Raw genomic sequence first — 72089 nt, forward strand, 5'->3', positions numbered from 1 at the left:
CTGATTGGTTTATTGATTGATTGAAGATGTTTAGTTGGGTTTTGTACTTGGTTTATGGTTGTTATGATGATGATTAGATTGTGGCTCTTTTTGATTATTGAGTTGGCGTTGTAGTAGTGAATGAAAGATTGATTTGAAAATCTAACTCGTATGTTTTATTGAGGAATGATTTGAGATTTGGAAAATGATTTGATATTAGAATTGGTTTGATTTTGGAAAATAATTTGAGATTTAGAAATGGTTGGGTTTTGAACCCGTTGGAAAGGGTTGAGAAATGGTTTGGATGGGGGTTGAGAAGGGTGATAAAAGTCCAAGTTTTAGAGGAGATGCTACCAAAATTTTATGAGAAATTGAAAGTTTTGTTTTGGTTAAAATTGATTAAATACTTATTTTATTTAATTTTGATTTTACTAAAGGAAGGAGTATGTTTTAAGGCGTTTTAGCGAATTTCTAAGAATTATTAAAGTCTGTTAAATGAGTTTTGAATCTTTTGAAAAGAATCTAAATTTTAAATGGATTTAAAGGAAAAAGGATTTGAGAAAATGTGTTAAATTGAGTGTTGTAAGGAAAGTGGGAATGTTTTGAAATTAAAACTGAAATGGGTAGAAAGACAATGAATGTGACAAGTTTGGCAAGGACAGTGGTCGATCCCACTTGTCTATAATTTCTCGCTGGTTGCATGTGACAGGGCACGTATTTCTTCTAATGGTGACAGTACACGTATTCCCTCTAATAGTGACAAGGCACTCTCCCTCTAATGGCCAGCCGATTTGCTGAGATGTTAGTGCGCAACCTCAGCCACCAGAACCTTCACCTTATATAGGTGGCTCGGCCTCAACTAGAATAAAGTAAGGGGAGGCGTGCTCAGGGGTGTGTTACCTAGAGGGGTTGGCGTCAATTAGAGTCTCTTTAGTGCCCTCTTCATGACTTTTGGCTTCTGTGCCTACCACCTTGCCACTACTTATATTGATAACCATGTATTCCTCACCTGGGAGGTGATTCGGTTTCTCAGCAATTTGCTTGTTTAACTGGCGCACCTAAAACTTCTAGTTTCTAATTGAATCTCTAGCTTTCTGAATGAAGCTATTTGTATTCTTGGAGAATATAAGTATTGATTGTTGGCTACTATCTCAATCAAATCCAAGGCCTCATCAGTGGTCTTCATATGCAAAGAACCTCCTGCAGAATTATCTAGAGAAAGCCTAGAAGCCAGAGTGATACCATTATAAAAAATTTGTAATTGTACCCAGTCCACAAACATGTCCGGAGGACACTTCCTTATCATGGCTTTGTATCTCTCCCAAGCTTCATAGAGAGATTGTTCTTCAAACTATCTGAATGTCTGGATATCAGTCCTTAGCTTAGTCAACCTTTGGAGCAGAAAGAATTTGGTAAAAAACTTACTAACCAAATCTGCCCAAGTTACTATACTCTCCTTAGGTTGTGTCTCAAGCCATTGACTGGCTCGGTCTCTAACAGCAAAAAGGAATAACATCAACCTGTATACTTTCGCAGGAACCCCATTAGTCTTGACCGTATCACATATCCTCAAAAATTTGGATATGAAAAGATTAGGGTCCTCCTGCGGGCTTCCACTGAACTGACAACTTTGTTGCACAAAAGAGATGAGTTGAGGCTTCAACTCAAAGTTTTTCACGTGTATAACCGATGGCACAATACTTTCCACACAACTCCCGAGATTGGGGTTAGTATAAGACCCTAGAGATCTCCTAATAGGCAGGGCATTATTGGGGTTATTGACCACACGATTATCAATATTATCAACCATACTGAAGTCAGTGTCCTCTTCAGACTCATCCCTAAAGATCTCTTGAACCTCTTGATCTTTAACTTGCTTCCTTTGCTTCTGAAGAGTTCGTTTAATCTCAGGGTCGTACAGAAGAGGCTCTTTATCTCTATTCTTCTGCATAAACAACTAAAACAGTGGGATTCTCAATGTCATAGTGAAGAGAATCCCAGTGAAGTACACGAAGGTAATCGAAAACAAGAACTAAAATAAATTAAGCAAAATGGGAAAATTAAAAAAATAAGACTAAAAGAAATGAGAATTAAAAGGGGAATAAAAATAGACCAGATTAAACTAAAATAAAATAAAATAAATAATCTAGGCAACTAATCAACTGATAGTTGTTAGTCACGGTTAATCCCCGGCAACGGTGCCAAAAACTTGGTCGTAGAATTTCTAATCCACAACTTCCCGACAAGTGCATCGGGTCGTACCAAGTAATAACTCACGGTGAGTAAGTGTCGATCCCACGAGAATAACGGACTAAGCAATCAATGGTCAGTTAGTTAGTCTAGTTAGACAAGTTGAAATGAGAGTTTTGAGTATCAATTAACACAAAAGACAAAAAAATAAGAAAGCAAATAATGAGCGGTTGAGAAAATAGTATGAGAATGGAGTTAAGACTTTAGAGATGTTTAAGTGTGCAGATTAATATTCAATATTAACTACCTTGATCATGGAATGACTATGTTTATAGCAAACCCCAGGTGATTAAATTCCTATTCCTAGGCAATCCAATCTCCCCTAATATAACCGACCGTCAATTTCTTGATCACTCAATTATATCAGAGGAGGGATTGCTTTCATCTCTTTCCTTTTGGGATAGGAATGGAAGTTGTCGTTAAGCTTGGATCAACCCGAAGGTAAAGAGAGTTTAGTAAGGGCAATACTCTTTGACTAACTTTTAGCTTTAGTGGGTAGCATTAGATTCGCTAGCTCTTCTTTATCTTCCTTTGATATGTCTTGGACTAGATGTATGTATCTGAATAAGATCCAGCCACAGCCTAACTAATAAAGCCGGCCCAATATAACTAATATGTCGATTTATATATGCCTGTATATGAACCCCCCTGGTAAGATACTTATGAATCTCCTCAAAAGGACTAAAGCTAAGCCAGCAGTTGCAATTCTGTCTGACTATTCAGAAGCTGATATCACTAGTCCTGCCTCTCTTGACTCATCTTTCTTGCTTTTTATGCTTTCATTCCGGTTTACACGCCACACAACTCTAAGGTAGCGTTTGTTTTGAGGTACTGAGACAGAGACTGGGATACTGAGACTCAGTATCATGTTTGTTAGTTCAGAGACTGGTACTAAAATTTCTGTCTCTGTCTCTAAAATTTCAGTATTTCAGTACCTCCAAAAAGTAGGGACACAGGAGACTAAAATTTTTAGAGATGGAGACTAAAACTTTAATAACAGTTTATACCTAAAATATTCTCATTTTAATTAATTAATTCTAATTTTACCCTTTGTACAAATTAAATTAGAGTTTCATTCTTGTTTCAATTTTTGTCTCCCACTTTGCACCAAACAGAATACTGAGATTTATTTCAATCTCTGTCTCTTAGTCTTAGTCTTTTCGTCTCTGTCTCTCCACCAAACTCTACCTAAGAATTCCAAAGCATAATGCAGTTATATGTCACGTACCACACTAAGTCCAAATAATTAGAAGTTATGAGGAGTTGATTTCAAGTTGTAATTCTAATGATATAAATTTTCCAAGACTCAAATAGAATTCATGTAGAATTAAAGTTATTTTCCAATAATCACTAATCCCTAGGATGAAGAACGAAACTAATCCTTAAACAATAATCAAAGCATTAATCAAAGCATTAATTACTAACCCTAAGTATGGTTTTGGTCCCAAAGGTTTTCAGCCAGAATCAAAATCATCCCTCGTCTAATTTTCGATTTAGAATCATCCTTAACATTTTTTTCGTATTAAAATCGTCCTTTTTATTTTATTTGGACAAAAATACCCTCACCACTACCAACACAATTACATGCTCCACCACCACCACCACCAACACCAACACCACCGCCACAACCTCCACCAACAGCACCACCAACAGCACCACCAGCACCACCACCAGCACCACCAACACCACCACCAACGCCGCCGCCATCCCCCTCCCCCCTTTCCCCTTCCCCTTCCCCTTCCCTCCACCCCCACCCCACCCCGCGTCCCCTCCCCCTCCCCCTCACCGTTCCCTTCCCCCCACCCCCACCCCCACTCCCACCTCCACCTCCACCTCTACACAGAGAAGCAGAAACAGAAAATCAACAAATTCAAGCACAAATTTAACACAAGCAGAAACAGAAAAGCAACAAATCAACAAATCAACACAGCTAAATCAACAAATTCAACAGAGAAGCACAAAGTCAAATCAGAAATTCAAAGAAGCAGATGTAGAACGCCAAGCAAGACCACCGACAAACTCATCATCATAACCCATAACCGCAAGAAGCTGAAGCGGCGAGGCGGCGAGGAGCAGCGGCGACGGTGGCGCTGGCTTCCCTCAGCGGCTAGGTGGCAAGAAGCAGCAACGCGAGTCCTTCTCCCTCTTCGCGTCTCTCTCTGTCCGATCTCTCTCCTCTGGCGTGGTGGCTGGCACAACGGTGAGGGTTAGGCGAAGAGATGAGGGCTGGGCGGTGAGGGTTGGGCGCAGCTGGCGGTGAGGCGTTGGGCACGACGGTGAGGCACTGGGCGTGGCGGTGAGGCGCTGTGCGCGGCGGTGAGGGGCTGGCTTCCCCTTTCTCCTTTCCCTCCCCTCCCTTCCCCTCCCCTCCCCCCTCCCCGATATGTTTCCCCTCCCCCCGCCAACAACACGTTTTTTTTATTTTTTTTAAATTTTATAACTTTTTTATTAAAATAAGGGGTAGTTTAGGAATAATATAAAAAAAATTATTAAAAAAGACGATTTTAATACGAAAAAAACGTTAAGGACGATTTTAAATTGAAAATTAGATGAGGGACGGTTTCGATTCTAGCGCTAAACTTTAGGGACCAAAACCATACTTATCCCTAATTATTAATCTATTCAAGTAAATAGAGCTTCTAGCTTTAACAATGGAGCTTTAGTTGCTCATGCTATAGAAAACCCTAGCAGAGAAAAAGTATGAAAAGTGCGAAATAAAAATTAGGAGAAGAGAAATCTCTGCATGGGTGGATCTTAATCCTATTTATAGTCATAATTAAAATAGATTTAAACTTAAATAAAACCCTAAGATATCTTTTCTAATTGTTTTGTGATTTACAAAATCAAATCTCTAAAAACCTTGTCGATTTGTTGCACTATGTGATCCCCACTCCTTTGCACGCATTCGGCACCAAACGCCAGGTTCTAGGCATTTCGCGCCACCCAGGCAGTAAAACTTTCACATGAATTATGGGCTTGGGTGCTAAACACTGGTGGTTGGGCATTTAGTATCAGGTCTCCTGACTTGAATAGTGAGTTACGAAGCTTGTGGGCGCTAAACGCCGGGTCGTGGCATTTAGCGCTAGGCATCCATAGTGGAATTGGTCCAATTAAGCTCTTGTGGTCGTGTGTATACGCAACACATGCGTCCGAATGATCTTCCTTTTTACTCCAGTGATGCGTACGCATGGATTATGCGTACGCATAATCCTCTTTTACTTTTTTTTTTTTATTTTCTTTTTCACCAATTTTTCACTAGAAAACTACCTGAAATCAAAGTAGTATCCAATGGGGGCTAATCTACTAAAATTCTCTAACAAATCAATAGAAAAATCATATAAATCACATAAAAAGATACCAATGATGCTCACGCATCACAAACTCACTGTATTAACCAGTGAGTTAAATAGTTTGCAAACTTGACAACTTACTTTAAAAAACCTATCCTAGTGTTTTGAGACCCTTCAAAGATGTTATGAGATGAATGCAACTAGCATTCAATTTACAAGATTGTATTATGGTATATGATATGAAAATATTATGTGCCTATACTACATCATGAAGAAAAAACGAAGAAGAAAACAATACAAAACTAGAAAATATAATTTCAGCACTTTTTTTGTTCTAGCAACAATTCTCTCTTTATGTAGGGTTTTATCTCTGTGTGTGTATGTGTGTGTGTGTGTGTGTGTGTGTAAAAAATTGTGAAAAGATACATGAGAAGTGTTCATACCCTGGGCCGAGATCTCCGACCCGGGTTGTTTAGCGACAAGTCGACCGACCTCTTCTCAAAGAGCTCGGCCAAATCACCAGAAAAAGCTCAAATAGGGCCCAAACAGAGGAACACGACCCGAGTCCAAAGGCAGCCCAAGCCTACAGAGACAAGGGCGGTTCCCTTGAAGATAAGATGACCTCACTCAAAGATAAGATAAGATAAGATAACTATCTTATCTCCAGAAAGGTCACTCCACACTATTATAAATACACTGGAGCACCTAGGTATAACTCATACTCTGATTCTACATAAATACATGCTTAATACCCTTGCTAACTTAAGCATCGGAGTCCCTTGCAGGTACCACCACCCTCCGGTGACAAAGGATCAGCAGCATAGCCAGTCCAACAAATCAGACACGACAGCTCCGGCCGCCACCCACCAGCCGGACACATCATCTCCGACCAGAACAGAAGATCTCGTCCGAGATCGACCTACAGTTTCAGGTAACCCTCGGAACATTGGCGCCGTTGCTGGGGATCTTGGAAGTCATCCCATCATCATGGCGGACAACCTAAACAAAGACCACGACTCTGACCTAGAAGACAGAACACCGCACAAAAACGCAGACACTACACCAAAAGATACTCCTCAACCTAACAAAGACAAGAATTCACCAAACGCGGGAGCTATGGAGGCACTTCAAGATCACCTAAAACAACTCAAAAAAGAGGTGGAGCATCAACGAGAAGCTGAGAGAGACCTACGAAGGGAAGTTAGGCGACGCCACGAGCTAGAGGACAAACTCCTAAAGCTCAAAGCTGATCTCAAAGCCAAAACTACTCGATCCACCCATGAAGATAGCTCCCGTAAGGACCAAGACCCATTCACCAAAGAGATCATGAAGACCAAAATTCCAAAGGACTTCAAATTACCCGACATGACTCTATACGATGGCACGGCAGATCCCAGCCATCATCTCAGTAATTTCAGAAGTAGAATGTACCTCACTGACGCCTCAGATGTAGTCCGCTGCAAAGCCTTCCCGACTACCTTAACAAAGACAGCAATTAAATGGTTCGACAATTTGCCCCCTAGGTCCATCTCAAGTTTTGATGACATAGCCAAGAAGTTTTTAGCCAGATTCTCCATCCAAAAAGACAAAACTAAGCATGCCCCAAGTCTATTAGGGATCAAGCAAGGAGATCGAGAAAGCCTCCGCAGCTACATGGAAAGATTTAACAAAGCATGTTTGGACATACAAAGTCTATCAACAGAAGTAGCCATTATGGGTCTCATCAATGGCTTACGAGAGGGACCTTTTAGCCACTCTATATCAAAAAAACATCCTACATCTCTGAATGAAGTGCAAGAACGAGCAGAGAAATACATCAACATGAAGGAAAACTCTCGACTAGGAGAAACTTCAAAGTCCGGATTCTCCTACTCTTCCCGAGATAAGGACAAAGAGTCCAAGAAAAAAGAAGATCATCATGGAGAAAAGATCAAGAAATACCACAATTACACCCCTCTTTGGGTGTCTCTTGTGGATGTCTATCGAGAAGTATGCCATACTGAAAAGATACCCCAGCTCGCCCACTCAAAAGCAAAAAAGAATGAGGAAATCGGACTGAATATTGTGAATACCACCAAATCTATGGACATTCCACCAACGAATGTTTCGACTTAAAAAATGTCATAGAAAAACTGGTAAGAGATGGAAAATTAGATCGGTACTTAGCCAGCCGAGCAGACGAACCAAGAAAAAGAAGAAGGGACGAAGATGTCGGACGAGCTGAACGACCACCTCGTACACCGGACAGACATGTCCATATGATACACGGGGGATTTGCGGGAGGAGGAATCTCCAAATCATCCCGCAAAAGAAATCTTAAAGAAGTATATAATGTTGAAGGAGGAGAAGAAGCACCCGACATCCCACTATAACTTTCACTAAAGAGGACGCATCCGGCATCATCTCGGGACATGAAGATCCCATGGTCATCACTATCATATTGGCTAACGCAAATCTCCACCGCACACTGGTAGACCAGGGAAGCTAGGCCGACATCTTGTTCAAAACTGCCTTCGACAAACTCGGCCTAGAAGAAAAAGAACTCAGAGCATATCCGAACAGCTTATTCGAGCTGGGAGACACTCCAATCTAACCGCTTGGGTACATCTCACTACATACAACCTTTGGAAAAGGGAACCGGTCAAGGACACTCAACATAGATTACATCGTGGTCGACGTGAATTCAGCCTACAATGCCTTAATAGGTCAGACAACATTAAATCAGCTCGGCGCAGTAGTCTCGACTCCACATCTGTGCATGAAGTTTCCATCCGCAGAAGGGATAGCTACAATAAAAGCAGACCAAAAGACGGCGCGCCGCTGCTACAATGAAAGTCTCAACCTCAGGGGTAAAGGAGAAGAAATCAACACCATTGAACTCGGAAGAGTTCGAGGGCGGGAGGAGCTTCGTCCGCAACCTAAAGGCGAGACAGAAAAAGTCCAAATCGGAGATACTTCAGAAAAAACAACTAGTATTGGCACAATTCTAAAAAGAGACATAAAAGAGTCCCTCATACAGTTCTTAAGAAACAATGTCGACCTCTTTGCATGGAAAGCCGCAGACATGTCGGTTATAGACCCTAAGTTAATGTGCCATAAGTTGGCAGTTTACCCTGGATCTCGGCCAGTATAGCAGAGACGTAGAAAGACCAAAACGATCCCAAGCTGTGGAAGAACAGGTACAAGCTCTACTGGAGGCAGGATTCATAAGAGAAGTCAAGTACCCACTATGGCTAGCTAACATCATCTTGGTGAAAAAATCAAATGGGAAGTGGCGCATGTGCGCCGACTACACTGATCTTAACAAAGCCTGCCCAAAGATCCTTATCCCCTCCCAAGTATCGACGCTCTGGTGGATGCCTCCTCCAGATACAAATATCTCTCGTTTATGGACGCCTATTCGGGATACAATCAAATCCCGATGTACCCACCTGATCAAGAAAAAACCTCATTCTTAACTCCGAAAGCAAACTATTGCTACATCGTCATTTCATTCGGACTCAAAAACGCAGGAACCACTTATCAAAGATTAATGAATAAGGTCTTCGCAGACCACATTGGGAAAGTCATGGAAGTCTATATGGACGACATGTTAATAAAGACACAAAGTGAAGAGTCGTTACTGTCCGACCTCACCCAAGTATTCGACACTATAAGAAGACATGGCATGCGACTTAACCCTACAAAATGCACCTTCTCAGTAGAAGCTGGCAGATTCTTGGGTTTTATGCTCACACAAAGAGGAATCGAGGCGAATCTGGATAAATGTCGGGCCATACTCGACATGAAAAGCCCAACTTGCGTCAAAGAGGTACAACAACTCAATGGAAGATTGGCAGCCTTGTCCAGATTTCTAGCTGGATCAACAATAAGATCTCTCCCCTTCTATGCCACTCTAAGGAAAGGAAAAAGGTTTAAATGGACAACAGAGTGCGAGCAGGCCTTCCAAGATTTTATAAAATTCCTGGGACAACCACCTATTCTAACGCGGCCACAGGAAGGAGAACCATTTGTGTTGTATCTCGCAGTAGGAAATCAGGCAATAGCCTCAGCACTGATCCGAGAAGATGATAGTGGACAACAACCTATATACTTCATCAGCAAAGCATTACAAGGGTCCAAACTGAACTATCAAAAGATAGAAAAATTCGCCTATGCTCTCATACTAACATCTCAATGACTTCGCCCATATTTCCAAGCCCACATCATTAGGGTTCGGACCAACCAGCCCATAAAAGGCATTTTGCAGAAAACAGATTTAACAGGAAGAATCTTGCAATGGGCAGTCGAGTTGTCCGAATTCGACCTTCAATATGAAGCTCGGACAGCCATCAAATCACAGTACCTGGCCGACTTCATTGCAGAGTTTACGGACACCCCGGAAATTCCTACAGAATAGAATCTCTACGTAGATGGTTCCTCAAACAAAACTGGAAATGGCGCAGGCATGATAATAGAAAGCGATCAGGGAACCCAAATCAAACTTTTCCTCAAATTCGGGTTCCCTGCTTCAAACAACCAAGCTGAATATGAGGCACTACTAGCTGGTTTGAAGCTGGCTAAGGAAGTATGAGCTCAAAAGCTTGTCATCTTCATTCGACTCACAGGTAATCACCTCACAAATAGCAGGGAGCTACCAAGCCAAGGATCCCACCATGAAAAATTACTTGGACAAAACCAAGGAACAGCTCGGACAACTCAAGAAATATGAGGTCCGCCATATACCTCAGAAACAGAATGATCGAGCTAATGCATTCTCAAAACTAGCCAGCACCAAACCAGGGGGTAATAACAGAAGCCTCATCCAGGAAATACTGCAGAACCCATAAATCTCAGAAGAAGAAAAAGTCCTAGCCATAACAGGTCGGGATCAAGGATGGATGACTCCCATAATTAATTACCTCAAAACAGAAACACTCTCTACAGATACGAAGGAGGCAAATAGGTTAAAATGGGAGGCACAATACTACACCATCATAAACAATACTCTATACAAGAGAGGAATTTCAACACACTGTTAAAATGTGTGCTGACTTCCAACACAAAAGAAGTTTTAGAAGAAGTACACAGTGGCATCTGTGGCAACCATCTTGGAGCACAAGCCCTCGCCAAAAAAGTACTCCGGGCCGGATTCTATTGGCCAACTTTGCAAAAAGAAGCAATAGAATTTGTAAAGACATGTCCACCATGTCATAAGCATGCTAATTTTCATATCGCCCCACCAGAAGAGCTCATCAGCGTAACTTTACCCTGGACATTTGCAAAATGGGGACTCGACCTCCTTGGGCCGTTCCCTCAGGGATCAGGATAGGTCAAGTTCCTAATTGTTGGGGTAGATTATTTCACAAAATGGATTGAGGCAGAGCCCCTAGCTAATGCCACTGCTCAAAGAAGTAAAAAAAATTCTTATATAGAAATATTATCACAAGGTTTGGGGTTCCATACTCCATCACCACAGACAATGGCACTCAATTCACATATGCAGACTTCAGAAAACTGGTGGCCGACTTAAAAATAAAGCACCAATTCACATCCGTAGAACACCCCCAGGCTAATGGGCAAGCAGAAGCTGCCAGCAAAGTCATACTGGCCGGGTTAAAACGGAGATTAAAGGACGCGAAAGGAGCCTGGGCTGAAGAGCTCCCACAAGTCCTATGGGCATATCGAAAAACTCCACACTCCACCACAAAGGAGTCACCTTTCCGATTAGCTTACGGAATGGAGGAAATGATCCCAGTGGAGGTCGAAGAAGGATCACCCAGAGTAATCCACTACAATGAAGAGGCCAATTCCTGACTTCAAAAGGAGGAACTCGACCTACTTCCAGAAATTTGAGAAAGAGCTCGGATCAAGAAAGAGGCGTTAAAATGTTGGATGGCCTCAAGATACAACCGAAAAGTAGTACAGCAAGGTTTTGCCAAGAACGATCTCGACTTAATCCAAAATGATATTGGAACAACTCGACCTGGAGAAGGAAAGTTGGCAGCAAACTGGAAAGGACCCTACCGAGTCGTAGAAGTACTCGGAAAGGGATACTACAAGCTTACTGTTCTGAGGGTTACCTGAAACTGTAGGTCGATCTCGGATGAGATCTTCAGTACTGGTCGGAGATGATGTGTCCGGCTGGCTGGTGGCAGCCGGAGTTGTTGTGTCCGACTTGTTGGACTGGCTACACTTCTGATCCTTGGTCACCGGAGGGTGGGGGGTACCTGCAAGAGACTCCGATGCTTAAGTTAGCACGGGTATTAAGCAGGTTTTATGTAGAATCAGAGTATGAGTTATACCTGGGTGCTCCAGTGTATTTATAGTAGATGGGGCTGACCTTTTTGATAAGATAAGTTAGTTATCTTATCTTATCTTTATCTTATTTTGGGTGAAGTCAGCTTTTCTTTAAGGGAACCGCCTTTATCTCTATAGGCTTGGATTGCCTTTGGATTCGGGTCGTGTTCCTCTATTTGGGCCCTCTATTGGGCTCTCCTGTCGGTTTGGCCGATCTCTTTGAGAAGAGGTCGGCTAGTCGGACCTGAAGAGATCGGTCGCCATGTCGCTAAACATCCCGGGTCGGACAGCTTGACCCAGGGTATGAACAGTGCCCCTGCTTGAGCTCGGTCTTCTTTTTTTGAGGTCAAGTCCTTGACTTCGGTCCTTCTATAGTGGAGCCGAACTCAAGCATTTCGTTGATTTTTCTCTTTTTGTAGAATCTTTTGAATGTAGAACGTTTTTCTCTAAAAGTGCGCGCTTTCACATCAGTGCTTTGGAAACGTGTGAGGGTTTAATACTTTCATTAATTAGCATTAATTGTCCCCGTTTTTCCTTTGAAGCTTTTGATTTTTGAAAACCCAGAAACGGTTTCTCTTCTTCGCTCCTTTGTAACTTCTTCACATTTTCTTCCTTTGTTCTCTCGCTCTCTGTTTTTTGCCCTCATTTCTGCTTTTTCTCGCGTTGCAGCGTCGTTCGGCGAATTTTCTGGGCAGCTTCCATTTTTACGCCTCCTTCTTTCCTCCGAAGCTTCTTCCTTCTCCAGGTGAATTCCATTCGTATTTTCTTTCTCTTTCGTTGCTTTGGCTTTGTGATCAAGTTTTGATTTTTCTTTAGAGAAAGTTTGGATCTTTCTGTTTTTGTCGCACCTAATTGTTGTGTGTTCTAGGGGTTTCTTCATCTTCTGTAAGATCCTTTTTACTTTTCTTGTTGCTTAGACTTTTTCTAGGGCTTTTGCATGTTGTCGCCGTTTCTGCTTGCGCCTTTGATGGTGGTTTTTGCTTGATTCTGAAAAAGGTTGGGCCTTTGATGATTTTTACTTGGCATTTTTGATGTTTGACCATGCTTTTTGCTGATAGACTGTAGAAAGGTAGTGATTTTTGTGTTTTTACTTCCTTTGTTTCCTTTGAAACCTTTTTCTTGTTTGATGAGTGTCGGGACGTATTCTGTAGGAATTTCCTTTTAAACTTGGTTTGTTACTGCCTCCAAAGGATGCCTCGGGACATTGGTTTGAGTCTTGGGGTTTTCCTTTTCTGTTTGTTCGTCTGTATCATATTAGTCAAGTTGTTTTGCCCCTCGTCCGAGATGTTTTTTCTTTTAGTAATCCTATCTTCTTTTCTTATTGTAGGATTAGTTGGCCTCATGTCTTCTCGTCATAACGTTGTAGAGATGTCTTCCCAAGTTCCTGAAGGCATGGCCGATTGGGTGGACTCAATGGTTCTTATGTGTGTCTCTTTGGCTGATTCCGAGTTTTGTGCGCAGCTTAGGCAGTTTCATAGGGTCTGTAGTAATGCCGGCGATGAGAAGAATTATGAACTTGTCCCTCCCTCTTCTGAAGAGAGAGTTTATTTCTGTACTCGGGTTGTTAGAGATCGCCCTTTTTTCTATACTTATGACTTCTTTTTTGGTCAGCTGGGTATCACCCTTCCCTTTACTGAATTTGAGACCAACTTGTTATGGTCTTGTAATGTTGCTCCCTCTCAACTTCACCCTAATTCTTGGGGCTTCATAAAAATTTTTCAATTGTTGTGCAATGGTGTTTTGGTGTTCCCGCCTCGCAATCTCTCTTCTTCTATTTATTTGTTTTGACGAAGCCTGGAGTAGTAAAAAAGAAGGCGGCTTGGGTCTCCTTTCGATCTTCCCAGGGGAAGAAGGTCTTTTCCATGTTTGAAAAATCGTTTCGTGATTTTAAAAATTACTTTTTCAAGGTCCGAGCTGTTGAAGGAGCTCGGCCCTTTTTTCTGGATGAGAATGATGAGCCTGCCTTTCCCTTAGAATGGCAAAAAGATGTGCGAGTGTCCCGATACACGTGGGAGATGTTGGAAGAAACTGAGCGAGCTTTTGTGATCGTCTTGGAAGAACACTGGGGTCAACCTCCCCATCTCGATACAAAGAAATTTTTAACCAATCCCTCTCTTCTTCAAACCGAGCTGGGTATTTTGCGTTCCTGATTTTCCCTTTATTATCTGTTTATTTTGCTTGTAAATGCCTTTCCGACTTGCAGCTTTATTTCTTACTGTTGTGTTTTGCAGAGGCAATGAAGAATAATGAATCCATGAAGGCTTTTAAAAGAGCACAGAAGGCGACTGCTGCTAAAAACATCTCGGCCAAGGCGGCCGGGGAGGGATCTTCCCAAGTGCGCGTGAAGCCGTCCATGCCGAGTTCTCCGAGGAAGGTGATCCCCACTCCCCGAGTTCGTCTGGCTGACCCTCCCCTGACTTCTGTCGCTCCTTCTGGCGTTCCTCCCAATAAAAAACAGAAAACAGTTGAGCCTTTTAACCTTGACGCTCCCGACTTTAATGCAATTGAATTCGTGGATCAGCAAATTGGTCCCTATGGTGCCCTTCCCATGGACGATGTGTCCATCCTTCGTCATTTGGAATTTATGACCCAAAACAGCATTAAGATGGCGTATATGGGAGCTGCTCTGTACCGAACTGCCCAGAATCTTCCTCTCCATGCCACCAAAGAATTTATGGAGGAGGCAAAGCAAGAGTTCGATCGGATGAAGGGCCTTAAGGATGAGCTTGAGGTAAAGGTTGCTAAGTTGGAGAAGGATTTGGAGACTAAGAAGGCGAGTTCCCTTTCCCTGGCGGCTTTTGTGAGGCTGGCCGAGGATACGGCTATGATGCATAAGGATAGTTATGTTACGTCTTATCGGGAGGTGATGCGCCTGAGGGGGGAAGCTGGAGAGTGCCCGGGAAGATTATTCTGAGCTTCAAGGTCATCTCGTTGGCAGCGTGACTGCTGCTTACGAGAACCTGAAGGAGCAAGTTCGGGTCATTGCTCCCGAGGCCGACCTTGCCTTCTTCAGCCTAGATAATGTTGTCAGGGATGGCAAGATTGTCCCTGATGACGAGGGTGATGATGATGTTGATCCCCCCTGTGTCCTCTGCCAAGGTGTCAACCTCCTCTACTCCTCCGGTTGTGTCTGATCCGGATTGCCAGATTCTGAACTGGGAGGATGAAACTGTAGATGCTGTGCCTATTCAAAGTCGCCCTCCTTCTCCTTGTCCTGATGCTGCGAAGAAGGCTCCTGATGTTTGCTGATCTCTCTCTGGATATTTATGCAGCTGGTCCGGCTTGTGGGCTCTTAAACTTTGTTTTGTTAATTGCTGACATTTTCTAGATTCTTGCCTAGCAACTTTTACTTTGAAAAACAAAAGTAGCTTGCTAGCCTTTTTAGGTAAATTTTGGTGGCCTCTAAAGCTTTATAACTTTGTAGATTATATCATGCTTTTTTGCGCTTGACTTGGTATCTCTTCTGTTTTCTGAGAGTGTTGGAATCTTGCGGCTTGACCTCTTTGGATTGCTTTGTATTATGTTGTTTGTAGCTTGGATCCTTTGAGGTTGTGGGTCCAACTTGCTTTTTCGGTTTTCTCGCTCTTGCTTGTATTTTTAGCACTTCATAACCAATTTCTTTGCGTTGGTCCTCTTTCCAGTTATTTCTGTAATCTTCTTTCTTGGACCTTTGTCTGGTCTCTTTCAGGGATTACTTTTATAACTTGGTTGTAGGAGGTCGACTTCTTTAGGTCAATCTTTTCTAAGTTATTTTTTGTAATCCTCTTTCTTGGACCTTTGTCAGGTCTCTTTTAGGGATTACTACTATAACTTTTGTTGTAGGAGACCGACTTCGTTATATCGATCTCTTCTAAGTTATTTTTGTAATTCTCTTTCTTGGATCTTTTTTAGATCTCTTTCAGGGATTACTTTTATAACTTGTTTGTAGGAGGTCGACTTCTTTGCGTCGTCCTCTTTCTAAGTTATTTTTGTAGTCCTCTTTTTCGGACCTTTGTCAAGTCTCTTTCAGAGACTACTTTTATAACCTTTGCTGTAGGAGACCGACTTCGTTATATCGATCTCTTCTAAGTTATTTTTGTAATCCTCTTTCTTGGATCTTTGTTAGATCTCTTTCAGGGATTACTTTTATAACTTGTTTGTAGGAGGTCGACTTCTTTGCGTCGTCCTCTTTCTAAGTTATTTTTGTAGTCCTCTTTTTTGGACCTTTGTCAGGTCTCTTTTAGGGACTACTTTTATAACTTTTCATTTTGGGCTGACTTTGTCATGTCGGGCCCTTCTAAGTTAAAGTAATCCTCTTTAATAGGGTTGGCCAGACCTCTTTCAAGGGTTTACTTATAACTTGGGTTGACTTGGTCGGACTTCTTAACATCGGCCAGTCTTTAAGTTATTGTTTAGCAATCCATAAGACCTCGTCAGGTTCTTTTTCGGATCACTTTTGATAACTTCTTACATTATTCTGTGTTCATCTTTGCCGATTTGTAGAAGGTGGTTGCTATCTTTAGATCGTCTTTTGGGTGAATCGCGTTTTCACCTTTATCGGACGATTGTCTTTATCGTGATCGTGCAGTGAAATTGTTATTCACTTTCTGCCGATCTGTTGCTTTATAATCGGACGATGAATGCTTCAGATTAATGCGTCTTAAAAACTTGTAGAATATCTAAAATATATATTTTATTCAAAGGAAAGTGCAAATATAAACATATGGGAATTTTTCATCCCTTTATGTCGAATGGTGTTTGAGTCTCAACTTGGTGCCTCATTAAAAAACCTTTTCAGGAAAAAGAGTGCATCCAATAGTGAGATCTTTTACTTTTTCTAGCTGTAGTACCTTCTTAGGTTGCAGGCGTGCCATGATCTGGGAAGCTCTCGTCCATCGAGTTCGGACAGTCTGTAGTAGCCCTTCCCAAGTACTTTTACAACTCGGTAGGGTCCTTTCCAGTTTGCTGCCAACTTTTCTTCTCCTGGTCGAGTTGTTCCAATATCATTTCGGATTAGGATGAGATCGTTCTCTGTGAAATTTCTTGGCACTACCCTTTGATTATATCTGGAAGCCATTCGACGTTTTAATGCTTCTTTCCTGGATTTCAGGTAGTAGGTCGAGTTCTTCCCTCTGAAGTTGAGAGTTGGCCTCTTCATTGTAGTGGACTACTCTGGATGACCCTTCCTCGATCTCTACTGGGATCATTGCCTCCACTCCATATGCTAGTCGAAAGGGTGATTCATTTGTCGTGGAGTGTGGCGTTGTTCGATATGCCCATAGGACTTGTGAAAGTTCTTCGGCCCAAGCTCCCTTTGCATCTTGTAGTCTCCGTTTCAACCCAGCCAATATGACTTTGTTGGCAGCTTCGGCCTGTCCATTGGCTTGAGGGTATTCGACGGAGGTGAACTGGTGCTTTATATTCAAGTCGGCTACTAGTCTCCTGAAGCCTGCGTCTGTGAATTGAGTGCCATTGTCTGTGGTGATGGAGTATGGAACCCCGAACCTCGTGACAATGTTCCTGTATAGGAATTTCCGGCTTCTTTGAGCGGTGGCGTTGGCTAGGGGCTCTGCCTCAATCCATTTTGTAAAATAGTCTACTCCGACTATTAGGAATTTTACTTGTCCTGATTCCTGGAGAAAGGGTCCGAGAAGATCAAGTCCCCATTTTGTAAATGGCCAGGGCGAGGTTAGACTGATGAGCTCTTCTGGCGGGGCAATGTGGAAGTTGGCATGTTTCTGACATGGTGGACATGTCTTTACAAATTCTATAGCTTCTTTCTGTAGGGTTGGCCAATAAAATCCCGCTCGGAGTACTTTTTTTGCAAGAGCTCGTGCTCCGAGATGGTTGCCGCACATGCCGCCGTGTACTTCTTCTAGCACTTCCTTTGTGTTGTTGGTTGATGAGCGGATAATTTATACGCTTTTTGGCATTGTTTTTAGTAGAATCTAGTTACTTTTTGGGATGTTTTCATTAGTTTTTATGTTAAATTCACATTTCTGGACTTTACTATGAGTTTGTGTGTTTTTCAGTGATTTTAGGTATTTTCTGGCTGAAATTGAGGGACTTGAGCCAAAATCAGATTCAGAGGTTGAAGAAGGACTACTGATGCTGTTGGATTCTAACCTCTCTGCACTCAAAATAGATTTTCTGGTGCTACAGAACTCAAAATGGCGCGCTTCCAATTGCGTTGGAAAGTAGACTTCTAGGGCTTTCCAGCAATATATAATAGTCCATACTTTGCCCAATTTTAGACGACACAAACTGGCGTTCAACGCCAGCTCTCTACCCAATTCTGGCGTCCAGCGCCAGAAACAAGTTGCAAAGTGGAGTTCAACGCCCAAACTGGCACAAAAGCTGGCGTTCAACTCCAAGAATGACCTCTCCACGTGTAGACTTCAAGCTCAGCCCAAGCACACACCAAGTGGGCCCCGGAAGTGGATTTATGCATCAATTACTTACTTCTATAAACCCTAGTAGCTAGTTTATTATAAATAGGACCTTTTACTATTGTATTAGACATCTTTGGTCTCAGTTTTAATCCATTGTTCATCTTAGGAGACTATTGATCACGTTTAGGGGGCTGGCCATTCGGCCATACCTGGACCTTTCACTTATGTATTTTCAACGGTAGAGTTTCTACACTCCATAGATTAAGGTGTGGAGCTCTGCTGTTCCTCAAAGATTAATGCAAAGTACTACTGTTTTCTATTCAATTCAACTTATTCCGCTTCTAAGATATTCATTCGCACTTCAACCTGAATGTGATGAACGTGACAATCATCATAATTCCCTATGAACGCGTGCCTGACAACCACTTCCGTTCTACATTAGATTGAATGAGTATCTCTTAGATCTCTTAATCAGAATCTTCGTGGCGTAAGCTAGAATGATGGCGGCATTCAAGAGAATCCGAAAAAGTCTAAACCTTGTCTGTGGTATTCCGAGTAGGATTCAATGATTGAATGACTGTGACGAGCTTCAAACTCGCGAGTGCTGGGCGTAGTGACAGACGCAAAAGGAGGGTGAATCCTATTCCAGCATGATCGGGAACCTCAGATGATTAGCCGTGCCGTGACAGGGCATCTTGGACCATTTTCACAAGAGGAGGGGATGTAGCCACTAACAACGGTGATGCCCTTGCATAAAGCCAGCCATGGAAAGGAGTGAGACTGATTGGATGAAGACATCAGGAAAGCAGAGGTTCAGAGGAACGATTGCATCTCCATACGCTTATCTGAAATTCTCGCCAATGATTTACATAAGTATTTCTATCCTTCTTTTATTACTTATTTTCGAAAACCCCATTACTATTTTATATCCGCCTGACTGAGATTTACAAGGTGACCATAGCTCGTTTCATACCAACAATCTCCGTGGGATTCGACCCTTACTCACGTAAGGTATTACTTGGACGACCCAGTGCACTTGCTGGTCAGTTATGCGAAGTTGTGAAGATATGTTTAGACCTTGGTTCTGGGCATCCGTTTTTGGTGCCATCGCCAGGGAATCAATTTCGTACAATAATTCACAACCTGAGTAACAATTTCGCATACCAAGTTTTTGGCGCCGTTGCCGGGGATTGTTCGAGTTTGGACAACTAACGGTTCATCTTGTTGCTCAGATTAGGTAATTTTCTTTTTGTTTTCTTTTCAAAAATTTTTCAAAAATATTTCAAAAATTTTTCCTTTGTTTTCGAAAAAAAAAAATGTTGAAAAATCATAAAAATCAAAAAATATTTTTTGTGTTTCTTGTTTGAGTCATGTGTCATGTTATAAGTTTGGTGTCAATTGCATGTTCATCTTGCATTTTTCGAAAAAAATTCATGCATTCATAGTGTTTTTCATGATCTTCAAGTTGTTCTTGGTAAGTCTTCTTGTTTGATCTTTGCATTTGCATGTTTTGTGTCTTTTCTTGTTTTTCCTATGCATTCCTAAATTCTTTATGTCTAAGCATTAAAGAATTCTAAGTTTGGTGTCTTGCATGTTTTCTTTGCATTAAAAATTTTTCAAAAATGTGTTCTTGATGTTCATCATGATCTTCATAGTGTTCTTGGTGTTCATCTTGACATTCATAGCATTCTTGCATGTATTCATTGTTTTGATCCATAACTTTCATGCATTGCATCATTTTTCTTGTTTTTCTCTCTCATCATAAAAATTCAAAAATCAAAAAAATATCTTTCCCTTTTTCTCCCTTAAAATTTCGAAAATTAGATTTGACTTTTTCAAAAATTTTTAAAATCTAGTTGTTTTTATGAGTCAAATCAAATTTTCAATTTAAAAAAAATCTTATCTTTTTCAAAATCTTTTTCAAAAATCAAATCTTTTGTCAATTTTTTTAGTTATTTTCGAAAATTTTAAAAATATTTTTCAAAAATATTTTTCTTAATTTTACATCATATTTTCGAAAATAACATCATCAATTAATGTTTTGATTCAAAAATTTCAAGTTTGTTACTTACTTGTTAAGAAAGATTCAAACTTTAAGTTCTAGAATCATATCTTGTGATTTCTTGTGAATCAAGTCATTAATTGAGATTTTAAAAAAATAAAATCTTTTTCAAAAACTAATTTCTATCATATCTTTTAAAAAATATCTTCTTATCTTACCTTTTTCAAAAAAGTGATTGCAAAATATCTTTTCTAACTTCCTAACTTCTTATCTTTTCAAAATTTGTTTCAACTAATTAACTAACTTTTTGTTTGTTTCTTACCTTTTTCAAAACTACCTAACTAACTCTCTTTCTCTAATTTTCGAAAAAAATCTTCCCTCTTTTTCAAAATTTCTTTTTAATTAGACTAATTATTTTATTTTTTATTTGAATTTTCGAAAAACTACTAACCTTTTTCAAAAACTATTTTCGAAAATCACTAACTCTTTTTCAAAAATTATTTTCGAAAATTCTCTCCTCCTCTCATCCCCTTCTATTTATTTATTCATCTACTAACACTTCTCTTTATCTCACATCTCTGCTCCTATCATCACCTTGGTGTTTGGATTCTTCATTCTTCTTCACCCCTATTCCTTTTCTTCTTCTACTAACAATAAGGAACCTCTTTACTGTGACATAGAGGATTCCTCTTCTTTTCTTTTTCTCTTCTCTTTCTTATGAGCAGGGACAAAGAAAAAGGCATTCTTGTTGAAGCTGATCCAGAACCTGAAAGGACTCCGAAGAGAAAACTAAGAGAAGCTAAATTACAACAATCCAGAGACAACTTTATTGAAAATTTCGAACAAGTAAAGGAGATGGCAGCCGAACCCAACAACAATAATGCAAGGAGAATGCTTGGTGACTTTACTGCACCTAATTCCAATTTACATGGAAGAAGCATCTCCATTCCTGCCATTGGAGCAAACAATTTTGAGCTGAAACCTCAGCTAGTTTCTCTGATGCAGCAGAACTGCAAGTTTCATGGACTTCCATCTGAAGATCCTTTTCAGTTCTTAACTGAATTCTTGCAGATCTGTGATACTGTTAAGACTAATGGAGTAGATCCTGAAGTCTACAGGCTCATGCTTTTCCCTTTTGCTGTAAGAGACAAAGCTAGAGTGTGGTTGGACTCTCAACCTAAAGACAGCCTGAACTCTTGGGATAAGCTGGTCACGGCTTTCTTAGCCAAGTTCTTTCCTCCTCAAAAGCTGAGCAAGCTTAGAGTGGATGTTCAAACCTTCAGACAGAAAGAAGGTGAATCCCTCTATGAAGCTTGGGAAAGATACAAGCAGCTGACCAAAAAGTGTCTTTCTGACATGCTTTCAGAATGGACCATCCTGGATATATTCTATGATGGTTTATCTGAGCTATCAAATATGTCATTGGATACTTCTGCAGGTGGATCCATTCACCTAAAGAAAATGCCTGCAGAAGCTCAAGAACTCATTGACATGGTTGCTAATAACCAGTTCATGTACACTTCTGAGAGGAATCCTGTGAGTAATGGGACACCTATGAAGAAGGGAGTTCTTGAAATTGATACTCTGAATGACATATTGGCTCAGAACAAAATATTGACTCAGCAATTCAATATGATTTCTCAGAGTCTGAATGGAATGCAAGCTGCATCCAACAGTACTCAAGAGGCATCTTCTGAGGAAGAAGCTTATGATCCTGAGAACCCTGCAATAGTAGAGTTAAAATACATGGGTGAACCATATGGAAACACCTACAATCCATCATGGAGAAATCACCCAAATCTCTCATGGAAGGATCAAAAGCCTCAACAAGGCTTTAATAATGGTGGAAGAAACAGGTTTAGCAATAGCAAGCCTTTTCCATCATCCACTCAGCAACAGACAGAGAATTCTGAGCAGAATCCCTCTAGCTTAGCAAATTTAGTCTCTGATCTATCTAAGGCCACTGTGAGTTTCATGAATGAAACAAGATCTTCCATTAGAAATTCGGAAGCACAAGTGGGCCAACTGAGTAAAAGGATCACTGAAATCCCTCCTAGTACTCTCCCAAGCAATACAGAAGAAAATCCAAAAGGAGAGTGCAAGGCCATTGAACTAATCACCATGGCCGAACCTATGAAGGAAGGAGAGGACGTGAATCCTAAGGAGGAAGACCTCCTGGGAAGTCCAGTGATCAATAAGGAGCTTCCCTCTGAGGAACCAAAGGACTCTGAGGCTCAATTAGAGACCATAGAGATTCCATTGAACCTCTTTATGCCATTCATGAGCTCTGATGAGTACTCCTCTTCTGAAGAGAATGAAGATGTTACTGAAGAGCAAGCTGCCAAGTTCCTTGGTGCAATCATGAAGCTGAATGCCAAATTATTTGGCATTGAAACTTGGGAAGATGAACCTCCCTTGTTCACCAATGAACTAAGTGATCTGGATCAACTGACATTGCCTCAGAAGAGACAGGATCCTGGAAAGTTCATAATACCTTGTACCATAGGCACCATGATCTTTAAGGCTCTGTGTGACCTTGGTTCAGGGATAAACCTCATGCCCCTCTCTATAATAGAGAAACTGGGAATCTATGGGGTGCAAGCTACTAAAATCTCATTAGAGATGGCAGACAATTCAAGAAAACAGGCTTATGGACAAATAGAGGACGTGTTAGTAAAGGTTGAAGGCCTTTACATCCCTACTGATTTCATAGTCTTGGATACTGGAAAGGAAGAGGATGAATCCATCATCCTAGGAAGACCTTTCCTAGCCACAGCAAGAGCTGTGATTGATGTGGACAGAGGAGAATTGATCCTTCAATTAAATGAGGACAACTTTGTGTTTACAACTCAAGGATCTCTCTCTGCATCCATGGAGAGGAAGCATAAAAAGCTTCTCTCAAAGCAGAGTCAAACAAAGCCCCCACAGTCAAACTCTGAGTTTGGTGTTGGGAGGCCACAACCAAACTCTAAGTTTGGTGTTGAACCCCTATATCCAAACTCTAAGTTTGGTGTTGGAGAGTCTCAACAATGCTCTGAACATCAGTGAGGCTCCATGAGAGCCCACTGTCAAGCTATTGACATTAAAGAAGCGCTTGTTGGGAGGCAACCTAATTTTTATTTATCTAACTATATTTTTTCTTAGTTATATGTCTTTATAGGTTCATGATCATGTGGAGTCACAAAATAAATATAAAAATTGAAAACGGAATCAAAAACAGCAGAAGAAAAATCACACCCTGGAGGAAGCACCTGCCTGGCGTTCAACGCCAGAACAGAGCATGGTTCTGGCGCTGAACGCCCAAAATGGGCAGTATCTGGGCGCTGAACGCCCAAAATGGGCATCATCTGGGCGCTGAACGCCAGAATTGCACCCTGGAGAGGAGCTGGCACTGAACGCCCAGAACAAGCATGGTTCTGGCGTTCAACGCCAGAAATGGGCAACAAATGGGCGTTGAACGCCCAAAATGGGCACCAACCTGGCACTGAACGCCCAGAGTTGTGTGCAAGGGCATTTTACATGCCTAATGGGTGCAGGGATGTAAATCCTTGACACCTCAAGATCTGTGGACACCACAGGATCATCTCAGGATCTGTGAATCTCACAGGATTCCCACCCACCTCACCCTCTCTCTATCCATTCATGGTCATCCCTTCTGTTTTCCTTTCACCACTCACATCCATACACATATCCCTCCATCTCCTCCATATCTTCTTCTTCTTCTTCTATTCTTTCTTCTTTTGCTCGAGGGCGAGCAACATTCTAAGTTTGGTGTGGTAAAAGCATAAGCTTTTTGTTTTTCCATTACCATTGATGGCACCTAAGACCGGAGAAACCTCTAGAAAAGAGGAAGGGAAGACAAAAGCTTCCACCTCCGAGTCATGGGAGATGGAAAGATTCATCTCAAGGGTCTATAGCTCAGTGGTAGAACATGTGGCTACAAATCAAGAGATCCCTGAGATACCTCAGGGGATGCACTTCCCTCCACATAAATATTGGGAGCAAATCAACACCTCCCTAGGAGAATTAAGTTTCAACATGGGACAACTAAGGGTGGAACATCAAGAGCACTCCACCATCCTTCATGAAATTAGAGAAGATCAAAAAGCAATGAAGGAGGAGCAACAAAGACAAGGAAGAGACATAGAAGAGCTCAAGGACATCATTAGTTCCTCAAGAAGGAAATGCCACCATCACTAAGGTGGATTCATTCCTTGTTCTTATTTCTTCTGTTTTTCGTTTTCTATGTTATGTGCCTATCTATGTTTGTGTCTTCATTACATGATTATTAGTAGTTAGTAACTTTGTCTTAAAGTTATGAATGTCCTATGAATCCATCACCTCTCTTAAATGAAAAATGTTTTAATTCAAAAGAACAAGAAGTACATGAGTTTCGAATTTATCCTTGAACTTAGTTTAATTATATTGATGTGGTGACAATGCTTCTTGTTTTCTGAATGAATGCTTGAATAGTGCATATGTCTTTTGAAGTTGTTGTTTAAGAATGTTAAATATGTTGGCTCTTGAAAGAATGATGACTAGGAGACATGTTATTTGATAATCTGAAAAATCATAAAAATGATTCTTGAAGCAAGAAAAAGCAGCAAAGAACAAAGCTTGCAGAAAAAAAAAAGAAAAAAAATAATAAATAGGCAAAAAAAAAAATAGAAAGAAAAAGCAAGCAGAAAAAGCCAAAGCTCTTAAAACCAAAAGGCAAGGGTAAATAAAAAGGATCCCAAGGCTTTGAGCATCAGTGGATAGGAGGGCCTAAAGGAATAAAATCCTGGCCTAAGCGGCTAAATCAAGCTGTCCCTAACCATGTGCTTGTGGCGTGTAGGTGTCAAGTGAAAACTTGAGACTGAGCGGTTAAAGTCAAGGTCCAAAGAAAAAAAAGAAAAAGAGTGTGCTTAAGAACCCTGGACACCTCTAATTGGGGACTTTAGCAAAGCTGAGTCACAATCTGAAAAGGTTCACCCAATTATGTGTCTGTGGCATTTATGTATCCGGTGGTAATACTGGAAAACAAAGTGCTTAGGGCCACGGCCAAGACTCATAAAGAAGCTATGTTCAAGAATCATCATACTGAACTAGGAGAATCAATAACACTATCTGAACTCTGAGTTCCTATAGAAGCCAATCATTCTGAACTTCAATGGATAAAGTGAGATGCCAAAACTATTCAAGAGGCAAAAAGCTACAAGTCCCGCTCATCTGATTGAAGCTATGTTTCATTGATAGTTTGGAATTTATAGTATATTCTCTTCTTTTTATCCTATTTGATTTTCAGTTGCTTGGGGACAAGCAACAATTTAAGTTTGGTGTTGTGATGAGCAGATAATTTATACGCTTTTTGGCATTGTTTTTAGTATGTTTTTAGTAGAATCTAGTTACTTTGAGGGATATTTTCATTAGTTTTTATGTTAAATTCACATTTCTAGACTTTACTATGAGTTTGTGTGTTTTTCTGTGATTTCAGGTATTTTCTGGCTGAAATTGAGGGACTTGAGCCAAAATCAGATTCAGAGGTTGAAGAAGGACTGCTGATGCTGTTGGATTCTGACCTCCCTGCACTCAAAATGGATTTTCTGGAGATACAAAACTCAAAATGGCGCGCTTCCAATTGCGTTTGAAAGTAGACTTCCAGGGCTTTCCAGAAATATATAATAGTCCATACTTTGCCTAAGTTTAGATGACGCAAACTGGCGTTCAACGCCAGCTCTCTGCCCAATTCTGGCGTCCAGCGCCAGAAACAAGTTGCAAAGTGGAGTTCAACGCCCAAACTGGCACAAAAGCTGGCGTTCAACTCCAAGAATGACCTCTCCACGTGTAGACTTCAGGCTCAGCCCAAGCACACACCAAGTGGGCCCCGGAAGTGTATTTATGCATCAATTACTTACTTCTGTAAACCCTAGTAGCTAGTTTATTATAAATAGGACCTTTTACTATTGTATTAGACATCTTTGGTCTCAGTTTTAATCCATTGTTCATCTTAGGAGACTATTGATCACGTTTAGGGGGCTGGCCATTCGGCCATGCCTGGACCTTTCACTTATGTATTTTCAACGGTAGAGTTTCTACACTCCATAGATTAAGGTGTGGAGCTCTGCTGTTCCTGAAAGATTAATGCAAAGTACTACTGTTTTCTATTCAATTCAACTTATTCCGCTTCTAAAATATTCATTCGCACTTCAACCTGAATGTGATGAACGTGACAATCATCATCATTCCCTATGAACGCGTGCCTGACAACCACTTCCGTTCTACATTAGATTGAATGAGTATCTCTTAGATCTCTTAATCAGAATCTTCGTGGCGTAAACTAGAATGATGGCGGCATTCAAGAGAATCTAGAAAGTCTAAGCCTTGTTTGTGGTATTCCGAGTAGGATTCAATGATTGAATGACTGTGACGAGCTTCAAACTCGCGAGTGCTGGGCGTAGTGACAGACGCAAAAGGAGGGTGAATCCTATTCCAGCATGATCAGGAACCTCAGATGATTAGCCGTGCCGTGACAGGGCATCTTGGACCATTTTCACAAGAGGAGGGGATGTAGCCACTGACAACGGTGATGCCCTTGCATAAAGCCAGCCATGGAAAGGAGTGAGACTGATTGGATGAAGACAGCAGGAAAGCAGAGATTCAGAGGAACGATTGCATCTCCATATGCTTATCTGAAATTCTCACCAATGATTTACATAAGTATTTCTATCCTTTTTTTATTACTTATTTTCGAAAACCCCATTACTATTTTATATCTGCCTGACTGAGATTTACAAGGTGACCATAGCTTGCTTCATACCAACAATCTCCGTGGGATTCGACCCTTACTCACGTAAGGTATTACTTGGACGACCCAGTGCACTTGCTGGTCAGTTATGCGAAGTTGTGAAGATATATTTAGACCTTGGTTCTGTGCATCCGTTTTTGGTGCCATCGCCAGGGAATCAATTTCGTACAATAATTCACAACCTGAGTAACAATTTCGCATACCATTGGTCGGCACACATTTTAGCAGTGGTATTGAGATCCCTCTTTTGTACAGGATGTTGTTTATAATAGTGTAGTACTGTGCCTCCCTTTTTAATCTCTTTGCTTCCATTTCTTCTGTGGAGAGTGTTTCTGCTTTGAGGTAGTTAATTATGGGGGTCATCCATCCTTGGTCCTGACTTGTTATGGCTAGGACTTTTTCCTCTTCCGAGATTGACGGGTTCTGTAGCATTTCTTGGATGAGGCTTCTATTGTTGCCCCCTGGTTTGGTGCTAGCTAGTTTTGAGAGTGCGTCAGCTCGGGCGTTTTGTTCGCGGGGTATGTAGCAGATCTTATATTCCCCGAGGAGTCCGAGCTGTTCTTTGGTTTTATCCAAATACTTTTTCATGGTGGGATCTTTGGCTTGGTAGCTCCCCGTTATCTGTGAGGTGACTACTTGTGAATCACTGTAGATGTTGAGTTTTTGAGCTTTAACCTCTTTAGCCAGCTTCAAACCAGCTAATAACGCTTCATATTCCGCCTGGTTGTTTGAAGCTGGGAACCCGAACTTGAGGGAGAGCTCAACTTGGGTTCTTTGGTTGCTTTCTATTATCACACCTGCACCGTTTCTAGTCTTATTTGAAGAACCGTCCACATAGAGATTCCATTCTGTGGGAATTTCTAGGGCATCTGTGAATTCTGCGATAAAGTCGGCTAGATACTGTGATTTAATGGCCGTCCGAGCTTCATATTGGAGGTCAAATTCTGATAACTCGACTGCCCATTGTAAAATTCTGCCTGCTAAATCTGTTTTCTGCAATATTCCTTTTATGGGCTGGTAGGTTCGAACCTTAATGGTGTGAGCCTGGGAGTACGGGCGAAGTCGTCGAGATGTTAGAATGAGAGTATAGGCAAACTTTTCTATTTTCTGGTAGTTCAGCTCAGATCCCTGTAGCGCTTTGCTAATGAAGTAGACGGGTTGTTGCCCACTTTCGTCTTCTCTGACTAGTGCTGAGGCTATTGCCCGGCTTCCTACTGCGAGATATAATATGAGCGGTTCTCCTTCTCGTGGTCGAGATAAGATAGGCGGCCGTCCTAAGAACTCCTTGAAGTCTTGGAAGGCTTGTTCACATTCTGTCGTCCATTCGAACTGCTTTCCCTTCCTTAAAGTAGCATAGAAGGGGAGAGATCTTATCGCTGCCCCTGCTAAGAATCTGGATAGGGCGGCCAATCTCCCGTTGAGTTGCTGCACTTCTTTGACACAGGTGGGGCTCTTCATGTTGAGTATGGCTTGGCATTTATCCGGGTTTGCTTCAATTCCTCTTTGTGTGAGCATAAAACCTAGGAATTTGCCTGCTTTTACCGTAAAGGTGCATTTTGCAGGATTGAGTCGCATGTCGTGCTTCCTTATAGTGTCGAACACTTGAGCCAGGTCGGACAATAATGTATCTTCGCTTTGTGTCTTTATCAACATGTCGTCCACATAGACTTCCATGATTTTTTCGATGTGGTCTGAGAAGACTTTATTCATCAGCCTTTGATAAGTAGCTCCCGCGTTCTTGAGACCGAAGGGCATCACGATGTAGCAGTAATTTGCTTTCGGCATTAAAAACGAGGTCTTTTCTTGATCTGGTGGATACATGGGGATTTGGTTGTATCCCGAGCATGCGTCCATAAACGAGAGGTATCTATATCCGGAGGAAGCATCTACCAGAGCGTCGATACTTGGGAGTGGGTAAGGATCTTTTGGGCAGGCTTTGTTGAGATCGGTGTAATCGGTATACATTCGCCACTTCCCATTTGATTTTTTCACCAAGATGATGTTGGCTAGCCATAGTGGATACTTGACTTCTCTTATGAATCCTGCCTCCAGTAGTGCCTGTACCTTCTCTTCCACAGCTTGGGATCGCTCTGGCCCAAGTTTTCTTCGTCTCTGCTGCACTAGCCGAGATCCTAGATAGACCGCCAACTTGTGGCACATTAGCTTGGGGTCTATGCCTGGCATGTCTGCGGCTTTCCATGCGAAGAGATCGACATTATCGCGTAAGAATTGTATCAGTAATTCTTTTGAGTCTCCTCTTAGGATCGTCCCGATATTAGTTGTTTTGTCCGAGGTGTCTCCGATCTGAACCTTCTCTATCTCGCCTTCTGGCTGCAGACGAAGCTCTTCTCGTCGCTGAACTTCGCCAAGCTCAATTGTATGAAACTCTTCTCCTCTACCTCTGAGGTTTAGACTTTCGTTATAACAGCGGCGCGCCATCTTTTGATCTGCTTTTATTGTAGCTATCCCTTCTGTAGTTGGGAATTTCATGCATAGATGCGGGGTCGAGACTATTGCGCCAAGTTGATTTAGTGTGGTCCGACCTATTAGGGCATTGTAGGCTGAACTCACGTCGACCACAATGTAGTCTATCTTGAGCGTCTTGGATTGATTCGCTTTTCCGAAGGTTGTGTGCAATGATACGTATCCCAGTGGTTGTACTGGGGTATCTCCCAGTCCGAACAAGCTGTTTGGGTATGCCTTAAGCTCCCTTTCTTCCAAGCCGAGCTTGTCGAAGGCAGTTTTGAATAAGATGTCGGCGGAACTCCCTTGGTCTATTAATGTGCGATGTAGATTAGCGTTTGCCAGTATGATAATGATGACCATGGGATCGTCGTGTCCCGGGATGATGCTGGATGCGTCCTCTTTAGTGAATGTTATCGCAGGGATGTCGGGTGCTTCCTCCTTTCCCTCGACATGATATACTTCTTTGAGATATCTTTTGCGAGATGATTTGGAGATCCCACCTCCTGCGAATCCGTCGTGTATCATGTGGACGTGTCTCTCTGGTGTCTGAGGTGATCGTTCAGTTCGTCCGGCATCTTCGTCCCTTCGTCTCTTTCTTTGGTCATCATCTCGGGTGGCCAGAAATCGATCTAATTTTCCTTCTCTCACCAATTTTTCTATGATATTTTTTAAGTCAAAGCACTCGTTGGTGGAGTGCCCTCGGACTCGATGGTATTCACAGTATTCCTTCCGGTTTCCTCCTCTCCTTTTGCCTTTGAGTGGCCGCGCTGGGGGGATTTTCTCTGTATGGCAGACTTCTTTATATACGTCGACCAGGGATGCCCTGAGAGGAGTGTAATTATGGTATTTTTTGATTTTCTCCCCTTGTCGATCTTCATTCCTTTTGGATTCCTTGTCTTTATCTCGGTAGGGGGTCCCAGATTTTGAGGTTTCTCCCAACCGAGCGTTTTCTTCCATGTTGATATATTTTTCTTCTCGCTCTTGTACTTCGTCTAAGGAGGTAGGGTACTTCTTTGATATAGATTGGCTAAAAGGTCCCTCTCGTAGGCCATTGATGAGTCCCATGATGGCGGGCTCTGTTGGTAAGCTTTGTATGTCCATGCATGTTTTGTTGAATCTTTCCATGTAGTTGCGGAGGCTCTCCCGATCTCCTTGCTTGATCCCTAGTAAACTGGGGGCGTGCTTGGCCTTATCTTTTTGGATGGAGAATCTGGCCAGGAACTTTTTGGCTAGGTCGTCAAAGTTTGAGATGGACTTGGGAGGTAGGTTGTCGAACCATCTGATTGTTGTCTTCATGAGAGTTGTTGGAAAGGCTTTACAGCGAACGGCATCTGAGGCGTCGGTGAGGTACATTTGGTGCACGAAATTGTGATCTCAGGCAACGGCGCCAGAAACTCTGTACGCACGTCTTAATAATTCGTTTTTCATTCACAACTTCGATACAACTAACCAGCAAGTGCACTGGGTCGTCCAAGTAATAAACCTTACGTGAGTAAGGGTCGATCCCACGGAGATTGTTGGTATGAAGCAAGCTATGGTCACCTTGTAAATCTAAGTCAGGCGGATATCAAAAGGTTATGGAGTTTTCGAACATAAATAATAAATAGATAGAAAATAAGGATAGAAACACTTATGTAATTCATTGGTGAGAATTTCAGATAAGTGTATAGAGATGCTTTTGTTCCTCTAAACCTCTGCTTTCCTGCTGTCTTCATCCAATCAGTCTTACTCCTTTCCATGGCTGGCTTTATGTAAGGACATCACCGTTGTCAATGGCTACTTTTAATCCTTTCTGGAAAATGGTCCGATGCGCTGTCACTGCATGGCTAATCGTCTGGAGGCATCACCCTTGCCAATGGTTGCATTCTATCCTCTTGTGAAAATGGTCCAAATGCTCTGTCACAGCACGACTAATCATCTGAGGTTCTCGATCATACTGGAATAGGATTCACCCTCCTTTTGCGTCTGTCACTACGCCCAGCACTCGCGAGTTTGAAGTTCGTCACAATCATTCAATCCCAGAGTCCTACTCGGAATACCATAGACAAGGTTTAGACTTTCCGGACTCTCATGAATGCCGCCATCAATCTAGCTTATACCACGAAGATTTTGATTAAGAGATCCAAGAGATACTCATTCAATCTAAGGTGGAACGGAAGTGGTTGTCAGGCACGCGTTCGTGGGGGAATGATGATGATTGTCACGTTCATCACATTCAGGTTGAAGTGCGAATGAATATCTTAGAAGCGGAATAAGTTGAATTGAATAGAAAAATAGTAGTACTTTGCATTAATCTTTGAGGAATAGCAGAGCTCCACACCTTAATCTATGGAGTGCAGAAACTCTACCGTATGAAAATACATAAGTGATAATGGTTTAGGCATGGCCGAATGGCCAGCCCCCATGAAATTCTAAGATAGCATAAAACTGATCAAAGATCTATAATACAATAGTAAAAAGTCCTATTTATACTAAACTAGTTACTAGGGTTTACAGAAGTAAGTAATTGATGCATAAATCCACTTTCGGGGCCCACTTGGTGTTTGCTTGGGCTGAGCTTGAATGTGACACGTGTAGAGGTCAATCTTGGAGTTGAACGCCAGTTTGTAACGTATTTCTGGCGTTCAACTCTGGCTTGTGACGTGTTTCTGGCGTTTAACTCCAGACAACAGCATAGAACTGGCGTTCAACGCCCTTTTACATCATCTAAACTTGGCCAAAGTATGGACTATTATATATTTCTGGAAAGCCCTGGATGTCTACTTTCCAACGCAATTGGAAGCGCGCCATTTTGAGTTTTGTAGCTCCAGAAAATCCACTTTGAGTGCAGGGAGGTCAGAATCCAACAGCATCAGCAGTCCTTCTTCAACCTCTGAATCTGATTTTTGCTCAAGTCCCTCAATTTCAGCCAGAAAATACCTGAAATCACAGAAAAACACACAAACTCATAGTAAAATCCAGAAATGTGAATTTAACATAAAAACTAATGAAAACATCCCTAAAAGTAACTAGATTATACTAAAAACATACTAAAAACAATGCCAAAAAGCGTATAAATTATCCGCTCATCAACATTCTACTTTCGAAATTGCTGAGATGGTGGTTGGGATCTGTGGTACCATCATACAGAATCATGTCCGAGAGTTTGAAGTCTTTTGGAATTTTGGTTTTCATGATTTCCCTGGTGAATGGGTCTTGTTCTTTGCGTGAATTTTCCTCAGGAGTGGCCCGAGGAGCTTTTTCTTTGAGATCGGCTTCTAATTGCAGTAGTTTGTCTTCCAGTTCTCGACGTCGCCATACCTCTCTTTGAAGATCCTTCCCAACCTCTCGTTGTTGTTGGGTTTCTTTTTCAAGTTGCTTTAAGCGATCTTGAAGTGCTTCTATTACCCCGGGATTTGATGAGTTTTTGTCCCCGTTGGATTCTGGAATATCCTTTAGTGTAGTGTCCGTGTTCTTGTGCGGCGTTCTGTTTTCTAGATCTGAATCGTGGTCGTTGTCATGGCCGTCTGCCATGGTGTTGGGATAACTTCCAGGTTCCCCGGCAACGGAGCCAATGTTCCAAGGGTTACCTGAAACTGTAGGTCGATCTCGGATGAGATCTTCAGTACTGGTCGGAGATGATGTGTCCGGCTGGCTGGTGGCAGCCGGAGTTGTTGTGTCCGACTTGTTGGACTGGCTACACTTCTGAAGGGGTCACCGGAGGGTGGAGGGTACATGCAAGAGACTCCGATGCTTAAGTTAGCACGGGTATTAAGCAGGTTTTATGTAGAATCAGAGTATGAGTTATACCTGGGTGCTCTAGTATATTTGTAGTAGATGGGGCTGACCTTTTTGATAAGATAAGTTAGTTATCTTATCTTATCTTTATCTTATTTTGGGTGAAGTCAGCTTTTCTTTAAGGGAACCGCCTTTATCTCTATAGGCTTGGATTGCCTTTGGATTTAGGTCGTGTTCCTCTATTGGGCTCTCCTATCGGTTTGGCTGATCTCTTTGAGAAGAGGTCGGCTAGGCAGACCTGAAGAGATCGGTTGCCATGTCGCTAAACATCCCGGGTCGGACAGCTTGACCCAGGGTATGAACACTTACCGAACTCGAAGGGTGAGAGCTTCCAAGGTCATGGCACGCCTGCAACTTAAGAAGGTATTACAGTTAGGAGGTAATAAAAGATCTTAGGATAAGGTGCACTTTTTTTCCTGAAAAAGGTTTTTTAACGAGGCACCAAGCCGAGATCCGTGAACTACCTGACTTAGAGGAATAAAATGCCCACATGTATATATCTGCATTTTCTTTATTTTGAATAAAGTTTTTAGATTTTCTACAAATCCTCGAGACGCATTAATCTGAAATGCAAAAAATTCATCGTCCGATTATAAAGCTACAGATCGGCAGAAAGTGGAAATCAAATTCACTGCTTGATCACGATAAAGACCAACGAAGATGAAAACCAAATTCATCAAAAGGTCGACCAAACGAGGATGAAACCCAATATCTACAAAATCGGCAAAGATGAAAAGGTGACAAAAATAGAATAATGTAAGAAGTTATCGAAAGTGATCCATAGAAAGGACCTGACGAGGTCTTAATAAAAATGAGTTGCTAAAAATAACTTAAAAGACAGGCCGACGTAAAGAAGTCAGACCAGTCGACTACAATAACCAAAGTTATAAAAAGTAAATCCCTGGAAAGAGGCCTGGCCAGCCCTAGAAAAGAGGATTACTAGAAATAACTTAGAAGGGACCGACATGATGAAGTCGGCCCAAACCAAAAGTTATGAAAAAGTAATCTGTTCATACCCTGGGTCGAGTTATCCGACCTGGGATGATTCGAGATAGAGCGACCAACCTCTTCAGGTCAGACTATCCGAACTCTTCTCAAAGAGCTCGGCCAAATCAACAGGAGAGCCCAGATTAAGGGCCCAAATAGAGGAGCACGACCCGAATCCTAAGGCGGCCTAAGCCTATAGAGATGAAGGCGGTTCCGTTGAAGATACGCTGACCTCAACTCTAAAGATAAAGATAAGATAAGATAACTAACTTATCTTATCCAACGAAGGTCACATCTCAAACGCTATAAATACACTAGAGCACCCAGGTATAACTCATACTCTGATTCTACTAAAAAACCTGCTTAATACCCGTGCTAACTTAAGCATCGGAGTCTCTTGCAGGTACCCCCCACCCTCCGGTGACCAAGGATCAGAAGTGTAGCCGGTCCAGCAAGTCGGACACAACAGTTCCGGCTGCCACCAGCCAGCTGGACACGTCGTCTCCGACCAGTACTGAAGATCTCATCCGAGATCGACCTACAGTTTCAGGTAACCCTCGGAACATTGGCTCCGTTGTCGGGGAACCTGGAAGTCATCCCATCATCATGGCGGACAACCATGACAACGATCACGATTCAGGTCTGGAGGATCGAACACCGCACAAAAACACGAACGTTACGCTACAAGACACTCCGGAGACCAACCAAGACAAAGACTCACCAAATTCAGGAGCCATAGAAGCACTCCTAGATCGCCTAAAACAACTGGAAAAAGAAACCCACCAACAAAGGGAAATCGGAAGAGATCTACAAAGAGAGATGCGGCGACGTCGGGAGTTGGAAGAAAAACTGCAGCAATTGGAAGCCGATCTCAAATCAAAAGCCCCTCGCGCTAATCTCGAAGAGAATTCACACAAAGAGCAAGACCCTTCACTAGGGAAATCATGAAAACCAAAATTCCAAAAGACTTCAAACTCCCGGATATGGCTCTATATGACGGCACCACGGATCCCAACCACCATCTCAGTAACTTCAGAAGCAGAATGTACCTCACTGACGCCCCAGATGCTGTTCGCTGTAAAGCCTTCCCAACAACTCTCACAAAGACAGCTATTCGGTGGTTCGACAACTTACCCCCAAAATCCATCTCAAATTTCGACGACTTAGCTAAGAAATTCCTAGCCAGATTTTCCATTCAAAAAGATAAAGCTAAGCACACCCCCAGTTTGTTAGGAGTCAAACAAGGAGATCGGGAGAGCCTTCGCAACTACATGGAAAGATTCAACAAAACATGCATGGACATACAAAGTTTATCCACGGAGGCCGTAATCATGGGACTCATCAACGGCCTACGAGAGGGATCTTTCAGCCAATCTATATCAAAAAAGTACCCGACTACCCTCGACGAAGTACAGGAGCGAGCAGAAAAATACATCAATATGGAAGAAAATGCTCGATTAGGAGAATCCTCGAAATCGGGAGCTTCCTACCGTGACAGAGACAAGGAATCCAAAAGAAAAGACGACAGACAAGGGGAGAAAATTAAGAAGTACCATAAATATACTCCTCTTAGGGCATCCTTGGTCGAAATATACAAAGAAGTCTGCCATACGGAAAAAATTCTCCCAGCACGGCCACTCAAAGGCAAGAAGGGAGGAGGAAACCGAAAGGAGTATTGTGAATATCATCGGGTCCGGGGACATTCCACTAACGAATGCTTCGACTTGAAAAACGTCATAGAAAAATTGGTGAGGGAAGGAAAACTAGATCGATTCCTGGCCACCCGAGATGACGAGCAAAGAAAGAGACGAAGGGAGGATGACACTGAACGAGCGAAACGATCACCTCGGATGCCAGAAAGACATGTCCACATGATACATGGCGGCTTTGCAGCAGGAGGGATCTCCAAATCCTCTCGTAAGAGATACCTCAAAGAAATATACCACGTCGAAGGAGAGGAAGAAACACTCAACATTCCAACGATAGCGTTCACTAAAGAGGACGCAACCGACATCATTACCGGACACGACGATCCCATGGTTATCACTATCATATTGGCAAACGCCAACCTACATCGGACGTTAATAGATCAAGGGAGTTCTACCGACATCTTATTCAAAACAGCCTTTGATAAACTTGGCTTAGAAGAAAAAGAACTCAAAGCATATCCAAACAGTTTGTTCGGACTAGGAGACACTCCGGTTCGGCCACTAGGATACATATCACTGCATACAACCTTTGGAAAGGGAGACCAATCCAGGACCCTCAAAATAGACTACATTGTAGTCGACGTAAGCTCAGCCTACAACGCTCTCATAGGTCGGACCACGCTCAACCAACTTGGTGCAATAGTCTCAACCCCACACCTATGCATGAAATTTCCAACTCCAAAAGGGATAGCCACGATAAAAGCAGACTAGAGGATGGCGCATCGCTGTTACAACAAGAGCCTCAACCTCAGGGGTAAAGGAGAAGAGTTCCACACAATCGAGCTGGGCGGAGTTCAACGACGAGAAGAGTTTCACCCCCAACCAGAGGGTGAGATAGAAAAAATTCAGATCGGGGACACCTCGGAAAAAACAACTAATATCGGCACAATCCTCAAAGGAGATTTAAAAGAACTGATAATACAATTTTTGCGAGACAATGCCGAACTTTTTGCATGGAAAGCCGCAGACATGCCAGGCATAGACCCTAAACTAATGTGTCACAAATTAGCAGTTTATCCAGGATCTCGACCAGTCCAGCAGAGACAAAGAAAACTCGGGCCAGAGCGATCCCAAGCTATGGAAGAGCAAGTGCAGACACTGCTGGAAGCCGGATTTATAAGAGAAGTCAAATACCCACTATGGCTAGCCAACGTCGTTTTGGTGAAAAAATCAAATGGGAAGTGGCGAATGTGCACCGATTACACAGATCTCAACAAAGCTTGCCCAAAAGATCCATACCCACTCCCAAGTATTGACGCCCTGGTAGATGCTTCCTCTGGATATAAATATCTCTTGTTTATGGATGCGTATTCAGGATACAACCAAATCTCCATGTACCCACTGGACCAGGAAAAGACCTCGTTTTTAACGCCAAAGGCGAACTACTGCTACATCGTAATGCCTTTCGGCCTTAAGAACGCAGGAGCCACTTATCAAAGATTGATGAATAAAGTCTTCTCAGATCACATCGGGAAAATCATGGAAGTTTATGTGGACGACATGCTAATTAAAACAAAAAGTGAACAGGCACTGTTGACCGACCTAGCCCAGGTGTTCGACACCATTCGGAAGCATGATATGCGACTCAATCCAGCAAAATGCACCTTTGCGGTAGAAGCAGGCAAATTCTTGGGCTTCATGCTCACACAAAGAGGAATCGAAGCAAATCCAGATAAATGCCAGGCCATACTCAACATGAAAAGCCCAACCTGCATAAAAAAAGTACAACAACTCAACGGGAGGTTGGCCGCCCTATCCCGATTCTTAGCAGGAGCCGCAATAAGATCTCTCCCCTTCTATGCTACTTTAAGAAAGGGAAAACAGTTCGAGTGGACGACAGAATGCGAACAAGCGTTCCAAGACTTTAAGAAGTTCTTAGGACAGCCACCTATCCTATCCCGACCTCAAGAAGGAGAACCACTCATACTGTATCTCGCAGTAGGAGACAAGGCAGTAGCGGCAGCACTGGTCCGAGAAAGCGAAAACGGGCAACAACCCGTCTACTTCATTAGCAAAGCACTGCAGGGATCCGAGCTGAACTATCAGAAAATAGAAAAATTTGCTTACACTCTCGTTTTAACATCTCGGTGACTCCGCCCCTACTTCCAGGTCCACACCATTAAAGTTCGAACTAATCAGCCCTTAAAGGGAATACTGCAGAAAACAGATTTAGCAGACAGAATTCTACAATGGGCAGTCGAGCTGTCAGAATTCGACCTCCAATATGAAGCTCGGACCGCCATCAAATCACAATACTTGGCCGATTTTATCGCCAAATTCACAGATGCCCTAGAAGCCCCCATAGAGTGGAATCTGTATGTGGATGGTTCTTCAAATAAAACGGGAAGTGGCGCAGGAGTTATAATAGAAAGCAACCAGGGAACCCAAGTTGAGCTCTCCCTCAAGTTCGGATTCCCGGCTTCAAATAACCAGGCGGAATACGAAGCATTGCTAGCTGGTCTAAAACTGGCTGCAGAGGTGGGAGCTCGAAAACTTAACATTTATAGTGATTCGCAGGTGGTCACATCACAAATAGCAGGGAGCTACCAAGCCAAAGATCCCACCATGAAAAGATATCTGGATAAGACCAAGCAACAGCTCGAACAAATCGGGGAATACAAGATCTGCCACATACCCCGTGAGCAAAATGCTCGAGCTGACGCACTCTCAAAACTGGCCAGCACCAAACCAGGGGGCAATAATAGAAGCCTCATCCAGGAAATGCTACAGAACCCATCAATCTTGGAAACAAAAAAAGTCCTAACCATAACAGGCCAGGACCAAGGATGGATGATCCCCATAATTAACTACCTTAAAAAAGGAACGCTCCCCGCAGAAGAAAAGGAAGCAAAGAAGCTAAAAAGGGAGGCACAATACTACACCATCATAAACAACATCCTGTACAAAAGAGGGATCTCGGTACCTTTACTAAAGTGCGTACCTGATGAGCGGATATTTTATACGCTTTTTGGGGTTAATTTCATATAGATTTTAGTATGTTTTAGTTGGTTTTTAGTTTATTTTCATTAGTTTCTAGGCAAAATTTATATTTCTGGACTTTACTATGAGTTTGTGTGTTTTTCTATAATTTCAGGTATTTTCTGGCTGAAATTGAGGGAGCTGAGCAAAAATCTGATTCAGGCTGAAAAAGGACTGCTGATGCTGTTGGATTCTGACCTCCCTACACTCAAAATGGATTTTCTGGAGCTACAAGACTCCAAATGAAGTTCTTCCAATTGCGTTGGAAAGTAGACATCCAGGGATTTCTAGCAATATATAATAGTCCATACTTTGCTCAAGGATAGACGATGGTAAACTGGCGTTCAACGCCAGCTCTCTGCCTAATTCTGGCGTCCAGCGCCAGAAACAAGTTGCAAGTTGGAGTTCAACGCCAGAAAAGGATCCAAAGATGGCGTTGAAAGCCCAAAACAGCCTTATGCATGTGAGAAGCTTTAGTCTCAGCCCCAGCACACACCAAGTGGGCTCCAGAAGTGAATTTCTGCACTATCTATCATAGTTTACTCATTTTCTGTAAACCTAGGATACTAGTTGAGTATTTAAAACAACTTTTAGAGACTTATTTTGTATCTCATGACATTTTAGATCTGAACTTTGTAACTTTTGACGGCATGAGTCTCTAAACTCCATTGTTGGGGGTGAGGAGCTCTGCGGTGCCTCGATGAATTAATGCAAGTATCTCTGTATTCCATTCAAACATGCGTGTTCCTATCTAAGATATCCATTCGCGCCTAATTATGGAGAAGGTGATGATCCGTGACATTCATCACCTTCCTCAATCCATGAACGTGTGTCTGATAATCACCTCCGTTCTACATCAGATTGAATGAATATCTCTTAGATTCCTTAATCAGAATCTCCGTGGTATAAGCTAGAATCCATTGGCAGCATCCTTGAGAATCCGGAAAGTCTAAACCTTGTCTGTGGTATTCCTAGTAGGATTCTGGGATTGGATGACTGTGACGAGCTTCAAACTCGCGAGTGCTGGGCGTAGTGACAGACGCAAAAGGATAGCGAATCCTATTCCGGTATGATCGAGAACCTACAGATGATTAGCCGTGCGGTGACAGCGCACCTGGACCATTTTCACTGAAAGGAAGGATGGTAGCCATTGACAACGGTGATCCTCCAACACACAGCTTGCCATAGGAGGGACGTGCGTGCGTGAAGAAGAAGATAGGGAGAAAGCAGAGATTCAAAGGACAAAGCATCTCCAAAACTCCAACATATTCTCCAATACTGCACAACAAGTATTTAATTCGCACTCCTTTATTTTCCACTATTTAAACTGATAAACATAATTGACTTTCTGACTAAGATTTACAAGATAACCATAGATTGCTTCAAACCAACAATCTCCGTGGGATTCGACCCTTACTCACGTAAGGTATTACTTGGACGACCTAGTGCACTTGCTGGTCATGTGTGTGAAATTGTAAGAGAGTAACAATTTTGTGCACCAAGTTTTTGGCGCCGTTGCCGGGGATTGTTCGTGTTTGAACAACTGACGGTTTATTTTGTTGCTTAGATTAGGAAAAATTTTTCTTTTTGGTTTAGAGTCTCTTATTATTTTTCTTGGTTAAAAATATCCTTCTTCAAAACAAGTGTTACATTTATTGCCGAATTGGCTGGAGTGTTGGTTTATGTTCTTGATGATTGGGCACCAGTTTTATTAAAAATCTTTTTCAAAAATAATTTTCTCTTGATTAAATCTTGTGCCAAACTTTAAGTTTGGTGTTTTCTTGTTGAATTTTTCTTTGGTTTTCAAAAATTTATTTTGGTTTTCTAAAAATTTTAAGTTTGGTGTTCTTTATTCATGTTCTTGTGTTCTTGTGAATCTTCAAAGTGTTCTTGAGTTTTTCCTTGTGTTTTGATCTTAAAATTTTAAGTTTGGTGTTCCTTGATGTTTTCCCTCCAAAATTTTTGAAAACAAGGAGCATTAGATCTAAAAATTTTAAATCTTGTGCTATTTTATTGTTTTTCTCTTTCCTCACTAAATTCAAAAATATCTTTTCTCTCTAATTTTAAAACAATTTTCGAAAATTATTTTTAAAAAAAAATTTTAAATTTTAAAATCTTTTCCAAATCATATCTTTTTCAAAACTTCCTTACCACTTTCTCTCTCCTCATTTTTTCGAAAATCTTCACCTATTTTTATTTATTTTATTTTAATTTATTTTATTTTCAAAATAAATAAATAAATAAATAAAAATAAATTTTTTATTTGACATCATCTCCCTTTCTCCATCATGGATCTAAGTGGAAATGAACAGTCCAGGAGGACTCTCGGGTCATATGCTAACCCCTCTACTGCTTCATATGGGAGTAGTATCTGCATACCCTCCATTGGAGTCAGTAGCTTTGAGTTGAATCCTCAGCTCATTATCATGGTGCAGCAAAGCTGCCAGTATTCCGGTCTTCCACAGGAAGAACCTACAGAGTTTCTGGCACAATTTTTACAAATTGCTGACATAGTACATGATAAGAAAATAGATCAGGACGTCTACAGACTATTACTGTTTCCGTTTGCTGTAAAAGATCAAGCTAAGAGGTGGTTAAATAACCAACCTATGGCCAGCATAAGGACATGGAAACAGCTGACAGAAAAATTCCTGAATCAATACTTTCCCCCAAAACGGATGACACAGCTAAGGCTGGACATCCAAAGCTTCAAACAAGGAGATAATGAATCTCTTTATGATGCCTGGGAGAGATACAGAGAGATGCTACAAAAATACCCCTCTGAAATATTTTCAGAGTGGGTTCAGTTAGACATCTTCTATTATGGGCTTGCAGAAGGAGCTCAGATGTCTCTAGATTACTCAGCTGGTGGATCTATCCACATGAGAAAGATAATTGAAGAGGCTCAAGAGCTCATTGATACAGTTGCCAGGAATCAGCATCTGTACCTAAGCAGTGACCCTTCCATGAAAGAAGAGGTTAAAACAGTGACTGCTGAACTCAGCCCTGTAAAACAAGCTGCTGAATTCAATCAGCAATTGGACTTTCTAACAAAGCAGTTAGCCGAATTCAAGGATAAACTACAAGAGACAAGGATGGCTAATATAAATATGGAAGAACAATTGAAGCAAACAAAGCAGCAGCTGTCAAGACAAATAACAGAAGAATGGCAAGCAGTTCAATTAAGAAGTGGGAAAATATTAAATACCCCACCTCAAGGCAGCAAAGAGCCAAGGAATGAGCAAACCACCCAAAATTCACCTAAGGACAGTAAGAGCCCAGGGAAAATTAATTCTGGCGTTAAAACGCCAGCAATCTGGTGGAAGGCTGGCGCTGAACGCCCAGATCATGCCCAAGACTGGCGCTCAATGCCAGTAACAAGCAAGGACTGGCGTTCAACGCCAGAAACAAGCAAGGATCTGGCGTTGAACGCCCAAAATGGGCAGGATCTGGCGTTGAACGCCCAAAATGGGCACAGTTCTGGCGTTCAAACGCCAGGAACAGATGAGGAGCTGGCGTCTAACGTCACTCCAGCTTCTAACTCTGGCACTCCATTGCCAGTGAGGGATCAGACACACACAAGTGCTGATGACAACCCCTCTAAAAAGGCTTCTTCAACCACTTCTGTAGGCAATAAACCTACAGCAACTAAGGTTGAGGAATATAAAGCCAAGATACCTTATCCTCAAAAACTCCGAAAAGAGGAGCAGGATAAGCAATTTGCTCGCTTTGCAGATTATCTCAGGACTCTTGAAATAAAGATTCCATTTGCAGAGGCACTTGAGCAAATACCTTCTTATGCCAAGTTCATGAAAGAGATCTTGAGTCATAAGAAGGATTGGAGAGAAACTGAAAGAGTTCTCCTCACTGAAGAATGCAGTGCAGTCATTCTGAAAAGCTTTCCTGAAAAGCTTAAAGACCCTGGGAGTTTTCTGATACCATGCACATTAGAAGGTAATTGCACCAAGACAGCTTTATGTGATCTTGGGGCAAGCATCAACCTAATACCTGCATCCACTATCAGAAAGCTTGGTTTAACTGAAGAAGTTAAACCAACCCGAATATGTCTCCAACTTGCTGATGGCTCCATTAAATACCCATCAGGCGTGATTAAAGACATGATCGTCAGAGTTGGGCCATTTGCCTTTCCCACTGACTTTGTAGTGCTGGAAATGGAGGAGCACAAGAGTGCTACTCTCATTCTAGGAAGACCCTTCCTAGCAACTGGACGAACTCTCATTGATGTCCAACAGGGGGAGATAACCCTGAGAGTCAATGATGACGAGTTTAAGTTGAATGCTGTCAAAGCCATGCAGCATCCAGACACATCAAAAGACTGCATGAAAGTTGATCTTATTGACTCTTTGGTAGAAGAGATCAAGATGGCTGAGAGTCTCGAATCAGAGTTGGAAGACATCTTTAAAGATGTTCAGCCTGATTTGGAGGATTCAGAGGAGATGGAAGAGCCTCTGAAATTTCCTCTGGAAAAGGAAAAACCTCCTAAACCCGAGCTCAAACCATTACCACCATCCCTGAGATATGTATTTTTGGGAGAAGGTGATACTTTTCCAGTGATCATAAGCTCTGCTTTAAATCCACAGGAAGAGGAAGCACTTATTCAAGTGCTAAGGACACACAAGACAGCTCTTGGGTGGTCCATAGGTGACCTTAAGGGCATAAGCCCAGCTAGATGCATGCACAAAATCTTATTGAAGGATAATGCTAAACCAGTGGTTCAACCACAGAGGCGGCTGAATCCAGCCATGAAGGAAGTGGTGCAGAAAGAAGTCACCAAATTACTGGAGGCTGGGATTATTTATCCTATTTCTAACAGCCCCTGGGTGAGCCCTGTCCAAGTTGTCCCCAAAAAAGGAGGCATGACAATGGTTCATAATGAAAAGAATGAACTGGTTCCTACAAGAACAGTTACAGGGTGGCGCATGTGTATTGACTACAGAAGGCTCAATACAGCCACCAGAAAGGATCATTTTCCTTTACCATTCATAGACCAGATGCTAGAAAGATTGGCAGGTCATGATTATTACTATTTTTTGGATGGCTACTCAGGCTATAACCAGATTGCAATAGATCCCCAGGATCAAGAGAAAACAGCATTCACATGTCCATCTGGAGTGTTTGCTTATAGAAGGATGCCATTTGGACTGTGTAATGCGCCTGCAACCTTCCAGAGATGCATGCTCTCTATTTTCTCTGATATGGTGGAAAAATTTCTGGAAGTCTTCATGGATGACTTCTCAGTATATGGAGACTCATTCAGCTCCTGTCTTGATCACCTGAAACTTGTTCTGAAAAGATGCCAAGAGACCAACCTAGTTTTAAACTGGGAAAAATGTCACTTCATGGTGACTGAAAGGATTGTCCTTGGGCATAAAATCTCAAACAAGGGAATAGAGGTGGATCAAGCAAAAATAGAGGTGATCGAAAAATTACCACCACCTGCCAATGTTAAGGCAATCAGAAGCTTTCTGGGGCATGCAGGATTCTATAGGAGGTTTATAAAGGATTTTTCAAAAATCGCAAAACCTCTAAGCAATCTGCTGGCTGCTGACACGCCATTTATGTTCGACACAGAGTGTCTGCAGGCGTTTGAAACGCTGAAAGCTAAGCTGGTCACAGCACCAGTTATTTCTGCACCAGACTGGACATTACCATTTGAGCTAATGTGTGATGCCAGTGATCACGCCATTGGTGCAGTATTGGGATAGAGGCATGACAAGCTTCTGCACGTCATTTATTATGCTAGTCGCGTTTTAAATGATGCCCAGAAAAATTACACAACCACAGAAAAAGAATTACTTGCAGTGGTTTATGCCATTGACAAGTTCAGATCATACTTAGTAGGATCAAAAGTGATTGTGTATACTGACCATGCTGCTCTTAAATATCTACTCACAAAGCAGGATTCAAAACCCAGGCTCATCAGATGGGTGTTGCTTCTACAAGAGTTTGATATAGAAATAAGAGACAGAAAAGGGACAGAGAACCAAGTAGCTGATCATCTGTCCCGGATAGAGCCAGTAGAAGGGACGTCCTTCCCCTCTCATGAGATCTCTGAGACTTTTCTGGATGAGCATTTATTTGCCATTCAGGAAACACCATGGTTTGCCGATATTGTAAACTATAAAGCTGCAAGGTTTATACCCAAGAGTACAACAGGCAACAAAAGAAAAAATTAATCACTGATGCAAAGTACTACTTGTGGGATGAACCCTATCTCTTTAAGAGATGTGCAGATGGAATAATCCGTAGGTTTGTTCCTAGAGAAGAAGCACAGAGGATCCTATGGCATTGCCATGGATCTCAATATGGAGGCCATTTCGGAGGTGAGCGAACAGCCACCAAGGTCCTCCAATGTGGCTTCTATTGGCCCACACTCTATAAAGATTCCCGAGAGTTTGTACATAACTGTGACAGTTGCCAAAGAGCTGGTAATCTGCCTCATGGTTACGCCATGCCTCAACAAGGAATCTTGGAGATTGAGTTGTTTGACGTATGGGGAATTGACTTCATGGGACCTTTCCCACCATCATTCTCAAACACTTATATTCTGGTGGCAGTTGACTATGTATCAAAATGGGTTGAGGCCATTGCCACACCCACCAATGATACTAAAACAGTGCTGAAGTTCCTCCAGAAATATATCTTCAGCAGGTTTGGGGTTCTTAGAGTACTAATCAGTGATGGGGGCACTCACTTCTACAACAAACAGCTTTACTCTGCCATGGTCCGGTATGGGATTCGCCACAAGGTGGCGACTCCATATCATCCACAGACTAATGGACAAGCTGAAGTCTCTAACAGAGAGCTAAAACGAATCCTAGAACGGACTGTAAGTACCCGTAGAAAGGATTGGGCAAGAAGCTTGGATGATGCTCTGTGGGCATACAGAACAGCATTCAAGACTCCTATAGGGACCTCTCCATACCAACTGGTCTATGGTAAGGCATGTCAGCTGCCCGTGGAACTGGAACATAAAGCCTACTGGGCAACCAGATTCCTGAACTTTGATGCCAAATTAGCTGGAGAAAAAAGATTGCTCCAGCTAAATGAGCTAGAGGAATTCAGATTCACTGCTTTCGAAAATGCCAAGCTTTATAAAGAAAAATAAAAAAAGTGGCACGGCAGAAAGCTGTCATCTAGAATCTTTGAACCAGGATAGAAGGTTCTGCTGTTTAACTCTAGACTCAAGCTATTCCCCGGGAAACTGAAATCCCGGTGGAGGGGACCATATGTGATTACAAGTGTATCACCATATGGTTATGTGGAGCTTCAAGATATTGATTCTGATAAGAAGTTCATTGTCAATGGACAGAGAATCAAGCACTATCTTGAAGGCAACGTTGAGCAAGAGTGCTCAAGGCTGAAGCTAGATTAAAAGCTCAGCAAGGTCCAGCTAAAGACAATAAAGAAGCGCTTGCTGGGAGGCAACCCAGCCATGGGGCATCAATCCTCTAAGCATTTTGCCCTATTTCTATTTTTATTTTTATTTGTTTATATAAAGTTCATTGATCCTAAGGTAAAGAGTCAATTATATAAGTTTACAGGGTTACAGAAGGATTCTGCACACAAAACAGAGAAAAAGAGCTCACTGGCAAGAAAACGCCAGTAAAACTCTGTTTTGGGCGTTCAACGCCCAAAATAAGCATCCACTGGGCGTTGAACGCCAGTAAGGATAGCCATTTGGGCGTTAAACGCCAGAAAGGGGCATCTTCTGGGCGTTGAACGCCAGAAAGAAGCTCCTTCTGGGCGTTCAACGCCAGATTTACAGCGTCTTGGGCGTTCAGAAAAATGCCCAATGACAAAGGAGTTCCTGGCGTTCAACGCCAGAAAGAGGCAGCAACTGGGCGTTGAACGCCCAGGAGAGGCAGCATTTGGGCGTTGAACGCCCAAAACATGCAGTGTTTGGGCATTCAAACGCCAGGATGGTGGGGAGGAGGTAAATTCATTTTTTCTTCATATTTTTCATTTTAATCTTAATTTTCATGCTTCAATTCATGATTTCTTGCATAAACATGTTAAGAACCCTGATTTCTAAAATCCCTAATTTCTAAAAATCCTACCTTAAAAATATCAAATGTATCTTAATCCATAAGCACAAACCCTCTTTTTCAAATTCAATCCAACTCTTTTTCAAATTTTCAAAACAAATCTATTTGTTTTCAACTAATATCTTTTTCAAATCTCCACATTATCTTTTTCAAAATCTAGATTTATCTTTTTCAAAAATTTTTCATATCTTTTCAATTTTAAACTATATCCTCTCTTATCATATCTTCTATCTTATCTTTTCCAAATCAATCTTTTTATCATATCTTTTCAAAATTTTCAAACCCACCCCCCTCCCTTTTTATATGGGTTCGGCCTCCACCCTCCTCCATCAACAATTGCACCTAGCTCTCCTTCCATCCCTCTCCTTTCTTTTCTTTTGTTTGAGGACAAGCAAACCTCTAAGTTTGGTGTGTTTATCCGTGATCACTAAGAGCATGGCTCCTAAGGAAAAATAACCCACTTCAAAAGCCAAGAAAGAGAGCGTTCCAAAACCACTTTGGAATCAAGGAAAGTTCTTATCTAAAGAACATGCAGACCATTATTACAAAATAATGGGTTTAAGATCAGTGATCCAGGAAGTTAGATTCGATCTAAAAGAAGACGAATATCCGGAGATCCAGGAGTAAATTCGAATCAGGAACTGGGAGGTCCTAGCTAATCCTGAGACGAAAGTGGGAAGGAATATGGTCTAGGAGTTCTATGCTAATATGTAGCAGACTGACAAGCAAAAACTATCTGGAACTGCTTTCTATGAATATCGGACCGTGGTCAGAGAAAAGATTGTTCATACCATCCCTGACAAGATCAGAGAGATCTTAAAGCTACCTCAGCTGAAAGATGATCCAGACTCTTTCAACAGGAGAATGATGAGAACAGACAAGGGCCTGGATAAGATTCTAGAGGATATATGTATCCCTGGAGCAAGGTGGACCACTAGCACGAAGGGTGTCCCAAATCAACTCAAAAGGGAAGATCTCAAACCAGTCGCCCGAGGATGGCTGGACTTCATTGGGCATTCTCTGCTGCCCACTAGCAACCATTCTGAAGTCACTGTTAAAAGAGCAGTAATGATCCATTGCATCATGATGGGAAAAGAAGTGGAAGTTCATCAACTAATTTCAACTGAATTCTACAAAATTGCTAATAAAAATTCTAAAGAGGCCAGGTTGGCCTACCCAAGCTTGATTTCTCTGCTCTGCAAGGATGCTGGAGTAAGGATGGGAATAACTGAGTATATCTCAATTGAGAAACCAATCACCAAAGCATCAATGGAAAAACAACAAGCACAGGATGACCCCATCAAGAAGAAAACACAGGAATTTCTCCCAGAAATCCCTCAATCTGAATATTGGGAGTATCTTGAAATATCAGTTACCAAGATGCAAGAAGCTATGGAACAAATAATAAAGGAACAGAAGGAACAAAGTCAAATTCTTTGCTATTTGATTAAAGAACAGGAAGAGCAAGGGCGTGACTTGAGGGAATTGAAGCGCCAGAAGTTATCTCTTGAAGGACCAAGCACCCCACAGATCCGAGGAACATCCACTTCCCAGAACAAAGGTTGTTAAATTCCAATTTTTGCTTTAACCTGTGATAGTTGTCGTTATAGGAGTTTACCTTAGGAGTCATATAGTAGTAATTAGTGTCTATTTTGATTTTACCTCCAATTAAGTTATAGTCTATTTTTCTCATCATCAGCAAACATGAATAAAATAGTAGATCTTTTGAATAAGAGGCAATAAAATTCGAGTTTTAATAAGAAAAATTCTAATTAGTAACATGCGGTGGCAATGCTTTCTGTCTTCTGAATGAATGCTTGAACAGTGCATATGTCTTTTGAATTTGTTGTTTAAGACTGTTAAATATGTTGGCTCTTGAAAGAATAATGAACATGAGACATGTTATTGATAATCTGAAAAATCATAAAATCTTGAAGCAAGAAAAAGCAGCAAAGAACAAAGCTTGCAGAAAAAAAAGGGGAGAAAAAAAATTATAGAAAGAAAAAGAAAAAGCAAGCAGAAAAAGCCAAAAGCTCTTAAAACCAAAAGGCAAGGGCAAATAAAAAGGATCCCAAGGCTTTGAGTATCAGTGGATAGGAGGGCCTAAAGGAATAAAATCCTGGTCTAAGCGGCTAAACCAAGCTGTCCCTAACCATGTGCTTGTGGCGTGTAGGTGTCAAGTGAAAACTTGAGACTGAGCGGTTAAAGTCAAGGTCCAAAGCAAAAAAAAAAAGAGTGTGCTTAAGAACCCTGGACACCTCTAGTTGGGGACTTTAGCAAAGCTGAGTCACAATCTGAAAAGGTTCACCCAATTATGTGTCTGTGGCATTTATGTATCCGGTGGTAATACTGGAAAACAAAGTGCTTAGGGCCACGGCCAAGACTCATAAAATAGCTGTGTTCAAGAATCATCATACTGAAATAGGAGAATCAATAACACTATCTGAATTCTAAGTTCCTATAGATGCCAATCACTCTGAGCTTCAATGGATAAAGTGAGATGCCAAAACTGTTCGGAAGCAAAAAGCTACTAGTCCCGCTCATCTAATTAGAATCTGAGCTTCACTCAAAAACTTTGAGATATTATTGCTTCTCAACCTATTAGTCTTCTATTTTATTTTTCTAGTTGCTTGAGGACAAGCAACAGTTTAAGTTTGGTGTTGTGATGAGCGGATATTTTATACGCTTTTTGGGGTTAATTTCATATAGATTTTAGTATGTTTTAGTTGGTTTTTAGTTTATTTTCATTAGTTTCTAGGCAAAATTCATATTTCTGGACTTTACTATGAGTTTGTGTATTTTTCTGTAATTTCAGGTATTTTCTGGCTGAAATTGAGGGAGCTGAGCAAAAATCTGATTCAGGCTGAAAAAGGACTGCTGATGCTGTTGGATTCTGACCTCCCTGCACTCAAAATGGATTTTCTGGAGCTACAGGACTCCAAATGGCATGCTTCTAATTGCGTTGGAAAGTATACATCCAGGGCTTTCCAGAAATATATAATAGTCCATACTTTGCTTAAGGATAGATGACGTAAACTGGCGTTCAACGCCAGCTCTCTGCCCAATTCTGGCGTCCAGCGCCAGAAACAAGTTGCAAGTTGGAGTTCAACGCCAGAAAAGGATCCAAAGCTGGCGTTGAATGCCCAAAACAGCCTTATGAACGTGAGAAGCTTTAGTCTCAGCCCCAGCACACACCAAGTGGGCCCCAGAAGTGGATTTCTGCACTATCTATCATAGTTTACTCATTTTCTGTAAACCTAGGTTACTAGTTGAGTATTTAAAACAACTTTTAGAGACTTATTTTGTATCTCATGACATTTTAGATCTGAACTTTGTAACTTTTGACGGCATGAGTCTCTAAACTCCATTGTTGGGGGTGAGGAGCTCTGCGGTGCCTCGATGAATTAATGCAAGTATCTCTGTATTCCATTCAAACATGCGTGTTCCTATCTAAGATATCCATTCGCGCCTAATTATGGAGAAGGTGATGATCCGTGACATTCATCACCTTCCTCAATCCATGAACGTGTGTCTGACAATCACCTCCGTTCTACATCAGATTGAATGAATATCTCTTAGATTCCTTAATCAGAATCTCCGTGGTATAAGCTAGAATCCATTGGCAGCATCCTTGAGAATCCGGAAAGTCTAAACCTTGTCTGTGGTATTCCTAGTAGGATTCTGGGATTGGATGACTGTGATGAGCTTCAAACTCGTGAGTGCTGGGCGTAGTGACAGACGCAAAAGGATAGCAAATCCTATTCTTGTATGATCGAGAACCTACAGATGATTAGCCGTGCGGTGACAGCGCACCTGGACCATTTTCACTGAAAGGAAGGATGGTAGCCATTGACAACGGTGATCCTCCAACACACAGCTTGCCATAGGAGGGACGTGCGTGCGTGAAGAAGAAGATAGGGAGAAAGCAGAGATTCAAAGGACAAAGCATCTCCAAAACTCCAACATATTCTCCAATACTGCACAACAAGTATTTAATTCGCACTCCTTTATTTTCCACTATTTAAACTGATAAACATAATTGACTTTCTGACTAAGATTTACAAGATAACCATAGATTGCTTCAAACCAACAATCTCCGTGGGATTCGACCCTTACTCACGTAAGGTATTACTTGGATGACCCAGTGCACTTGCTGGTCATGTGTGCGAAATTGTAAGAGAGTAACAATTTTGTGCACCAGTACCGACCTCCCACACGAGGGAAGTGCTAGAAGAGGTACACAGCGGCATTTGCGGCAATCATCTCGGAGCACGGGCTCTTGCCAAAAAGATACTCCAGGAAGGGTTTTACTGGCCAACTTTACAGAAAGAATCTACAGAATTCATAAAGACATGTCCACCATGCCAGAAACATGCCAATTTCCACATCGCCCCGCCAGAAGAACTCATCAGCGTGACTGCGCCTTGGCCTTTTGCGAAATGGGGACTCGACCTTCTCGGTCCCTTTCCCCAGGGATCAGGGCAAGTTAAATTCCTCATAGTAGGGGTAGATTACTTTACAAAGTAGATCGAAGCAGAACCATTAGCCAATGCCACTGCCCAAAGAAGCCGAAAATTCTTATATAGAAACATTGTCACAAGATTTGGGGTCCCGTACTCAATAACTACAGACAATGGCACCCAATTCACAGATGCGGGCTTCAGAAAATTAGTAGTCGACTTGAATATAAAGCACCAGTACACCTCTGTCGAACACCCCTGATGAGCGGATAATTTATACGCTTTTTGACATTGTTTTTAGTATGTTTTTAGTAGGATCTAGTTACTTTTAGGGATGTTTTCATTAGTTTTTATGTTAAATTCAAATTTCTGGACTTTACTATGAGTTTGTGTGTTTTTCTGTGATTTCAGGTATTTTCTGGCTGAAATTGAGGGACTTGGGCAGAAATCAGATTCAGAGGTTGAAGAAGGACTGCTGATACTGTTGGATTCTGACCTCCCTGCACTCAAAGTAGATTTTCTGGAGCTACAGAACTCGAAATGGCGCGCTTCTAATTGCATTGAAAAGTAGACATCCAGGGCTTTCCAGCAATATATAATAGTCCATACTTTGGCCAAGAATAGACGACGTAAACTGGCGTTCAACGCCAGCTTTCTACCCAAATCTGGCGTCCAGCGCCAGAAAAGGAGCCAAAACCAGAGTTGAACGCCCAAACTGGCACAAAAACTGGCGTTCAACTCCAAGAAGGACCTCTACACGTCCAACACTCAAGCCCAGCCCAAGCACACACCAAGTGGGCCCCGGAAGTGGATTTATGCATCAATTACTTACTTATGTAAACCCTAGTGACTAGTTTATTATAAATAGGACCTCTTACTATTGTATTAGACATCTTTGGTCTCAGTTTTAATCCATTGTTCATCTTAGGAGACTATTGATCATGTTTTAGGGGGCTGGCCATCTCGGCCATGCCTGGACCTTCACTTATGTATTTTTAACGGTAGAGTTTCTACACTCCATAGATTAAGGTGTGGAGCTCTGCTGTTCCTCAAAGATTAATGCAAAGTACTAGTGTTTTCCATTCAATTCATCTTTTTTCGCTTCTAAGATATCCATTCGTACCCAAGAACGTGATGAAGGTGATGATTATGTGTGACGCTCATCATCCTTCTCCCTTATGAACGCGTGCCTGACAAACACTTCTGTTCTACATGAAATAAGCTAGAATGAATATCTCTTAGATCTCTTAACCGGAATCTTCGTGGCATAAGCTAGAATGATGGCGGCATTCAAGAGAATCCGGAAAGTCTAAACCTTGTCTGTGGTATTCCGAGTAGGATTCAATGATTGAATGACTATGACGAGCTTCAAACTCGCGATTGTTGGGCGTTAGTGACAGACGCAAAAGGAGGGTGAATCCTATTCCAGCATAATCGAGAACCGACAGATGATTAGCCGTGTTGTGATAGAGCATGTGAGCATATTTTTCACTGAGAGGAGGGGATGTAGCCACTGACAACGGTGATGCCCTTGCATAAAGCCAGCCATGGAAAGGAGTAAGACTGATTGGATGAAGATAGCAGGAAAGCAGAGGTTCAGAGGAACGAAAAGCATCTCCATTCGCTTATCTGAAATTCCTACCAATGATTTACATAAGTACCTCTATCCCTATTCTATTATTTATTATTCGAAAACATCATTATCAATTTATATCTGCCTAACTGAGATTTGCAAGGTGACCATAGCTTGCTTCATACCAACAATCTCCGTGGGATTCGACCCTTACTCACGTAAGGTATTACTTGGACGACCCAGTGCACTTGCTGGTTAGTTGTATCGAAGTTGTGAACCATGGTATTGGCACCATGTTCTTGGCGCCATTGCTAGGGAAAGAAAGAGCCATGAATTTTACATAATTAAAGTGTAATCACGATTACGCGTACCAAGTTGCTCACGTTGCCAGGGATTGTTTGAGCCTGGACATCACAATTTCGTGCACCAAGTTTTTGGCGCCGTTGCTGGGGATTGTTTGAGTTTGGACAATTGACGGTTCATCTTGTTGCTCAGATTAGGTAATTTTCTTTTTGTTTTATTTTCAAAAATTTTTCAAAAATATTTCTAAAATTTTCTCATCTGTTTTCGAAAATAATATAAAAATGTTTTCAAAAATTTTATTCAAAATTTTTAAGAATGAATTCTAGTATTTCATGAAGCATGTTGAAGCCTGGCTGGCTGTAAAGCCATGCCTAATTCCTTTGGGAATGAGTATGTCAGGCGTGTCATGTCTGAATTACATGCTGAAGCTTGGCTGGCCATTGGCCATGTCTAGTGTTTTGGACCGGAGCTTTCATTGAAAGCTTGGCTGGCTCATGAGCCATGTCTAATTCCTGGACTGAAGCTTTAGACTAATATGGCAAGATTCCTGGAATTCATATTAAAAATTTTGGAATTCTTATTTTTCTTTTTCAATTAATTTTTCGAAAAAAAAATCCAAAAAAAATTAATTAGAAAATCATAAAAATCAAAAATATTTCTCTGTTTCTTGTTTGAGTCTTGAGTCATGTTATAAGTTTGGTGTCATTTGCATGTGCATCTTGCATTTTTCGAAAATTTCATGCATTCATAGTGTTCTTCATGATCTTCAAGTTGTTCTTGGTAAGTCTTCTTGTTTGATCTTGATGATTTTTCGTTTTGTGTTGTATGGTGTTTTTCATATGCATTCTTGAATTCTTAGTGCGTAAGCATTAAAGAATTCTAAGTTTGGTGTCTTGCATGTTTTCTTTGCATTAAAAATTTTTCAAAAATGTTCTTGATGTTCATCTTGACATTCAAAGTGTTCTTGGTGTTCATCTTGACATTCATATCATTCATGCATGCATTCATTGTTTTGATTCAAAATTTTCATGCATTGAGTCTTTTTGTTGTTTTTCTCTCTCATCATAAAAATTCAAAAAAATCAAAAAAATATCTTTCCCTTTTTCTCTCATCAAATTCGAAAATTTGGATTGACTTTTTCAAAAATTTTTAAAAATCAAATTGTTTCTCATGAGTCAAATCAAAATTTTCAATTTGAAAATCTTATCTTTTTCAAAATCTTTTTCAAAAATCAAATCTTTTTCAAAAATCTTTTTTTTATTTTTATACCAAATTTTTTAAAATAACAATAACAATTAATGTTTTGATTCAAAAATTTCAAGTTTGTTACTTGCTTGTTAAGAAAGATTCAAACTTTAAGTTCTAGAATCATATCTTGTGATTTCTTGTGAATCAAGTCATTAATTGTGATTTTAAAAATCAAATCTTTTTCAAAAACAATTTCAATCATATCTTTTCAAAAATATCTTCTTATCTTTTTCAAAAATTTGATTTCAAAATATCTTCTCTAACTTCCTAACTTCTTATCTTTTCAAAATTGATTTTCAAATTTGTTTCAACTAACTAACTAACTTTTTGTTTGTTTCTTAACTTTTCCAAAACTACCTAACTAACTCTCTCTCTCTAATTTTCGAAAATATCTTCCCTCTTTTTCAAAAATTTCTTTTTAATTAATTAATTATTCTTATTTTTATTTTAAAAAAATTTTCGAAAAACACTAACATTTTTCAAAAACCATTTTCGAAAATCACTAACTCTTTTTCAAAAATATTTTTCGAAAATTCTCCCTCTCCCATCTTATTTTATTTATTTATTCATCTACTAACATCTCATCTCACATCTTTGCCATCCTCACAGTTGTGTTTCTTTCTTTACATCACACTCTTTGTCTCCCTCTTTTCTTCCACTCACAAAGGGATCCCTATACTGTGGTATAAAGGATCCATATTATTATTATTATTATTTTTCTGTGCTCTCTTCTTTGTCATATGAGCAGGAGCAAGGATAAGAATATTCTTGTTGAAGCAGATCCAGAACCTGAAAGGACTCTGAAGAGAAAATTAAGAGAAGCTAAATTACAACAATCCAGAGATAACCTTTCAGAAATTTTCGAACAGGAAGAGGAGATGGCAGCCGAAAATAATAATAATGTAAGGAAGATGCTTGGTGACTTTACTGCACCTAATTCCAATTTACATGGAAGAAGCATCTTCATTCCTGCCATTGGAGCAAACAACTTTGAGCTGAAACCTCAATTAGTTTCTCTGATGTAGCAGAACTGCAAGTTTCATGGACTTCCATCTGAAGATCCTTTTCAGTTCTTAACTGAATTCTTGCAGATATGTGATACTGTTAAGACTAATGGAGTAGATCCTGAAGTCTACAGGCTCATGCTTTTTTCTTTTGCTGTAAGAGACAGAGCTAGATTATGGTTGGATTCTCAACCCAAAGACAGCCTGAACTCTTGGGATAAGCTGGTCACGGCTTTCTTAGCCAAGTACTTTCCTCCTCAAAAGCTGAGCAAGCTTAGAGCTGATGTTCAAACCTTCAGACAGAAAGAAGGTGAATCCCTCTATGAAGCTTGGGAAAGATACAAACAGTTGACCAAAAAGTGTCCTTCTGACATGCTTTCAGAATGGACCATCCTGGATATTTTCTATGATGGTTTATCTGAGCTATCAAAAATGTCACTGAACACTTCTGCAGGTGGATCCATTCACCTAAAGAAAACGCCTACAGAAGCTCAAGAACTCATTGACATGGTTGCTAATAACCAGTTCATGTACACTTCCGAAAGGAATCCTGTGAGTAATGGGACGCCTATGAAGAAGGGAGTTCTTGAAATTGATACTCTGAATGCCATATTGGCTCAGAATAAAATATTGACTCAGCAAGTCAATATGATCTCTCAGAGTCTGCATGGAATGCAAGTTGCATCCAACAGTACTCAAGAGGCTTCTCATGAAGAAGAAGCTTATGATCCTGAGAACCCTGCAATAGCAGAGGTGAATTACTTAGGTGAACCTTATGGAAACACCTATAATCCATCATGGAGAAATCAACCAAATTTCTCATGGAAGGATCAAAAGCCTCAACAAGGCTTTAATAATGGTGGAAGAAACAGGTTTAGCAATAGCAAGCCTTTTCCATCATCCACTCAGCAACAGACAGAGAATTCTGAACAAAATGCTTCTAATTTAGCAAATCTAGTCTCTGATCTATCCAAGGCCACTGTGAGTTTCATGAATAAAACAAGGTCTTCCATTAGAAATCTGGAAGCACAAGTGGGCCAGCTGAGTAAAAGGATCACTGAAATCCCTCCTAGTACTCTCCCAAGCAATACAGAAGAGAATCCAAAAGGAGAGTGCAAGGCCATTGACATAAGCACCATGGCCGAACCCAAAGAAGGAGAGGAGGACGTGAATCCCAAGGAGGAAGACCTCCTGGGATGTCCAGTGGTCAATAAGGAGCTTCCCTCTGAGGAACCAAAGGACTCTGAGGCTCATCCAGAGACCATAGAGATTCCATTGAACCTCCTTATGCCCTTCATGAGCTCTGATGAGTATTCCTCTTCTGAAGAGAATGAGGATGTTACTAAAGAGCAAACTGCCAAGTTTCTTAGTGCAATCATGAAGCTAAATGCCAAATTATTTGGCATTGATACTTGGGAAGTTGAACCTCCCTTGTTCATCAATGAACTAAGTGATCTGGATCAACTGAAATTGCCTCAGAAGAGACAGGATCCTGGAAATTTCATAATACCCTGTACCATAGGCACCATGATCTTTAAGGCTCTATGTGACCTTGGTTCAGGAATAAACCTCATGCCCCTCTCTGTAATAGAGAAACTGGGAATCTATGGGGTACAAGCTGCTAAAATCTCATTAGAGATGGTAGACAGTTCAAGAAAACAGGCTTATGGACAAGTAGAGGACGTGTTAGTAAAGGTTGAAGGCCTTTACATCCCTGCTGATTTCATAGTCCTGGATACTGGAAAGGAAGAGGATGAATCCATCATCCTAGGAAGACCTTTCTTGGCCACAGCAAGAGCTGTGATTGATGTTGACAGAGGTGAAATAGTCCTTCAATGGAATGAGAACTCCCTTGTGTTTAAAACTCAAGGATCTCACTCTGCAACCATGGAGAGGAAGCAGAAAAAGCTTCTCTCAAAGCAAAGTCAACCAGAGCCCCCACAGTCAAACTCTAAGTTTGGTGTTGGGAGGCCACAACCAAACTCTAAGTTTGGTGTTGAACTCCCATATCCAAACTCTAAGTTTGGTGTTGGAGAGTCTCAACAAAGCTCTGCACATCTATGAGGCTCCATGAGAGCCCACTATCAAGCTATTGACATTAAAGAAGCGCTTGTTGGGAAGCAACCCAATTTTTATTTATCTAACTATATTTTTCTTAGTTATATGTCTTTATAGGTTCATGATCATGTGGAGTCACAAAATAAATATAAAAATTGAAAACGGAATCAAAAACAGCAGAAGAAAAATCACACCCTGGAGGAGCATCTGTCTGGCGTTCAGCGCCAGAACAGAGCATGGTTCTGGCACTGAACGCCCAAAATGGGCAGCTTCTGGGCGCTGAATGCCAGAACAGGCATGGTTCTGGCGTTCAACGCCAGAAATGGCATACAAATGGGCGTTGAATGCCCAAAATGGCCACCAACCTGGCGCTGAACGCCCAGAGTTGTGTGCAAAGGCATTTTTACATGCCTAATGGGTGCAAGGATGTAAATCCTTGAACACCTCAGGATCTGTGGACCCCACAGGATCCACTCAGGATCTGTGGACCCCACAGGATCCACTCAGGACCTGTGGACCCCACAGGATCCCAACCTACCTCATAAACTCCACCTACCTTCAAAAATTCAAAACCAATTTCCCACCCAAACCCACCCATATGGCCGAAACCTTTCCCCCCCTCCCTTCCCTATATAAAGACCTCCATTCTTCATCAAATTCACACAACACACCCCTCTACACTCCTCTTAGCCGAAACCACATCTCCCTCTCCCTCTCCATATTTCTTCTTCTTCTTTTTCTATTCTTTTGTTTATTGCTCGAGGGCGAGCAATATTCTAAGTTTGGTGTGGTAAAAGCATAGCTTTTTTTTTGTTTTTCCATTACCATTGATGGCATCTAAGACCGGAGAATCCTCTAGAAGAGGGAAAGGGAAGATAAAAGCTTCCACATCCGAGTCATGGGAGATAAAAAGGTTTATCTCCAAATCCCATCAAGACCACTTCTATGATGTTGTGGCCAAGAAGAAGGTGATCCCCGAGGTCCCTTTCAAACTCAAAAGAAATGAGTATCCGGAGATCCGACATGAAATTCAAAGAAGAGGTTGGGAAGTTCTAACAAATTCCATCCAACAAGTCGGCATCCTAATGGTTCAAGAGCTCTATGCCAATGCATGGATCACCAAGAACCATGATCAAAGTAAGAACCCGGATCCAAAGAACTATGTTACAATGGTTCGGGGGAAACACTTGGATTTTAGTCCGGAAAATGTGAGGTTGGCGTTTAACTTGCCCATGATGCAAGGAGATGAACGCCACTACACTAGAAGGGTCAACTTTAATCAAAGGTTGGACCAAGTCTTTATGGACATATGTGTAGAAGGATCTCAATGGAAGGTTGACTCCAAAGGCAAGCCGGTTCAACTAAGAAGATTGGACCTCAAGCCTGTAGCTAGAGGATGGTTGGAGTTCATTCAATGCTCAATCATTCCCACTAGCAACCGGTCTGAAGTTACTATAGACCGGGCCATCATGATCCATAGCATCATGATTGGAGAAGAGGTGGAAGTTCATGAGATTATAACTCAAGAACTCTACAAAGTGGCTGACAAGTCCTCCACCATGGCAAGGTTAGCCTTCCCTCACCTCATTTGCCATCTATGTTACTCAGCTGGAGCTTTCATAGAAGGAGATATCCTCATTAAAGAGGACAAGCCCATCACTAAGAAAAAGATGGAGCAAGCAAGAGAGCCCATTCATGGAGCTCAAGAGGCACAAGAAGCTCATTTCCATGAGATCCCGGAGATGCCTCAAATGCACTTTCCTCCACAAAATTATTGGGAGCAAATCAACACCTCCCTAGGAGAATTGAGTTCCAATACGGGACAACTAAGGGTGGAACATCAAGAGCACTCCATTATGCTTCATGAAATAAGAGAAGATCAAAAAGCAATGAGGGAGGAGCAACAAAGACAAGGAAGAGACATAGAAGAGCTCAAGAACATCATTGGTTCCTCAAGAAGGAAACGCCACCATCACTAAGGTGGATTCATTCCTTGTTCTTATTTCTTCTGTTTTTCATTTTCTATGTTATGTGCTTATCTATGTTTGTGTCTTCATTACATGATCATTAGTAGTTAGTAACTTTGTCTTAAAGTTATGAATGTCCTATGAATCCATCACCTCTCTTAAATGAAAAATGTTTTAATTCAAAAGAACAAGAAGTACATGAGTTTCGAATTTATCCTTGAACTTAGTTTAATTATATTGATGTGGTGACAATGCTTCTTGTTTTCTGAATGTATGCCTGAACAGTGCATATGTCTTTTGAAGTTGTTGTTTAAGAATGTTAAATATGTTGGCTCTTGAAAGAATGATGACTAGGAGACATGTTATTTGATAATCTGAAAAATCATAAAAATGATTCTTGAAGCAAGAAAAAGCAGCAAAGAACAAAGCTTGCAGAAAAAAAAATAGGCGAAAAAAAAATATAGAAAGAAAAAGCAAGCAGAAAAAGCCAAAAGCTCTTAAAACCAAGAGGCAAGAGCAAAAAGCCAATAACCCTTAAAACCAAAAGGCAAGGGCAAATAAAAAGGATCCCAAGGCTTTGAGCATCAGTGGATAGGAGGGCCTAAAGGAATAAAATCCTGGTCTAAGCGGCTAAACCAAGCTGTCCCTAACCATGTGCTTGTGGCGTGTAGGTGTCAAGTGAAAACTTGAGACTGAGCGGTTAAAGTCAAGGTCCAAAGCAAAAAAGAGTGTGCTTAAGAACCCTGGACACCTCTAATTGGGGACTTTAGCAAAGCTGAGTCACAATCTGAAAAGGTTCACCCAATTATGTGTCTGTGGCATTTATGTATCCGGTGGTAATACTGGAAAACAAAGTGCTTAGGGCCACGGCCAAGACTCATAAAATAGCTGTGTTCAAGAATCATCATACTGAACTAGGAGAATCAATAACACTATCTGAAATCTGAGTTCCTATAGATGCCAATCATTCTGAACCTCAATGGATGAAGTGAGATGCCAAAACTATTCAAGAGGCAAAAAGCTATAAGTCCCAATCAGTTGATTGGAGCTATGTTTCATTGATAGTTTGGAATTTATAGTATATTCTCTTCTTTTTATCCTATTTGATTTTCAGTTGCTTGGGGACAAGCAACAATTTAAGTTTGGTGTTGTGATAAGCAGATAATTTATACGCTTTTTGACATTGTTTTTAGTATGTTTTTAGTAGGATCTAGTTACTTTTAGGGATGTTTTCATTAGTTTTTATGTTAAATTCACATTTCTGGACTTTACTATGAGTTTGTGTGTTTTTCTGTGATTTCAGGTATTTTCTGGCTGAAATTGAGGGACTTGGGCAGAAATCAGATTCAGAGGTTGAAGAAGGACTGCTGATACTGTTGGATTCTGACCTCCCTGCACTCAAAGTGGATTTTCTGGAGCTACAGAACTCAAAATGGCGTGCTTCTAATTGCATTGGAAAGTAGACATCCAGGGCTTTCCAGCAATATATAATAGTCCATACTTTGGCCAAGAATAGACGACGTAAACTGGCGTTCAACGCCAGCTTTCTACCCAAATCTGGCGTCTAGCGCCAGAAAAGGAGTCAAAACCAGAGTTGAACGCCCAAACTGGCACAAAAACTGGCGTTCAACTCCAAGAAGGACCTCTACACGTGCAACACTCAAGCCCAGCCCAAGCACACACCAAGTGGGCCCCGGAAGTGGATTTATGCATCAATTACTTACTTATGTAAACCCTAGTGACTAGTTTATTATAAATAGGACCTCTTACTATTGTATTAGACATCTTTGGTCTCAGTTTTAATCCATTGTTCATCTTAGGAGACTATTGATCACGTTTTAGGGGGCTGGCCATCTCGGCCATGCCTGGACCTTCACTTATGTATTTTTAACGGTAGAGTTTCTACACTCCATAGATTAAGGTGTGGAGCTCTGCTGTTCCTCAAAGATTAATGCAAAGTACTACTGTTTTCCATTCAATTCATCTTATTTCGCTTCTAAGATATCCATTCGTACCCAAGAACGTGATGAAGGTGATGATTATGTGTGACGCTCATCATCCTTCTCCCTTATGAACGCGTGCCTGACAAACACTTCTGTTCTACATGAAATAAGCTAGAATGAATATCTCTTAGATCTCTTAACCGGAATCTTCGTGGCGTAAGCTAGAATGATGGCGGCATTCAAGAGAATCCGGAAAGTCTAAACCTTGTCTGTGGTATTCCGAGTAGGATTCAATGATTGAATGACTGTGACGAGCTTCAAACTCGCGATTGTTGGGCGTTAGTGACAGACGCAAAAGGAGGGTGAATCCTATTCCAGCATAATCGAGAACCGACAGATGATTAGCCGTGTTGTGATAGAGCATGTGAGCATATTTTTCACTGAGAGGAGGGGATGTAGCCACTGACAACGGTGATGCCCTTGCATAAAGCCAGCCATGGAAAGGAGTAAGACTGATTGGATGAAGATAGCAGGAAAGCAGAGGTTCAGAGGAACGAAAAGCATCTCCATTCGCTTATCTGAAATTCCTACCAATGATTTACATAAGTACCTCTATCCCTATTTTATTATTTATTATTCGAAAACATCATTATCAATTTATATCTGCCTAACTGAGATTTGCAAGGTGACCATAGCTTGCTTCATACCAACAATCTCCGTGGGATTCGACCCTTACTCACGTAAGGTATTACTTGGACGACCCAGTGCACTTGCTGGTTAGTTGTATCGAAGTTGTGAACCATGGTATTGGCACCATGTTCTTGGCGCCATTGCCAGGGAAAGAAAGAGTCATGAATTTTACATAATTAAAGTGTAATCACGATTACGCGTACCAAGTTGCTCACGTTGCCAGGGATTGTTTGAGCCTAGACATCACAATTTCGTGCACCAACTCCCAAGCTAACGGACAGGCCGAAGCCGCCAACAAAGTCATATTGGCAGGGTTAAAACGGAGATTGCAGGATGCGAAGGGAACCTGGGCAGAGGAACTCCTACAAGTCCTATGGGCATATCGAACGACGCCACATTCCACCACAAAGGAATCCCCATTCCGACTAACATACAGAACGGAGGCAATGATTCCAGTAGAAATTGAGGAAGGATCATATAGGGCAGTCCATTATAATGAGAGAGCAAACTCCCAACTCCAGAGGGAAGAACTCGACCTACTACCAGAGGTTCAGGAAAGAGCTCGGATCAGAGAAGAAGCGCTAAAACGCCGAATGGCTTCTAGATATAACCAAAGGGTAGTACCAAGAAGTTTCGCTGAAAACGACCTCATCTTAATCCGAAACAACATCGGAACAACTCGACCCGGAGAGGGAAAGCTAGCAGCCAATTGGAAAGGACCATACCGAGTCATAGAAGTACTCGGGAAGGGCTACTACAGAGTGTCTGAACTCGACGGACGAGAGCTTCCAAGATCATGGCACGCCTGCAACCTAAGAAGGTACTACAGTTAGAAGAGGTAAAGGATCTCACCAGTGGATGCGCTCTTTTTCCTGAAAAGGTTTTTTAATGAGGCACTAGGTTGAGACATAGATCATACCCAACTTAAGAAGATGAGAAAATTCCCACATGTATATATTTGCATTTTCTTTGAATAAAATTTATCTAGGTATTCTACAAAGATTTCAAGACGCATTAATCTGAAGTATTCATCGTCCGATTATAAAGCTACAGGTCGGCAGAAAGTGAAAAACAATTTCACTGCACGACCACGATAAAGATGAGTCGTCCGATAAAGGTGAAAACGCGATTCACCCAAAGGATGAACTAGAGATGATAACCACTTTCTACAAATCGGCAAAGATGAACACAGAATAATGTAAGAAGTTATAGAAAGCAATCTAAAAAAGAACCTGACGAGGTCTTACGGATAGCTAATAAAATAACTTAAAAGACTGGCCGGCGTTCAGAAGTCGGACCAAGTCAACCCAAGTTACAAGTAAACCCTGGAAAGAGGTCTGGCCAACCCTATTAAAGAGGATTACTTTAACTTAGAAGGGCTCGACCTAGCAAAGTCAGCCCAAGATAAAAAGGTTATAAAAGTAATCCCTGAAAGAGACCCGACAAAGGTCCAAAAAAGAGGATTACAGAAATAACCTAGGAAGAGGTCGACCTAACGAATTCGACCTCCTACAAATGACAAGTTATAAAAGTAATCCTTGAAAGAGACCTGACAAAGGTCCAAGAAAGAGGATTACAGAAATAACTTAGAAGAGATCGACCTAACGAAGTCGGTCCCCTACGAAGGACAAGTTATAAAAGTAATCCCTGAAAGAGGCCTAACAAAGGTCCAAGAAAGAGGATTACGAAATAACTTAGAAGAGATCGACCTAACGAAGTCGGTCCCCTACAAAGGACAAGTTATAAAAGTAATCCCTGAAAGAGACCTGACAAAGGTCCAAGAAAGAGGATTACAGAAATAACTTAGAAGAGATCGACCTAACGAAGTCGGTCCCCTACAAAGGACAAGTTATAAAAGTAATTCCTGAAAGAGACCTGACAAAGGTCCAAGAAAGAGGATTACAGAAACAACAACGAAGTCGATCCACTACAAAAATCCAAGTAATCCCTGAAAGAGACCTCACGAAGGTCCAAGAAAGAGGATTACAAAAAGGAGTCTATCAGAGGACCAACGCAAAGAAGTCGGTTACAAAGTACTAAAGAACACATACAAAGCAAGAAAACCAAATTGGACCCCTACAGCTACAAAGAGTCGAAAACTCAAGAAGTTCGAATTGAGAGAGTTCAACATCGGCAGATTTTATATAAACTTATAAAGGCCTTGAAGGGCCACCAACACTGACTACCCAAAGGGTAGCAAGCTACTTGTCTGTTTCTTAAAAAATAAAAAGTCGTTAGAAAAGCAACTAAAAAGTTAACATCTTAATAAAGTTCCAAAAAATGCCCACAAGCCGGGCCAACTACAATCAACAAACATTAGAAGTTTTCTCGGCAGCATCATGAGCTTTCTTGGTGACATCAGGACCAGGAGAAGAAGGGCGAGCTTGAATTGGCACCGCATCAACAGTCCCATCCTCCCGATTCAAGACCTGGCAATCCAGGTCAGGCACAACAGGAGGAACGAAAGAAGTCGGTGCTTTGGTGGAAGACACAAGGGGAGGAACAACTTCATCATCATCACCCTCATCGTCAGGGACAATCTTGCCATCTCTGACAACATTATCCAAGCTAAAAAGTGTAAGATCGGCCTCGGGAGCAATAATTCGGACTTGTTCTTTCAAGTTCTCGTAAGCAGCAGTTACGCTGCCAACAAGGTGACCTTGGAGCTCAGCATAATCCTCCCGGGCATTGTCAAGCTCTTCCCTCAGGCGCCTCCCCTCCCTATAGGAAGTCACATAGCTGTCCTTGTGCATCATGGCCGTATCCTCAGCCAACCTCAAGGAAGCAGCCAGCACCTCAGAACTCGCCTTCTCATTTTCGAGGTCCTTCTCCAATTTGACCACCTTCACCTCGAGCTCCTCCTTCAAACCCTTCATCCGGTCGAACTCTCGTTTCGCCTCCTCCATAAACGCCTTGGTAGCGTGGAGAGGAAGATTCTGGGCAGTTCGATGAAGTGCAGCCGACATAAAGGCCATCCTCACATGATTCTGAGCCATAAATTCCAAATGATGGAGAATGGACACATCATCCATGGGAATGGTACCGTATGGCCCAATTTGTTGATCTATAAACTCAATGGCGTTGAAATCAGGAGCATTAAGGTCGAAAGGCTCAGAAGTCTTTTGCTTTTTACTCGGAGGAGCGACGGATGGAGCCACAGAAGAAGAAGGAGGATCCACCAAACGAACCCGAGGTATCGGGATCGCCTTCTTCACCCCGGGAGAGCTCGGCACGGCCAGCTTCTCGCGGGGCTGGGAGGACCCCTCCCCAGCAGCCCGGGCGGCAACATTCCTGGCAGCAGTCGCCTTCTGTGCGCTTTTAAAAGCTTTCATAGACTCATTGTTCTTCATTGCCTCTGTAAATAAAATAGAAGTCAAGCTACAAACTAAACAAGTCGAAAAAACAGCTAGAAGCATCATAAGGCAAATAGCAAAGGAAACACAAGAATACCCAGCTCAGTTTGAAGAAGAGAATGATTGGTTAGAAACTTCTTTGTGTCAAGATGGGGAGGCTGACCCCAACGCTCCTCTAAAACAGTCACAAAGGCTCGCTCAGCCTCATCCAACATGTCCCAAGAGTACCTAGAGACCCTAACATCCTTCTGCCACTCTAGGGGAAAGGCGGGCTCATCATTTTCATCCAAGAAAAAGGGTCGAGATCCTTTAACAGCTCGGACCTTGAAAAAATAATTTTTAAAATCCCGAAACGATTCGTCAAACATGAAAAAAACTTTCTTTCCTTGGGTAGAACGGAAGGAAACCCAAGCTGACTTCTTTTTCACCACACCAGGCTTAGTCAAGACAAACAAATAGAAAAAGAGAGATTGGGAAGCAGGAATACCAAAACTATTACACAACAATTGGAAGATTTTAATAAAACCCCAGGAGTTGGGGTGAAGTTGAAAAGGAGCAACATTACAAGACCATAACAGGTCGATTTCAAATGGAGTAAAGGGAAGAGTAACTCCGAGTTGACCAAAGAAAAAATCGTAAGCATAAAAGAAAGGGCGATTGTCAACAACTCGAGTCGAGAAACAGACTCTCTCGTCAGAGGAAGGAGGAACAAGCTCATAATTCTTCTCATCACCAGAGTTACTACAGATGCTGTGAAACTGCCTAAGCTGAGAACAAAACTCAGAATCAACCAGCGAGACACACATGAGAACCATGGAGTCCACCCAATCGGCCATACCCGCAGGGACCTGGGAAGGCGTCGCTACGACGTTATTTCGGGAAGACATGAGGTCAACTAAGATCCTACAAAAGAAAAGAAGAACGGATTACTCAAAAAACATCTCGGGCACGAGTCAAAACATCTCGACGGGCGGATAAACAAAAGGAAAACCCCAAGACTAAAACCAAAAAGTCCTGGGGCATCCTTTGGAGGCAATAACAAAGCAAGATTTCTAGGAAAAACCTACACCCCAGTATCTCTCAAAACAAGGAAAGAAGACCTAAAGTAGCAAGCATTTCGTCCATCAAGTTAAAAAACGCAAAAGTCATCAAAGCAACTATCTTTCTACAGTCTACCAACGAAAACACTGTCAACGTCAACAATGCCAAACAGAAAACCACCAAAGACACAACCTTTCTCAGAATTAGGCGAAAACCACCATCAAAAGTACAAACAGAAAAGGCGATAGCATGCGAAAACCCTAAAAGCATTAAGCGAAAGCAATCATGCAGAAGATGAAGAAACTCCAGAACACACGGTGACAAACAGGCATGACAAATACAAAAAGATTCAAGTTTTTCAAACAAGGACTCAAGCAAAACCAAAACATTATCAAAAATCGAAGGCCGAAACGGCAAAAGAATTAAGGAAGCAAAAAGTAGAAACCAAACCTGGAAAAAGGAGGAAAGTTCTGAAGAAAGATGAAAGCCGGGACAGGAAATCGTCTCTCAAAAGTGAAGCACCAACGGAGGCGAAACAGAACAAACACAAAGAAAAGTTGAGAGCGAGAGAATAAAGGGAGAAATGCGAAGAAGTTACGAAAGAGGCGAAGGAGAGAAACCGTTTCTGGGTTTGCAAAATCAAAAATAAAGAGAGCCTAAGGGAAACGGGGGAATTAATGCTAATAAAGGCATTAAACCCTCGCATGTTTCCAAAGCACCGATATAAAAGCGCGCGCTTTTAGAGAAAAACGTTCTACATTCAAAAAGGACTTTACAAAGAAAGGAATCGACAAATGCTTGAGTTCGACTTTAAGAAGGACCGAAGTCAAGGACTCGACCTCAAAAAGAAGATCGAGCTCAAGCAGGGGCACTGTTCATACCCTGGGTCGAGTTATCCGACCTAGGATGATTCGAGATAGAGCAACCAACCTCTTCAGGTCAGACTATCCGAACTCTTCTCAAAGAGCTCGGCCAAATCAACAGGAGAGCCCAGATTAAGGGCCCAAATAGAGGAGCACGACCCGAATCCTAAGGCGGCCTAAGCCTATAGAGATGAAGGCGGTTCCGTTGAAGATACGCTGACCTCAACTCTAAAGATAAAGATAAGATAAGATAACTAACTTATCTTATCCAATGAAGGTCACATCTCAAACGCTATAAATACACTGGAGCACTCAGGTATAACTCATACTCTGATTCTACTAAAAAAACCTGCTTAATACCCGTGCTAACTTAAGCATCGGAGTCTCTTGCAGGTACCCCCCCACCATCCGGTGACCAAGGATCAGAAGTGTAGCCGGTCCAACAAGTCGGACACAACAGTTTCGGCTGCCACCAGCCAGCCGGACACGTCGTCTCCGACCAGTACTGAAGATCTCATCCGAGATCGACCTACAGTTTTAGGTAACCCTCGGAACATAATCCATAAAAGAGACCTAACCAAGGTCCAAGAAAATGGATTACTAGAAATAACTTAGAAGGGACCGACATGATGAAGTCGGCCCAAACCAAAAGTGATGAAAAAGTAATCCATAAAAGAGACCTAATCAGGGTCCAAGAAAATGGATTACTAGAAATAACTTAGAAGGGACCGACATGATGAAGTCGGCCTAAACCAAAAGTTATGAAAAAGTAATCCATAAAAGAGACCTAACCAAGGTCCAAGAAAATGGATTACTAGAAATATCTTAGAAGGGACCGACATGATGAGGTTGGCCCAAACCAAAAGATATGAAAAAGTAATCCGTAAAAAAGAACCTAACCAAGGTCCAAGAAAATGGATTACTAGAAGCAACTTAGAAGGGACCGACGTGATGAAGCCGACCCAAACCAAATGCTATAATCCATAAAAGAGACCTTACAAAGGTCCAAATAACATGGATTACTAGAAACTACTTCAAACAGACTGAGATAAAGAAGTCAGCCAACAGAAGGCATGCGCTATAAAGGACTTCAAGTCGGACCCAGAAAGCCATGACCCCAAACGAATCAAGCTATAAATACGAAAGTACAAAGGCAATCAAAAGAAGTCGGAAGACAAGATTCCAAACACCCTGAAGATGCCTGAAAAATATTAAGCAAGCAATCGACAAACAAGAAACCAAGTTGCCATAATAAACAAGACCTAAGAGGTCACCTGAAGTCGACCTCAAAAGGCTTAACCATTGATTTTTCAAAATAAAGTTGCTAAAAAAGCAACTAAAAAGTATTCAGAAGTCAGAACAATAAAAACTACAAAATAAAAAGAGTTCGAAGCCCACAAGCCGGGCTATACACAAAAGCACCAAGAAATAATCATAGAGGATCCAAAGAGTTTCCAGTTGCAGCATCCCGGGGTAAAGGAGGACGAGTCTGAAGAGGCACCGTATCTACCGTCCCATCATCCCGGTTCAGAATCTGAACGTCTGGATCACACTCCGCCTGACCGACTTTAGCTGAAGTAGAGGAGGGCAGAATAACAAAGGTTTTGGCAGAGGTTATAGTAGGAGGGCCGACATCGTCATCATCATCAGGGTCATCAGGGACGATTTTACCATCCTTCACAATGTTGTCCAAGTTGAAGAGAGTAAGGTCAAGCTCAGGCGCAAGAACTCGAACCTGCTCCCTCAAATTTTCATAAGCAGCATTAACACTGCCTACAAGATGACCTTGAAGTTCGGCATAATCAGCACGGACAGACTCTAAACTCTCCCTAAGATCCATCATTTCCTTATAAGTGGTGATATAGCTCTCCTTATGCTTCAACGATGTATCCTCAGCCAACTTTGCAGTGGCCGCCAAAGCAATAGCTCTAGTCTTTTCACCCTCCAACTCTTTCTCCAACCTGGTCACTTTCACCTCGAGCTCCTCCTTCAAACCCTTAATCCAGTCAAACTCTGATTTGGCGTCCTCCATAAAGGCCTTCGTTGCATGGATAGGAAGATCTTGGGCGGTTTGATACAGAGCTGCCCCCATATGTGCCATCTTAATGCTGCTCCGAGTAATGAAATCCAAATGACGAAGAAGAGAAACATCATCAGTAGGAATGACACCATAGGGACCAATCTGCTGATCGACAAACCCAATAGCGTCAAAATCAGGAGCATCTAAATTGAAGGGCTCAACAGTCCGAGGTCTTTTTGAAGGAGGAACGGCCGTAGGAGAAGAGACAGCAGCAGTAGCCTGGGGAGGATCGAGCACATGGACCCGAGGGGTAGGAATCATCCTCCTCGGTCCAGGAGAGCTCGGCGCAGGCTGTTTAAGAGGAATCCAGGAAGAACCCTCTCCAGCCACTTTGGCGGAAATGTTTTAGGCTGCAGTAGCCTTTCTCGCCTTTTTAAAGGCTTTCATAGAGTCATTATTCTTGGCCATCTCTAAAAAACAAAATTAGCCATAGAAGCGGGTTAGAAACTGGAAAAAGAAGGAAGCAAAGTAAAAATAGAGCAAAATATATTGATCAATACCCAGCACAGTTCGGACAAGGGAAGGATCCCCCAAAAACTTCTTGGTATCAAGATGGGGAGGTTCCCTCAAATATCCTCCAAGACATTTACAAAAACCTGCTCGACCTCGTCAAGCATCTCCCACGTGTATCGAGACACTACCACGTTCTTTTGCCAACACAAGGGGAAGGCAGGTTCATTATTTGTTTCCAAGAAAAATGGTCGAGCTCCCTCAATAGCTCGGACCTTAAAAAAGTAATTCTTAAAGTCCCTAAAGGGCTCATCATACATAGCAAAAACTTTATGTCCCTGGGCAGATCTAAAGGAAATCCAAGAGGCTTTCTTTTTCGAGGAAATCCCAGGCTTAGTCAAAACAAAAAGATAAAGAAAGAGAGTCTGAGAAGGTGTGACGTCCAGCTCTTGGCAAAGCAACTGAAAAATCTTGATAAAATCCGAGGAGTTCGGATGGAGTTGGGATGGAGCTACATTACACGACTACAACAAGTCAGTCTCAAAGGAAATGAAAGGAAAAGTAATATTCAACTGACTGAAAAAATAGTCATAAGCATAAAAGAAAGGGCGTTCCCCTCGGGTCAGAGCAGGAAAGCAAACCCTCTCCTCAGAATCAGGCGCTACCAATTCATAGTTCTTTTCCTGATCTCTATTCTTACAGAGTTAGTGATGTTTTCTAAGCTCCACACAGAACTCAGCATTCACCACGGAAACACACATCAACACAAGGGAGTCCAACCAGTCGGACATCCCCTCAGGAACCTTAGAAGACGTCTCAACAATATTTTTGCGAGAAGACATGGCCAACTAGTCCTACAGCAAGAAAAGAAAATGGATTACTAACAAAAACAGCTCGGGCGAAATCAAAACATCCCAGACAAACATGACTCAGATCAATACAAACAAAGGAAAACCCCAAGACGCGCACTAAGGTCCAGGGGCATCCTTTGGAGGTAGGGACAGAGTAAAGACTTAGAAAAAGTCTATAAGGCTACACCCCAAAAAACTCTCAGCAAAGAAAAAACAATCCCCTTCCAAACAAGCAACAACATGAGAAGAAAACCCCAAGAAAAAAAGCTACCTTCTGCAAGTCTATCAGTAAAGAAAACTACCAACATGGTGAATTCATCAAAGGCAAAATTCTTTTTTAAAAAAGAATGAAATAGTTTATCATCCCAAAATTCCAAATGTGAAGATACAATCAGAAGCAATAAACAACATGCAAAATCCTAAAGAGCATCAACTATCAGGAAAAATGCCAAGGGGCATACATAAGTCAAAGGAACTCTAAAAAACATGCATCATAGCGACAATCAAGCATGACAATACAAAGGTTCAAGCTTTCCAACGTAAATTCAAGCAAGATCAAAACTTTCATAAAAATTAAAACAAAGAAGAACGGTAAAAGAAGAAAGAAAGAAACATACCTGAAAAGGGGAAGAGACAATGGACACTGAGAGGATGAAGCAATAGCGAGGCCGAAGATCACCCTCCAAAAGAACAAAACAGTCACCAACGGTGCCACAAGAAGAAGCGCGAAAGCGTAAAAGACGAAGAGTCCCAGGCAAACCAGAAAATAGAAGGGCAAAAAATGGAGTTACAGTGAGCAAGGGAAAAGAAGAAACGGAAGCCAAATCTTTGAGAAAACTAAAATTCAAAGTGAAGAAAGAGGGAAAACAGCAAAGGGAAGAATTAATGGGTTTTTAAAACCCTCGCACGTTCCCAAGCAGAAAGACGTGCGTTTCAAAAAAGGAACGCCTGTTTCAAAAAATTAAGGAAAACGTTCCGCATTCAAAGGGAAACTCTACAAAGAAGAAGTCGACAAAATGCTCGAGTTCGGCTTCACCAGAGAAGGATCGAAGTCCTAAAACTAAGGACTCGACCTCAAAAGGAAGACCACACTCGAGTAGGGGCACTGTTCATACCTGGGCCGAGATCTCCGACCCGGGTTGTTTGGCGACAAGTCGACCAACCTTTTCAGGTCAGGACTATCCGACCTCTTCTCAAAGAGCTCGGCCAAATCACCAGGAAAAGCCCAAATAGGGCCCAAACAGAGGAACACGACCCGAG

The 72089-nt window shown here is 41.7% G+C and overlaps 1 non-coding gene across 1 annotated transcript; it reads right to left on the reverse strand.

The window, feature by feature from the left end:
- Positions 1-55803: 55803 nt before the first annotated feature.
- On the reverse strand, positions 55804-55911 carry LOC148570189 (small nucleolar RNA R71). The gene has a single exon (XR_015908095.1). It is a non-coding gene; the product is annotated as a small nucleolar RNA R71 (small nucleolar RNA).
- Positions 55912-72089: the final 16178 nt, after the last annotated feature.

The sequence above is a fragment of the Arachis ipaensis genome, chromosome B3 (assembly GCF_059453495.1).
Source record: "Arachis ipaensis isolate K30076 ecotype BB chromosome B3, ASM5945349v1, whole genome shotgun sequence".
NCBI classification, from domain to species: Eukaryota; Viridiplantae; Streptophyta; class Magnoliopsida; order Fabales; family Fabaceae; genus Arachis; species Arachis ipaensis.